The sequence below is a fragment of the Schistocerca piceifrons genome, chromosome 2 (assembly GCF_021461385.2).
Source record: "Schistocerca piceifrons isolate TAMUIC-IGC-003096 chromosome 2, iqSchPice1.1, whole genome shotgun sequence".
In the NCBI taxonomy this organism is placed as follows: domain Eukaryota; kingdom Metazoa; phylum Arthropoda; class Insecta; order Orthoptera; family Acrididae; genus Schistocerca; species Schistocerca piceifrons.
Window position 1 is genome coordinate 1,125,691,828 of NC_060139.1, and position 72,089 is coordinate 1,125,763,916.

The window sequence follows — 72,089 nt, forward strand, 5'->3', positions numbered from 1 at the left end:
TGTAGTAGTGCATCGGAATCTATGACTGATCACCCAGGAAACGCTCAAAGCAAACCACAACAATGAGAATATTTACTCTACTTGTACTTCAGTTGGCATTGTGCTTTTGTAATTAATCCCGACGCAATATCTGTGTTTCATCGTCAATGTGAAAGTCCAAATGATAGAGTAAAGCTGCAGTAGTGTATCGGAAGCCAATACTGATCTCCCAGGAAACGCTCAAAGCAAACCACAAACAAAGAGAAGATTACTCTTTTTTACTTAAGTCGGCATTCTGCCTTTTGTATTGAATCCCAGGTCAATTTCTGTGTATCATCGTCAATGTGAAGTTCAAGGGATAGAGTAAAGTTGCAGTAGTTCACCGGAATCTATTACTAATCACACATGCAACGCTCAAAGCAAAACACAAACAATGAGAAGATATACTCTTCTTGTACTTAAGTCGGTATTGTGCCTTTTGTATTAAATCCCGACGCAATTTCTGTGTTTCATCGTCAATGTGAAGGTCCAAGGGATAGAGTAAAGTTGCAGTATTGCATCGGAGTCTAATACTGATCTACCAGGAAACGCTGAAAGCTAACCTCAAACAATGGGAAGATTTACTCTTCTTTTACTTGGATCGGCATTGTGCCTTTTGTTTTGAATCCCGACGCAATTTCTGTGTTTCATCGTCAAACTGAAGATCCAAGGTATACAGTAATGCTGCAGTAGTGCATCGGAATCTAATACTGATCTCCCAGGGAATGCACTAAGCAAACCACATACAATGAGAAGATTTACTCTTCTTGTACTTAAGTCGGCGTTGTTCCTTCTGTATTAATTCCCGACGCAATTTCTGTGTTTCAATGGAAGACGTGAATGTATAAGGGATACGGTACACCTGATGTGGTGCATCGGAATCTAATACTGATCTCCCTGGAAACGCTCAAAGCACACCATGAACTATGAGTGGATTTACTATTCTTGTACATAAGTCGGCATTGTGCGTTTTGTATTAAATCCCGACGCAATCTCTATTTTTTTCATCGTCAATGTGAAGGTCCAAGGGATAGAGTAATGCTACAGTAGTGCATCGGAAGCTAATACTCATCTCCCAGGAAACGCTCAAAACAAACCACAATCAATGAGAAGATCTACTCTTTTTGTACTTAAGCGGGCATTGTGCATTTTGCATTAAATCCCGACGCAATTTCGTCGTTTCATCGTCAATGTGAAGGTCCAAGGGATAGAGTAAAGCTGCAGTATTGCTTCAGAATCTAATACTGATCTCCCAGGGAACGCTCAAAGCAAACTTCAAACAATGAGAATATTTACTCTACTTGTACTTAAGTCGGCATTGTGTCTTTTGTATAAAATTCCGACGCAATTTCTGTGTTTCGTCGTCAATGTGAAGTTCCAAGGGATAGAGTAAAGCTGCAGTAGTGCATCGGAATCTAATACCGATCTCCCAAATAACGCTCAAAGCAAACCACAAACAATGAGAAGATATACTTATCTTATACATAAGTCGGCATTTTGCCATTTGTTTTAAATCCCGACGCAATTTCTGTGTCTCATCGGCAATGTGAAGGTCCAAGGGATGGCGTAAAGCTGCAGTATTGCATCGGAGTCTAATACTGATCTACCAGGAAACGCTCAAAACAAACCTCAATCAATGAGAACATTTACTCTTCTTTTACTTGAGTCGGCATTGTGCCCTTTTTGTATTGAATCCCGACGCAAATTCTGTGTTTCATCGTCAATCTGAAGATCCAAGGGATAGAGTAAATCTGCAGTAGTGCATCGGAATCTAATACTGATCTCCCAGGAAACGCTCAAAGCAAGCCACAAACAATGAGAAGATTTACTTTTCTTGTACTTAAGTAGGCATTGTGCCTTTTGCATTAAATCCCGACGCAATTTCGTCGTTTCATCGTCAATGTGAAGGTCCTAGGGATAGAGTAAAGCTGTAGTAGTGCATCGGAATCTATGACTGATCACCAAGGAAACGCTCAAACCAATCCACAAACAATGAGAATATTTACTCTACTTGTACTTAAGTTGGCATTGTGTCTTTTATACTAAATCCCGACACAATTTCTGTGTTTCATCGGCAATGTGAAGGCCCAAGGGAAGGAGTAAAGCATCGGAATCTAACACTGATCACCCAGGAAACGCTCAAAGCTAACCACAAAAGAAACAACATTTACTCTTCTTGTACTTAAGTCGACACTGTGTACTTTGTATTAAATCCCGACGCAATGTCTGTGTTTCATCGTCAATGTGTAGGTCCAAGGGAAAGGGTTTAGCTGCATTAGTGCATCGGAATCTAATACTGATCCCACAGGAAACGCTCAAAGCAAACCACAAACATTGAGAAGATGTACTCTTCTTGTACTTAAGTCGGCATTGTGCCTTTTGTAATTAATCACGACGCAATATCCGTGTTTCAACGTCAATGTGAAGGTCCAAGGGATAGAGTAACACTGCAGTAGTGTATCGGAATCGAATGCTGATCTCCGAGGAAACGCACAAAGCAAACCATAAACAATGAGAAGATTTACTCTACTTGTAAATAAGTCGGCATTGTGCCTCTTGTATAAAATCCCGTCGCAATTTCTGTGGTTCATCTTCAATGAGAAGGTCCAAGGGTTAGAGTAAAGCTGCGGTAGTGAATTGGAATCTAATCCTGATCTCCGAGGAAACGCTCAAAGCAAACCACAAACTATGAGAAGATTTACTCTTCTTGTACTTAAGTTGGCATTGTGCCTTATGTATTAAATCCCGACGCAATTTCAGTGCTTCATCGTCAACCTGAAGGTCCAAGGGATAGATTAAGGCTGCAGTAGTGCATCGGAATCTAATACTGATCTAACAGGAGACGCTCAAAGCAAACCACAAACAATGCGAAGATTTAGTCTTCTTCTACTTAAGTCGGCATTCTGCCTTATGTATTAAATCCCGACGCAATTTCTGTGTCTCATCGTCAATGTGAAGGTACAAGGGATGCAGTAAAGCTACAGTAGTGCATCGTAATCTAATACTGTTCTCGCAGGAAACGCTCAAAGCAAGACACAAACAATGAGAAGATTTACTTTTCTTGTACTTATATAGGCATTGTGCCTCTTGCATTAAATCCCGACGCAATTTCGTCGTTTCATCGTCAGTGTGAAGGTCCAAGGGATAGAGTAAAGCTGTAGTAGTGCATCGGAATCTATGACTGATCACCCAGGAAACGCTCAAAGCAAACCACAACAATGAGAATATTTATTCTACTTGTACTTCAGTTGGCATTGTGCTTTTGTAATTAATCCCGACGCAATATCTGTGTTTCATCGTCAATGTGAAAGTCCAAATGATAGAGTAAAGCTGCAGTAGTGTATCGGAAGCCAATACTGATCTCCCAGGAAACGCTCAAAGCAAACCACAAACAAAGAGAAGATTACTCTTTTTTACTTAAGTCGGCATTCTGCCTTTTGTATTGAATCCCAGGTCAATTTCTGTGTATCATCGTCAATGTGAAGTTCAAGGGATAGAGTAAAGTTGCAGTAGTTCACCGGAATCTATTACTAATCACACATGCAACGCTCAAAGCAAAACACAAACAATGAGAAGGTATACTCTTCTTGTACTTAAGTCGGTATTGTGCCTTTTGTATTAAATCCCGACGCAATTTCTGTGTTTCATCGTCAATGTGAAGGTCCAAGGGATAGAGTAAAGTTGCAGTATTGCATCGGAGTCTAATACTGATCTACCAGGAAACGCTGAAAGCTAACCTCAAACAATGGGAAGATTTACTCTTCTTTTACTTGGATCGGCATTGTGCCTTTTGTTTTGAATCCCGACGCAATTTCTGTGTTTCATCGTCAAACTGAAGATCCAAGGTATACAGTAATGCTGCAGTAGTGCATCGGAATCTAATACTGATCTCCCAGGGAATGCACTAAGCAAACCACATACAATGAGAAGATTTACTCTTCTTGTACTTAAGTCGGCGTTGTTCCTTCTGTATTAATTCCCGACGCAATTTCTGTGTTTCAATGGAAGACGTGAATGTATAAGGGATACGGTACACCTGATGTGGTGCATCGGAATCTAATACTGATCTCCCTGGAAACGCTCAAAGCAAACCACAAACAATGATAAGATTTACTCTTTTTGTTCTTATGTCAGCATTGTGCCTTTTGTATTAAATCGACGAAATATCTGTGCTTCATCGACCATGTGAAGGTCCAAGGGATAGAGTAAACCTGAAGTAGTGCATCGGAACATAGTACTGATCTCCCATGAAACGCTCAAAGCAAACCACAAACAAAAAGAATATTTATTTTTCTTGTACTTAAGTCGACATTGTGCCTTTTGTATTAAACCCCGATGCTATTTCTGTGTTTCATCGTCACTGTGAAGCTCCAAGGGATAGAGTAAAGCCGCATAGTGCATCGGAATCTATTACTGATCCCAGAGGAGACGCTCAAAGCAAACCACAAACAATGAGAAGATTTACTCTTCTTGTACTTAAGTCGGTATTGTGCCCTTTGTATTAAATCCCAACGCAATTTCTGAGTTTCATCGTCAGTGTGAAGGTTCAAGGGATAGAGTAAAGCTGCAGTAGTGCATCGGAATCTAATACTGATCTCCCAGAAAACGCTCAAAGCATACCACAAACAATGATAATATTTACTCTTTTTGTACTTAGGTCGGCATTGTGCCTTTTGCACTAAATCCCGAAGCAATTTCTGTGTTTCATCGTCAATGTGAATAGATAGAGTAAAGCTGCAGTAGTGCGTCGGAAGCTAATACTTATCTCCCAGGAAACGCAAAAAGCCAACCACATACAATGAGAAGATTTACTCCTCTTGTCCTTAGGTCGGCGTTGTGCCATTTGTATTAAATCCCGTCGCAATTTCTGTGCTTCATCGTCAATATGAAGGTCCAAAGGATAGAGAAAAAGTTGCAGTAGTGCATCGGAATCTAATTCTGATCTCCCAAGAAACGCTCAAAGCAAACCACAGACAATGAGAAGATTTACTCTTCTTGTACTTTTGTCAGCATTGTGCCTTTTCACTAAATCCCGAAGCAATTTCTGTGTTTCATCGTCAATGTGAAGGTCCAAGAGATAGAGTAAAGCTGCTGTAGTGCGTCGGAATCTAATACTGATCTCCCAGGAAACGCTCAAAGCAAAACAAAAACAATAAAAAGATTTACACCTCTTGTACTTAACACGGCATTGTGCCTTTTGTATTAAATCCAGACACAATTTCTGTGGTTAATTGTCAATGTGTAGGTCCAAGGGATACATTTAATCTGCAGTAGTGCATCGGAATCTACTACTGATCTCCCAGGAAACGCTCAGAGCAAACCACAAACAATGAGAAGATTTAGTCTTCTTGTACTTAAGTAAGCATTGAGCCATTTGTATTAAATCCCGACGCAGGTTTTGTGTTTCATCGTAAATGCGAAGGACCAAGGGATAGAGTAAAGCAGCAGTAGTGCATCGGAATCTAATACTGATCTCCCAGGAAACGCTCAAAGCAAAACTCAAACAATGAAGAGATTTACTCTTCTTGTACTTAAGTCGCCATTGTGCCTTTTGTATTTAATCCCGACGCAATTTCTGTGTTTCATCGTCAATGTGAAGGTCCAAGGGATACATTAAATCTGCAGTAATGCATCGGAATCTAATACTGATCTCCCAGGAAACGCCCAAAGCAAACCACAAACAATGAGTAGATTTACTCTTCTTGTACTTAAGTCGGCATTGTGCCTTTTCTATTTAATCCTGACGTAATTTCTGTGTTTCATCGTCAATGTGAAGGTCCAAGGGATAGAATAAAGCTGCAGTAGTGCATCGAAATCTAATACTTATCTCCCAGGAAATGCTCAAAGCAAACCACAAACAATGAGAAGATTGACTCTTCTTGTACTTCAGTCGGCATTGTGCCTTTTGTATTAAATCCCGACGCTATTTCTGTGTTTCATCGTCAATGTGAAGGTCCAAGGGATAAGGTAAAGCTGCAGTAGTGCATTGGAATCTAATTCTGATTTCCCAGGAAACGCTCAAAGCGAACCACAAACGATGAGAAGATTTACTCATCTTGTACTTTAGTCGGCACTGTGCCTTTTGTATTAAATCCCGACGCATTTTCTGTGTTTTATCGACAATGTGAAGGTCAAAGGGATGGAGTAAAGCTGCAGTAGTGCATCGGAATCTAATTCTGATCTCCCAGGAAACGCTCAAAGCAAACCACAAGCATTGTGAACAATTACTCTTCTTGTACTTAAGTCGGCATAGTGCCTCTTGTGTTAAATCACAACGCAATTTCTGCTTTTCATCGTCAATGTGAATGTCCAAGGGATAGAATAAAGCTGCAGTAGTGCATCGGAAACTAATACTGATCTCCCAGGAAACGCTCAAAGCAAACCACAAACAATCAGAAGATTTACTCTTCTTGTACTTCAGTCGGCATTGTGCCTTTTGTATTAAATCCCGATGCAATTTCTGTGTTTCATCGTCAATGTGAAGGTCCAAGGGATAGAGTAAAGCTGCAGTAGAGCGTCGGAATCTAATACTTATCTTCCAGGAAACGCTCAAAGCAAACCACAAACAATGAGAAGATTTACTCTCTTGTACTTAAGTGAGCATTGTGCCTTTTGTATTAAATCCCGACGCAATTTCTGTGTTTCATCGTCAATGTGAAGGTCCAAGGGATAGAGTAAAGCTGCAGTATACAATCTCCCCACGGAAAATTACCCTCTATTATGCAATAATTAATAATTATCAATCAAATCATCCACATTCATTCACTTTTGGAAAGTATCTGATCGGATTTTCTAGTAATATATGCGCCGACAGCTCGTCGACGCCAAGGTATTTTTCTAGTACGTTAATTCTTTGGAGGAACAGAGATACATATATGTATTCTCCATGGTTGTTAGGGACGGATAACTAGGACAGCTTCGGAAATATCTGTTGGAAGATTGTCGGGTTGCTCAAAGAGACATATTTGCTCTTGTTCTCGCTAAAGCGAGCTATTAACGTTTGTGGCACTAGCGGGTTATTTGAAGAGAGAGAAAAACTGTAAACGCAAATTAAGTAAGACTTGGAATCTACAGAAAACGGAACATGTAATGGAGATGGATTGATTGTACAATTTTCCTCAGAAATAAGGTTTGTGACCCTTTTATTCTAGAGTGAATGACGAATGAGTTCTCTGTCTGAATCATTGATGATTATCTTGGCCCTGTAATTGGTGGGGAAGTTTCAGCTGTGACGAAGGGAGCCTGCTAATGATGTAGTAAGAAGTGCTGTAGAACCGATTGCTACATATAGCGCAAGAGAACGCCCTGTAGACACGGCTGCAGATGAAACGGCAAGTACACAAAATGGGTTAGATACGTTGGTCATTATCATGAGACAGATGCAGATGATAACCGAGAGCATGAATAATATGAATACAAAATTAGCCACAGTTACTGAGTACAGGAAAATCTGAAAACCGACATTAACGCTAAATTAGCCTCAGTTACTGAAGGGCAAAATGATTTGAACGCGAAATTAGCCTCAGTTACGGAGGGGCAGGAAAATTTGATTACTGAGATTAAGCAGCAGTTACTAGACAGTTTTACCGAATTAGAGCAGCGGATAGAGGCGAAGACAAAGGAACTTACAGATCAGGCCGAAGAGACAGAACGAAAATTAACTGCACAAGTAGATGCAATTTCTGTGTTTCATCGTCAATGTGAAAGTCCAAGGGATTGAGTAAAGCTTCAGTAGTGCATCGGAATCTAATAATGATCCAACATGAAACGCTAAAAGCAAACCACAAACTATGAGAACATATATTTCTCTTGTACTTAATTCGGCATTGTGCCTTTTGTATTAAATCCCGACGAAATATCTGTGTCTCATCGTCAATGTGAAGGTCCAAGGGATAGAGTAAAGCTGCAGTAGTGCATCGGAATCTAATACTGATCTCCCAGGAAACGCTCCAAGCAAACCACAAACAATGAGAAGATTTTCTCTTTTTGTACTTAAGATGGCATTGTGCATTTTGCATTAAATCCCGACGCAATTTCTGTGTTTCATCGTCAATGTGAAGGATCATGGGATAGAGTAAAGCTGCAGTAGTGCATCGGAAACTAATACCAATCTCTCAGGAAACGCTCAAAGCAAACCACAAACAATGAGAACATTTACTCTTCTTGTAGATAAATCGGCATTGTGCCTATTGTATTATATCCCGACGCAATTTCTGTGTTTCATCGTCAATGTGAAGGTCCAAGGAATAGAGTAAATCTGCAGTAGTGCATCGGAATCTAATACTGTTCTCACAGGAAACACTCAAAGCAAACCAAAAAAAAAGAGAAGATTTACTCTACTTGTACTTGAGTCGGCATTTTGCCTTATGTATTAAATCCCGACGAAATTTATGTGTTTCATCGTCAATGTGAAGTTCTAAGGGATAGAGTATTGCTGCAGTAGTGCATCAGAATCTAATATTGATCTCCCATTAAACGCTCAAAGCAAACCACGAACACTGAGAAGATTTACTCTTCTTGTACTTAAGTCAGCATTGTGCTTTTTGTATTAAATCCCGACGCTATTTCTGTGTTTCATCGTCAATGTGAAGGTCCCAGAGATAGAGTAAAGCTGCAGTAGTGCATCGGAATATAATACTGATCTCCCAGGAAACGCTCAAAACAAATCACAAACAATGAGAAGATTTACTCTTCTTGTTCTTAAGCCGGCATTGTGCCCTTTGTATTAAATCCCGATAGAGTTTCGTTGTGTTTCATCGTCAATGTGTAGGACCAAGGGATTGAGTAAAGATTCAGTAGTGCATCGGAATCTAATTCTGTTCCTCTAGATAGCGCTCGAACCAAACCACAAACATTCAGAAGATATACCCCTCTTGTACTTAAGTCGGCATTGTGCCTTTTGTATTAAATCCCGACGCAATATCTGTGTTTCATCGTCAATGTGAAGGTCCAACGGATAGAGTAATGCTGCAGAAGTGGATCGGAATCTAATACTGATCACCTAGGAAATGCTCAAAGCAAACCACAAACAATGAGAAGATTTACTCTTCTTGTACTTAAGCCGGCATTGTGCCTTTTGTATAAACTCCCGATGCAATTTCTGTGTTTCATCGTCAGTGTGAAAGTCCAAGGGATTGAGTAAAACTTCAGTAGTGCATCGGGATCTAATACTGATCCCCCAGGAAACGCTACAACCAAACCACAAACAATGAGTAGATATATTTCTCTTGTACTTAATTCGGCAGTGCGCATTTTATATTAAATCCCGACGCAATATCTGTGTTTCATCGACAATGTGAAGGTCCAAGTGATAGAGTAAAGCTGCACTAGTGCATCGCAGTCTAATACTGATCTCCCAGGAAACGCACAAAGCAAACCACAAACAATTAGAACATTTTCTCTTCTTGTACTTAAGACGCCATTGTGCCCTTTGCATTAAATCCCGACGCGATTTCTGTGTTTCATTGTCAATGTGAAGGTCCAAGGGATAGAGTAAAACTGCAGTAGTGAATCGGAATGTAATACTGATCTCTCAGGAAACGCTCAAAGAAAAGCACACACAATGAGAAGATTTACTCTTCTTGTACATAAGTCGGCATTTTGCCTTTTGTATTATATCCCGACGCAATTTCTGTGTTTCATCGTCAATGTGAAGGTCCAAGGGATAGAGCAAATCTGCAGTTGTGCATAGGAATCTAATAGTGATCTCACAGGAAATACTCAAAGCAATCCATTAACAACGAGAAGATTTACTCTTCCTGTAATTAAGTCGGCATTTTGCCCTTTGTATTAAATCCCGACGAGATTTCTGTGTTCCATAGTCAATGTGAAGTTGTAAGGGATAGAGTAAAGCTGCATTAGTGCTTCGGTAAGTAATACAGAACTACCAGGATACGCTCAAAGCAAACCACGAACAATGAGAAGATTTACTCCTCTTGTACTTATGTCGGCATTGTGCAGTTTGTATTAAATCCCGACGCAATTTCTGTGTTTCATCGTCAATGTCAATGTCCAAGAGATAGAGTAAAGCTGCAGATGTACATCGGAATGTAATTGTGATCTCCCTCAAATGGCTCAAAGCAAACCACAAACAATGAGAAGATTTACTCTTCTTGTCCCTAAGACGGCATTGCGCCTTTAGTATTAAATCCCGACGCAATTTCTATTTTTCATCGTCAATGTGAAGGTGCAATAGATAGAGTAAAGCAGCAGTTGTGCATCGGAATTTAACACTTATCTCCCAGGAAACGATGAAACCAAACCTCAAACAATGAGAAGATTTACTCTTCTTGTCCCTAAGACGGCATTACGCCTTTTGTATTAAATCCCGACGGAATTAATTTGTTTCATCGTCAATGTGAAGGTCCAAGGGATAGAGTAAAGCTGCAGTAGTGCATCGGAATCCAATATTGATCTCCCAGGAAACGCTCAAAGCAAACCAGAATAATTGAGAGGATTTAATCTTCTTGTACTTATGTCTCCATTTTGCCTTTTGTATTAAATACCGACGCAATTGGTGTGATTCGTCGTCAATGTGAGGGTCCAAGCGATAGAGTAAAGCTCCAGTAGTGCATCGGAATCTAATACTGATCTCCCAGGAAACGCTCAAAGCAAACCACAAACAATGACAAGATTTACTGTTCTTGTACGTAAGTCGACATTGTGCCTTTAGTATTAAATCCCGACGCAATTAATTTGTTTCATCGTCAATGTGAAGGTCCAAGGGATAGAGTAAATCTGCAGTGGTGCATCGGAACCTATAACTGATCTCCCAGGCAACGCTCAAAGCAAACCACAAACAATGAGAATGTTTACTCTTCTTGTACTTAAGTCGGCATTGTGCCGCTTGTATTAAATCCCCACGTAATTTCTGTGTTTCATCGTCAAAGTGAAGGTCCAAGGGATAGAGTAAATCAGCTGTAGTGCATCGGATCTAATGCTGATCTCCAGGAAACGCTCAAAGCAAACCACAAACAATGATAAGATTTACTCTTCTTGTACTTAAGTCGACATTGTGCCTTTTGTATTAAATCCCGACGTAATTTCTGTGTTTCATCGTCAATGTGAAGGTCCAAGCGATATAAATAAAGCTGCAGTAGTGCATTGGAACACTGATTTCACAGGTGACGCTCAAAGCAAACCACAAACAATGAGAAGGTTTACTGTTCTTGTACTTTGCAATTAATACAAAAGGCACAAAGCCGACGTAAGCACAAGAAGGGTGAATCTTCTCACTGTATTAGTTTGATTGCAGCATTTCCTGTGAGATCAGTATTAGATTCCGATGCGGTACTGCAGCTTTACTTTATTCCTTGGACAGAAATTGCGTCGGTATTTAATACAAAATGCTCAATGCCGACTTAACTACAAGAAGAATAATTCTTCTCATTGTTTGTGGTTTGCTTTGAGCGTTTCCTGGGAGATCAGTAATAGGTTCCGATGCACCACTGCAGGCATTGTGCGTTTTGTATTAAATCCCGACGCAATTTCTGTGTTTCAGCGTCAATGTGAAGGTCGAAGGCATAGAGTAAAGCTGCAGTAGTGCATCGGAATCTAATACTGATCTCCTGGGAACCGCGCAAAGCAAACCACAAACAATGAGCCGATTTACTCCTATTGTACTGCAGTCGGCAATGTGCATGTTTTATTAAATCCCGACGCAATTAATTTGTTTCATCGTCAATGTGACGGGCCAAGGGAAAGAGTAAAGCTGCATTAGTGCATCGGAATCTAATACTGATCTCCCAGGAAACGCTCAAAGCAAACCACAAACAATGAGAAGGTTTACTCTTCTTGTACTTAAGTCGGCATTGTGCCATTTGTATTAAATCCCGACACAATATCTGTGTTTCATCGTCAATGCGAAGGTCAAAAGGATAGGTTAAAGATGCAGTAGTGCATCGGAATCTGATATTTAACTCCCGGGAAACGATCAAACCAAACCACAAACAAAGAGAAGATTTACTGTTCTTGTACTTATGTCGGCATTGTGCCTTTTGTATTAATTCCCGACACAATGTCTGTGTTACATCGTCAATGTGAGGGTCCAAGGGATAGAGTAAAGCAGCAGTAGTGCATCGGAATCTAATACCAACCTCACAGGAAATGCTGCAATCAAACCACAAACAGAGAGAAGATTCACTTTTTTGGTACTTAAGTCAGCATTGTGCCTTTTGTATTATTCCCGACGCAATTAATTTGTTTCATCGTCAATGTGAAGGTCCTTGGGATGGCGTGAAGCTGCAGGAGTGCATCGGAATCTAATACTGATCTCCCAGGAAACGCTCAAAGCAAACCACAAACAATGAAAAGATTTACTCTTCTAGTACTTAAGATGGCATTGTGCCTTTTGTATTAAATCCCGACGCAAATTCTGCGTTTCAATGTCAATCTGAAGGTCCCAGAGATAGAGTAAAGCTGCAGTAGTGCATCGGAATATAATACTGATCTCCCAGGAAACGCTCAAAACAAATCACAAACAATGAGAAGATTTACTCTTCTTGTTCTTAAGCCGGCATTGTGCCCTTTGTATTAAATCCCGATAGAGTTTCGTTGTGTTTCATCGTCAATGTGTAGGACCAAGGGATTGAGTAAAGATTCAGTAGTGCATCGGAATCTAATTCTGTTCCTCTAGATAGCGCTCGAACCAAACCACAAACATTCAGAAGATATACCCCTCTTGTACTTAAGTCGGCATTGTGCCTTTTGTATTAAATCCCGACGCAATATCTGTGTTTCATCGTCAATGTGAAGGTCCAACGGATAGAGTAATGCTGCAGAAGTGGATCGGAATCTAATACTGATCACCTAGGAAATGCTCAAAGCAAACCACAAACAATGAGAAGATTTACTCTTCTTGTACTTAAGCCGGCATTGTGCCTTTTGTATAAACTCCCGATGCAATTTCTGTGTTTCATCGTCAGTGTGAAAGTCCAAGGGATTGAGTAAAACTTCAGTAGTGCATCGGGATCTAATACTGATCCCCCAGGAAACGCTACAACCAAACCACAAACAATGAGTAGATATATTTCTCTTGTACTTAATTCGGCAGTGCGCATTTTATATTAAATCCCGACGCAATATCTGTGTTTCATCGACAATGTGAAGGTCCAAGTGATAGAGTAAAGCTGCACTAGTGCATCGCAGTCTAATACTGATCTCCCAGGAAACGCACAAAGCAAACCACAAACAATTAGAACATTTTCTCTTCTTGTACTTAAGACGCCATTGTGCCCTTTGCATTAAATCCCGACGCGATTTCTGTGTTTCATTGTCAATGTGAAGGTCCAAGGGATAGAGTAAAACTGCAGTAGTGAATCGGAATGTAATACTGATCTCTCAGGAAACGCTCAAAGAAAAGCACACACAATGAGAAGATTTACTCTTCTTGTACATAAGTCGGCATTTTGCCTTTTGTATTATATCCCGACGCAATTTCTGTGTTTCATCGTCAATGTGAAGGTCCAAGGGATAGAGCAAATCTGCAGTTGTGCATAGGAATCTAATAGTGATCTCACAGGAAATACTCAAAGCAATCCATTAACAACGAGAAGATTTACTCTTCCTGTAATTAAGTCGGCATTTTGCCCTTTGTATTAAATCCCGACGAGATTTCTGTGTTCCATAGTCAATGTGAAGTTGTAAGGGATAGAGTAAAGCTGCATTAGTGCTTCGGTAAGTAATACAGAACTACCAGGATACGCTCAAAGCAAACCACGAACAATGAGAAGATTTACTCCTCTTGTACTTATGTCGGCATTGTGCAGTTTGTATTAAATCCCGACGCAATTTCTGTGTTTCATCGTCAATGTCAATGTCCAAGAGATAGAGTAAAGCTGCAGATGTACATCGGAATGTAATTGTGATCTCCCTCAAATGGCTCAAAGCAAACCACAAACAATGAGAAGATTTACTCTTCTTGTCCCTAAGACGGCATTGCGCCTTTAGTATTAAATCCCGACGCAATTTCTATTTTTCATCGTCAATGTGAAGGTGCAATAGATAGAGTAAAGCAGCAGTTGTGCATCGGAATTTAACACTTATCTCCCAGGAAACGATGAAACCAAACCTCAAACAATGAGAAGATTTACTCTTCTTGTCCCTAAGACGGCATTACGCCTTTTGTATTAAATCCCGACGGAATTAATTTGTTTCATCGTCAATGTGAAGGTCCAAGGGATAGAGTAAAGCTGCAGTAGTGCATCGGAATCCAATATTGATCTCCCAGGAAACGCTCAAAGCAAACCAGAATAATTGAGAGGATTTAATCTTCTTGTACTTATGTCTCCATTTTGCCTTTTGTATTAAATACCGACGCAATTGGTGTGATTCGTCGTCAATGTGAGGGTCCAAGCGATAGAGTAAAGCTCCAGTAGTGCATCGGAATCTAATACTGATCTCCCAGGAAACGCTCAAAGCAAACCACAAACAATGACAAGATTTACTGTTCTTGTACGTAAGTCGACATTGTGCCTTTAGTATTAAATCCCGACGCAATTAATTTGTTTCATCGTCAATGTGAAGGTCCAAGGGATAGAGTAAATCTGCAGTGGTGCATCGGAACCTATAACTGATCTCCCAGGCAACGCTCAAAGCAAACCACAAACAATGAGAATGTTTACTCTTCTTGTACTTAAGTCGGCATTGTGCCGCTTGTATTAAATCCCCACGTAATTTCTGTGTTTCATCGTCAAAGTGAAGGTCCAAGGGATAGAGTAAATCAGCTGTAGTGCATCGGATCTAATGCTGATCTCCAGGAAACGCTCAAAGCAAACCACAAACAATGATAAGATTTACTCTTCTTGTACTTAAGTCGACATTGTGCCTTTTGTATTAAATCCCGACGTAATTTCTGTGTTTCATCGTCAATGTGAAGGTCCAAGCGATATAAATAAAGCTGCAGTAGTGCATTGGAACACTGATTTCACAGGTGACGCTCAAAGCAAACCACAAACAATGAGAAGGTTTACTGTTCTTGTACTTTACAATTAATACAAAAGGCACAAAGCCGACGTAAGCACAAGAAGGGTGAATCTTCTCACTGTATTAGTTTGATTGCAGCATTTCCTGTGAGATCAGTATTAGATTCCGATGCGGTACTGCAGCTTTACTTTATTCCTTGGACAGAAATTGCGTCGGTATTTAATACAAAATGCTCAATGCCGACTTAACTACAAGAAGAATAATTCTTCTCATTGTTTGTGGTTTGCTTTGAGCGTTTCCTGGGAGATCAGTAATAGGTTCCGATGCACCACTGCAGGCATTGTGCGTTTTGTATTAAATCCCGACGCAATTTCTGTGTTTCAGCGTCAATGTGAAGGTCGAAGGCATAGAGTAAAGCTGCAGTAGTGCATCGGAATCTAATACTGATCTCCCGGGAACCGCGCAAAGCAAACCACAAACAATGAGCCGATTTACTCCTATTGTACTGCAGTCGGCAATGTGCATGTTTTATTAAATCCCGACGCAATTAATTTGTTTCATCGTCAATGTGACGGGCCAAGGGAAAGAGTAAAGCTGCATTAGTGCATCGGAATCTAATACTGATCTCCCAGGAAACGCTCAAAGCAAACCACAAACAATGAGAAGGTTTACTCTTCTTGTACTTAAGTCGGCATTGTGCCATTTGTATTAAATCCCGACACAATATCTGTGTTTCATCGTCAATGCGAAGGTCAAAAGGATAGGTTAAAGATGCAGTAGTGCATCGGAATCTGATATTTAACTCCCGGGAAACGATCAAACCAAACCACAAACAAAGAGAAGATTTACTGTTCTTGTACTTATGTCGGCATTGTGCCTTTTGTATTAATTCCCGACACAATGTCTGTGTTACATCGTCAATGTGAGGGTCCAAGGGATAGAGTAAAGCAGCAGTAGTGCATCGGAATCTAATACCAACCTCACAGGAAATGCTGCAATCAAACCACAAACAGAGAGAAGATTCACTTTTTTGGTACTTAAGTCAGCATTGTGCCTTTTGTATTATTCCCGACGCAATTAATTTGTTTCATCGTCAATGTGAAGGTCCTTGGGATGGCGTGAAGCTGCAGGAGTGCATCGGAATCTAATACTGATCTCCCAGGAAACGCTCAAAGCAAACCACAAACAATGAAAAGATTTACTCTTCTAGTACTTAAGATGGCATTGTGCCTTTTGTATTAAATCCCGACGCAAATTCTGCGTTTCAATGTCAATCTGAAGGTCCCAGAGATAGAGTAAAGCTGCAGTAGTGCATCGGAATATAATACTGATCTCCCAGGAAACGCTCAAAACAAATCACAAACAATGAGAAGATTTACTCTTCTTGTTCTTAAGCCGGCATTGTGCCCTTTGTATTAAATCCCGATAGAGTTTCGTTGTGTTTCATCGTCAATGTGTAGGACCAAGGGATTGAGTAAAGATTCAGTAGTGCATCGGAATCTAATTCTGTTCCTCTAGATAGCGCTCGAACCAAACCACAAACATTCAGAAGATATACCCCTCTTGTACTTAAGTCGGCATTGTGCCTTTTGTATTAAATCCCGACGCAATATCTGTGTTTCATCGTCAATGTGAAGGTCCAACGGATAGAGTAATGCTGCAGAAGTGGATCGGAATCTAATACTGATCACCTAGGAAATGCTCAAAGCAAACCACAAACAATGAGAAGATTTACTCTTCTTGTACTTAAGCCGGCATTGTGCCTTTTGTATAAACTCCCGATGCAATTTCTATGTTTCATCGTCAGTGTGAAAGTCCAAGGGATTGAGTAAAACTTCAGTAGTGCATCGGGATCTAATACTGATCCCCCAGGAAACGCTACAACCAAACCACAAACAATGAGTAGATATATTTCTCTTGTACTTAATTTGGCAGTGCGCATTTTATATTAAATCCCGACGCAATATCTGTGTTTCATCGACAATGTGAAGGTCCAAGTGATAGAGTAAAGCTGCACTAGTGCATCGCAGTCTAATACTGATCTCCCAGGAAACGCACAAAGCAAACCACAAACAATTAGAACATTTTCTCTTCTTGTACTTAAGACGCCATTGTGCCCTTTGCATTAAATCCCGACGCGATTTCTGTGTTTCATTGTCAATGTGAAGGTCCAAGGGATAGAGTAAAACTGCAGTAGTGAATCGGAATGTAATACTGATCTCTCAGGAAACGCTCAAAGAAAAGCACACACAATGAGAAGATTTACTCTTCTTGTACATAAGTCGGCATTTTGCTTTTTGTATTATATCCCGACGCAATTTCTGTGTTTCATCGTCAATGTGAAGGTCCAAGGGATAGAGCAAATCTGCAGTTGTGCATAGGAATCTAATAGTGATCTCACAGGAAATACTCAAAGCAATCCATTAACAACGAGAAGATTTACTCTTCCTGTAATTAAGTCGGCATTTTGCCCTTTGTATTAAATCCCGACGAGATTTCTGTGTTCCATCGTCAATGTGAAGTTGTAAGGGATAGAGTAAAGCTGCATTAGTGCTTCGGTAAGTAATACAGAACTACCAGGATACGCTCAAAGCAAACCACGAACAATGAGAAGATTTACTCCTCTTGTACTTATGTCGGCATTGTGCAGTTTGTATTAAATCCCGACGCAATTTCTGTGTTTCATCGTCAATGTCAATGTAAAAGAGATAGAGTAAAGCTGCAGATGTACATCGGAATGTAATTGTGATCTCCCTCAAATGGCTCAAAGCAAACCACAAACAATGAGAAGATTTACTCTTCTTGTCCCTAAGACGGCATTGCGCCTTTAGTATTAAATCCCGACGCAATTTCTATTTTTCATCGTCAATGTGAAGGTGCAATAGATAGAGTAAAGCAGCAGTTGTGCATCGGAATTTAACACTTATCTCCCAGGAAACGATGAAACCAAACCTCAAACAATGAGAAGATTTACTCTTCTTGTCCCTAAGACGGCATTACGCCTTTTGTATTAAATCCCGACGGAATTAATTTGTTTCATCGTCAATGTGAAGGTCCAAGGGATAGAGTAAAGCTGCAGTAGTGCATCGGAATCCAATATTGATCTCCCAGGAAACGCTCAAAGCAAACCAGAATAATTGAGAGGATTTAATCTTCTTGTACTTATGTCTCCATTTTGCCTTTTGTATTACATACCGACGCAATTGGTGTGATTCGTCGTCAATGTGAGGGTCCAAGCGATAGAGTAAAGCTCCAGTAGTGCATCGGAATCTAATACTGATCTCCCAGGAAACGCTCAAAGCAAACCACAAACAATGACAAGATTTACTGTTCTTGTACGTAAGTCGATATTGTGCCTTTAGTATTAAATCCCGACGCAATTAATTTGTTTCATCGTCAATGTGAAGGTCCAAGGGATAGAGTAAATCTGCAGTGGTGCATCGGAACCTATAACTGATCTCCCAGGCAACGCTCAAAGCAAACCACAAACAATGAGAATGTTTACTCTTCTTGTACTTAAGTCGGCATTGTGCCGCTTGTATTAAATCCCCACGTAATTTCTGTGTTTCATCGTCAAAGTGAAGGTCCAAGGGATAGAGTAAATCAGCTGTAGTGCATCGGATCTAATGCTGATCCCCAGGAAACGCTCAAAGCAAACCACAAACAATGATAAGATTTACTCTTCGTGTACTTAAGTCGACAATGTGCCTTTTGTATTAAATCCCGACGTAATTTCTGTGTTTCATCGTCAATGTGAAGGTCCAAGCGATATAAATAAAGCTGCAGTAGTGCATTGGAACACTGATTTCACAGGTGACGCTCAAAGCAAACCACAAACAATGAGAAGGTTTACTGTTCTTGTACTTTGCAATTAATACAAAGGCACAAAGCCGACGTAAGCACAAGAAGGGTGAATCTTCTCACTGTTTTAGTTTGATTGCAGCATTTCCTGTGAGATCAGTATTAGATTCCGATGCGGTACTGCAGCTTTACTTTATTCCTTGGACAGAAATTGCGTCGGTATTTAATACAAAATGCTCAATGCCGACTTAACTACAAGAAGAATAATTCTTCTCATTGTTTGTGGTTTGCTTTGAGCGTTTCCTGGGAGATCAGTAATAGGTTCCGATGCACCACTGCAGGCATTGTGCGTTTTGTATTAAATCCCGACGCAATTTCTGTGTTTCAGCGTCAATGTGAAGGTCGAAGGCATAGAGTAAAGCTGCAGTAGTGCATCGGAATCTAATACTGATCTCCCGGGAACCGCGCAAAGCAAACCACAAACAATGAGCCGATTTACTCCTATTGTACTGCAGTCGGCAATGTGCATGTTTTATTAAATCCCGACGCAATTAATTTGTTTCATCGTCAATGTGACGGGCCAAGGGAAAGAGTAAAGCTGCAGTAGTGCATCGGAATCTAATACTGATCTCCCAGGAAACGCTCAAAGCAAACCACAAACAATGAGAAGGTTTACTCTTCTTGTACTTAAGTCGGCATTGTGCCATTTGTATTAAATCCCGACACAATATCTGTGTTTCATCGTCAATGCGAAGGTCAAAAGGATAGGTTAAAGCTGCAGTAGTGCATCGGAATCTGATATTTAACTCCCGGGAAACGATCAAACCAAACCACAAACAAAGAGGAGATTTACTGTTCTTGTACTTATGTCGGCATTGTGCCTTTTGTATTAATTCCCGACACAATGTCTGTGTTACATCGTCAATGTGAGGGTCCAAGGGATAGAGTAAAGCAGCAGTAGTGCATCGGAATCTAATACCAACCTCACAGGAAATGCTGCAATCAAACCACAAACAGAGAGAAGATTCACTTTTTTGGTACTTAAGTCAGCATTGTGCCTTTTGTATTATTCCCGACGCAATTAATTTGTTTCATCGTCAATGTGAAGGTCCTTGGGATGGCGTGAAGCTGCAGGAGTGCATCGGAATCTAATACTGATCTCCCAGGAAACGCTCAAAGCAAACCACAAACAATGAAAAGATTTACTCTTCTAGTACTTAAGATGGCATTGTGCCTTTTGTATTAAATCCCGACGCAAATTCTGCGTTTCAATGTCAATCTGAAGGTCCCAGAGATAGAGTAAAGCTGCAGTAGTGCATCGGAATCTAATAGAGATCTCCCAGGAAACGCTCAAAGCTAACCACAAACAGTGGGAAGATCTACTCCTCTTGTACTTAAGTCGGCATTGTGCCTTTTGTATTAAATACCGACGCAATATCTGTGTTTCATAGTCAATGTGAAGGTCCAAGGTATAGAGTAAAGCTGCAGTAGTACATCGGAATCTAACACTGATCTCCCAGGAAACGCTCAAAGCAAACCACAAACAATGAGAAGATTTAACCTTCCTGTACATATGTCGGCATTGTGCCTTTTGTATTAAATCCCGACGCAATGTCTGTGTTTCATCGTCAATGTGAAGGTCCAAGGGTTTTAGTGAAACTGGAGTAGTGGATCGGAAACTAAAACTGATCTCCCAGGAAGCGCTCAAATCAAACCACTAACAATGAGAAGATTTAATCTTCTTGTACTTAAGTCGGCGTTGTGCCTTTTGAATTAAATCCCGACGTAATTTCTGTGTTTCATCGTCAATGTGAAGGTCCAAGGGCTAGAGTAAAGCTGCAGTAGTACATCGGAATCTAACACTGATCTCCCAGGAAACGCTCAAAGCAATCCACATACAATGAGAAGATTTATTCCTCTTGTACTTAAGTCGGCATTGTGCCTTTTGGATTAAATCCCGACTCAATATCTGTGTTTCTTCGTCAATGTGAAGGTCCAAGGAATAGAGTAAAGCTGCAGTAGTGCATCGGAATCAAATACTGATCTCACAGGAAACGCTCAAAGCAAACCACAAGCAATGAGAGGATTTACTCTTCTTGTACTTAAGACGGCATTGTTCTTTTTGAATTAAATCCCGACGCTATTTCTGGGTATCATCGTCAATGTGAAAATCCAAGGGATACAGTATAGCTGCAGTAGTGCATCGGAATCTAATATTGATCTCCCAGGAAACGCTCAAAGCAAACCACAAACAATGAGAAGTTTTACACTTCTCGTACTTAAGTCGGCATTGTGCCTTTTGTATTAAATAGCGACGCAATTTCTGTGTTTCTTCGTCAATGTGAAGGTCCAAGGGATAGAGTAAAGCTGCAGTAGTGCATCGGAATCTCATACTGATCTCCAAGGAAACGCTCAAAACAAACCACAAACACTGAGAAGAATTACTCTTCTTGTGCTTAAGTCGGCATTGTTCTTTTGATTTAAAACCCGACGCAATTTCTGTGTTCCATCGTGAATGTGAAGACACAAGGGATTAAGTAAAGCTGCAGTAGTGCATCGGAATCTAATACTGATCTCGCTGGAAACGCTCAAAGCAAACCCAAACAATGAAAACATTTACTCTACTTGTACTCAAGTTGGCATTGTGCCTTTTGTATTAAATCCCGACGCAATTTCTGTGTTCCTTCGTCAATGTGAACGTCCAAGAGATAGGGTAAAGCTGCATGAGTGCATCGGAATCTAATACTGATCTCCAAGGAGACGCTCAAAGTAACCCACAGACAGTAAGAAGTTTTATTCTTCTTGTACTTAAGTCGACATTGTGCCTTTTCTATTAAATACTGGCGCAATTTTTGTGTTTCGTCGTCAATGTGAACGTCTAAGGGATAGGGTAAAGCTGCAGTAGTGCATCGGAATGTAATACTGATATCCCAGGAAACGCTCAAAGCAAACCACAAATAATGAGACTTACTCTCCTTGTACTCAAGTTGGCATTCTCCGTTTTGGATTAAATCCCGACCCAGTATCATTGTTTCTTCGTCAATGTGAAGGTCCAAGGGATAGAGTAAAGCTGCAGTAGTGCGTCGGTATGTATAACTGATCTCCCAGGAAACGCTCAAAGCAAATTACAAACAGTGAGAAGATATACTCTTCTTGTACATAAGTCGGCCTTGTGCCTTTTGTATTAAATCTCGACGCAATTTCTGTGTTTCATCGTCAATGTGAAGGTCCAAGGAATAGAGTAAAGCTGCAGAAGTGTATCGGAATCAATACTGATCTCACAGGAAACGCTCAAAGCAAACCACAAACAGTGAGACGAATTTCTCTTCTTGTGCTTAAGTCGGCATTGTTCTTTTGATTTAAAACCCGACGCAATTTCTGTGTTCCATCGTGAATGTGAAGATCCAAGGGATTAAGTAAAGCTGCAGTAGTGCATCGGAATCTAATACTGATCTCACTGGAAGCGCCCAAAGCAAACCCAAACAATGAAAACATTTACTCTACTTGTATTCAAGTTGGCATTGTGCCTTTTGTATTAAATCCTGAGGCAATTTCTGTGTTCCTTCGTCAATGTGAACGTCCAAGAGATAGGGTAAAGCAGCATGAGTGCATCGGAAACTAATACTGATCTCCAAGGAGACGCTCAAAGCAATCCACAGACAATGAGAAGTTTTATTCTTCTTGTACTTAAGTCGACATTGTGCCTTTTCTATTAAATACTGGCGCAGATTTTGTGTTTCATCGTCAGTGTGAAGGTCCAAGGGATAAGGTAAAGCTGCAGTAGTGCATCGGAATGTAATACTGATATCCCAGGAAACGCTCAAAGCAAACCACAAATAATGAGAATTACTCTCCTTGTACTCAAGTTGGCATTGCCCATTTTGGATTAAATCCCGACGCAGTATCATTGTTTCTTCGTCAATGTGAAGGTCCAAGGGATAGAGTAAAGCTGCGGTAGTGCGTCGGTATGTAAAACTGACCCCCAGGAAACGCTCAAAGCAAACCATAAACAATGAGAAGATTTACGCTTCTTGTACTTAAGTCGGCCTTGTGCCTTTTGTATTAAATCTCGACGCAATTTCTGTGTTTCATCGTCAATGTGAAGGTCCAAGGAATAGAGTAAAGCTGCAGTAGTGCATCGGAATCTAATACTGATCTCCCAGGGATCGCTCAATGCAAACAACAAACAATGAGAAGACTTAATCTTCTTGTACTCATGTCGGCATTGTGCTTTTTTATTAAATCCCGACGCAAATTCTGCGTTTCAATGTCAATGTGAAGGTCCAAGAGATAGAGTAAAGCTGCAGTAGTGCAGCGGAATCTAATAGAAATCTCCCAGGAAACGCTCAAATCAAACCACTAACAATGTGAAGATTTACTATTCTTGTACTTAAGTCGGCATTTTACCTTTTTTATTACATCCCGACGCAATTTCTGTGTTTCATCGTCAATGTGAAGGTCCAAGTGATAGAGTAAAGCTGCAGTAGTGCATCGGAATCTAATACTGATCTCACAGGAAACGCTCAAATCAAACCACAAACAGTGAGAAGATTTACTCTTCTTGTACTCAAGTCGGCATTGTGCCTTTTGTATTAAATCCCGACGCAATTTCTGTGTTTCATCGTCAATGTGAAGGTCCAAGTGATAGAGTAAAGCTGCAGTAGAGCATCGGAATCTAATACTGATCTCACAGGAAACGCTCAAAGCAAATCACAAACGGTCAGAAGATTTACTATTCTTGAATTTAAGTAGGTATTGTGCCTTTTGTATTAAATCCCGACGCAAATTCTGCATTTCAATGTCGACGTGAAGGTCCAAGAGATAGAGAAAAGCTGCAGTAGTGCATCGGAATCTAATTGAGATCTCCCAGGAAACCCTCAAAACAAACTACAAACAGTGAGAAGATTTACTCTTCTGGTACTTAAGTCGGCATTGTGCCTTTAGTATTATATCCTGAGGCAGTTTCTGAGTTTCATCGACAATGCGAATGTCCAAGAGATAGAGTAATGCTGCCGTAGTGCATCGGAATCTGATACTGAATTCCCAGGAAACGCTCAAAGCAAACCACAAGCAATGAGAAGATTTACTCTTCTTGTACTTAAGACGGCATTGTTCTTTTTGTATTAAATCCCGACGCAATTTCTGGGTATCATCGTCAATGTGAAAATCCAAGGGATAGAGTATAGCTGCTGTAGTGCATCGGAATCTAATATTGATCTCCAAGGAAACGCTCAAAGCAAACCACAAACAATGGGAAGATTTACACTTCTCGTACTTAAATCGGCATTGTGCCTTTTGTATTAAATAGCGACGCAATTTCTGTGTTTCTTCGTCAATGTGAAGGTCCAAGGGATAGAGTTAGGCTGCAGTAGTGCATCAGAATCTAATACTGATCTCCCAGGAAACGCTCAAAGCATACGGCAAACAATGTGAAGATTTATCCCTCTTGTACTTATGCCGGCATTATGCGTTTCGTATAAGATCCCGACGCAATGTCTGTGTTTCATTGTCAATGTGAAGGTCAAAGGGATATAGTGAAGCTGGAGATGTGCATCGCAATTTAATACTGATCTCCCTGGAAACGCTCAAAGCAAACCGCAAACAATGAGAAGATTTACTCTTCTTGTACTTATGTCGGGATTGTGCGTTTCGTATTAAATCACGACGCAATTTCTGTGTTTCATTGTCCATGTGAAGGTCAAAGGGATATAGTGAAGCTGGAGTTGTGCAATTTAATACTGATCTCCCAGGAAACGCTCAAAGCAAACCACAAAAAATGAGAAGATTTACTCTTCTTGTACTTATGTCGGCATTGTGCTTTTGTATTAAATCCCGACGCAATTTCTGTGTTCCATCGTGAATGTGAAGGTTCAAGGGATAGAGTAAAGCTGCAGTAGTGTATCGGAATGTAACACTGATCTCACAGGAAACTCTCAAAGCAAACCACAAACAATGAGAAGATTTACTCAACTTGTAATTAACTCGGCATTGTGCCTTTTGTATTAAATCCCGACGCAATTTCTGTGTTTCATCGTCAATGTGAAGGTCCAACGGATATAGTAAAGCTACAGTAGTGCATCGGAATCTAACACTGATCTCCCAGGAAACGCCCAAAGCAAACCACAGACAATGAGAAGATTTATTCCTCTTGTTCTTAAGTCGCCATTGTGAATTTTTTAACACATCTCGACACAATTTCTGTAATTCACCGTCAACGTGATGGTCCAAGGGATAGAGTAAGGCTGCAGTAGTGCATCGGAATCTAACACTGATCTCCCAGGAAACGCTCAAAGCAAACCACAAACAATGAGAAGATTTACTCTTCTAATACTTAAGTCGGCATTCTGAATTTGTATTACATCCCGACGCCTTTTGTGTGTTTCATCGTCAATGTAAAAGTCCAAGGGGTAGAGTAAAGCTGCAGTATTGCATCGGAATGTATTACTGATATCCCAAGAAACCCTCAAAGCAAACCACAAACAATGAGAGGATTTACTCTTCTTGTACTCAAGATGGCATTGTGCTTTTTGTGTTAAATCCCGACAAAATTTCTGTGTTTCATCGACAATGTGAAAGTCCCAGGGATTGAGTAAAGCTGCAGTAGTGCATCGGAATCTAATACTGATCTTCCAGGAAACGCTCAAAACAAACCACAAACAATGAGAAGATTTACTCATAATGTACTTACGTCGGATTGTGCTTTTTCTATAAAATCCCGACGCCATTACTGTGTTAGACCGCCAATGCGAAGGTCCAAGGAATAGAGTATAACTGAAGTAGTGCATCGGAATATAATACTGATATCCCAGGAAACGCTCAAAGCAAACCACAAACAATGAGAAGATTTACTCTTCTTGTACTCAAGATGGCATTGTGCTTTTTGTGTTAAATCCCGACAAAATTTCTGTGTTTCATCGACAATGTGAAGGTCCAAGGGGTAGAGTAAAGCTGCAGTAGTGCTTTGGAATCTAATACTGATCTCCCAGGAAACGCTCAAAGCATACCTCAAACAATGAGAAGATTTAACCTTCTTTTACTTATGTCGGCATTGTGCTTTTTTATTAAATCCCGACGCAAATTCTGCGTTTCAATGTCAATGTGAAGGTCCAAGAGATAGAGTAAAGCTGCAGTAGTGCAACGGAATCTAATAGAAATCTCCCAGGAAACGCTCAAAGCAAACCACAAACAATGAGAAGATTTACTCTTCTTGTACTTAAGTCGGCATTGAGCTTTTTGTATTAAATCCTGAGGCAATTTCTGCGTTTCATCGACAATGTGAAGGTCCAAGAGATAGAGTAGAGCTGCAGTAGTGCATCGGAATCTAATACTGATCGCCCAGGAAACGCTCAAAGCAAACCTCAAAAAATGAGATGATATACACTTCTCGTACTTAAGTCGTCATTGTGCGTTTTGTATTAAATACCGACGCGATGTCTGTGTTTCATCGTCAATTTGACGGTCCAAGGGATAGAGTAAAGCTGCAGTAGTGCATCGGAATCTAATACTGATCTCCCAGGAAACCCTCAAAGCAAACCACAAAAAATGAGAAGATTTACTCTTCTTGTACTTATGTCGGCATTGTGCTTTTGTATTAAATCCCGACGCAATTTCTGTGTTCCATCGTGAATGTGAAGATCCAAGGGATAAAGTAAAGCTGCTGTAGTGCATCGGAATCAAATAATGTTCTCCCAGGAAACGCCCAAAGCAAACCACAGACAATGAGAAGATTTATTCCTCTTGTACTTAAGTCGGCATTGTGCCTTTTTTATCACATATCGACACAATTTCTGTAATTCATCGTCAACGTGAAGGTCCAAGGGATAGAGTAAGGCTGCAGTAGTGCATCGGAATCTAACACTGATCTCTCAGGTAACGCTCAAAGCAAACCACAAACAATGAGAAGATTTACTCTTCTAGTACTTAAGTCGGCATTCTGCATTTTGTATTAAATCCCGACGCCATTTGTGTGTTTCATCGTCAATGTGAAGGTCCAAGGGGTAGAGCAAAGCTGCAGTAGTGCATCGGAATGTATTACTGATATAACAAGAAACCCTCAAAGCAAACCACAAACAATGAGATGATTTACTCTTCTTGTACTCTAGTTTGCATTGTGCCTTTTGTATTAAATCCCGACGCAATTTCTGTGTATCATCGACAATGTGAAAGTCCAAGGCATAGAGTAAAGCTGCAGTAGTGCATCGGAATCTAATACTGATCTTCCAGGAAACGCTCAAAGCAAACCACACACAATGAGAATATTTACTCTTAAAATACTTACGTCGGATTTGTGCCTTTTGTATAAAATCCCGACGGCATTTCTATGTTAGACCGTCAATGCGAAGGTCCAAGGAATAGAGTATAGCTGAAGTAGTGCATCGGAATATAATACTGATATCCCAGGAAACGCTCAAAGCAAACCACAAACAATGAGAAGATTTACTCTTCTTGTACTCATGTTGGCATTGTGCTTTTTGTGTTAACTCCAGACAAAATTTCTGTGTTTCAACGACAATGTGAAAGTGCAAGGGATAGAGTAAAGCTGCAGTAGTGCATCGGAATCAACTCCTGATCTCCCAGGAAACGCTCAAAGCAAACCACAAACAATGAGAAGATTTACTCTTCTTGTACTTAAGTCGGAATTGTGCCTTTTGATTTAAATCCCGAACAATTTCTGTGTTCCATCGTCAATTTGAAGATCCAAGGGATAAAGTAAAGCTGCAATAGTGCATCGGAATCTAATACTGACTCCGCTGGAAACGCTCATAGCGAACCACAACAATGCAAACATTTATCTACTTGGACTCAAGTTGGCATTGTGCCTTTTGTATTAAATCCCGACGCAATATCTGTGTTTCATCGTCAATGTGAAGGTCCAAGAGATAGAGTAAAGCTGCAGTAGTGCATTGGAATCCAATACTGCTCTCACAGGAAACGGTCAAAGCAAACCACAAAAAAGAGAAGATTGACACTTCTTGTGCTTAACTCGGCATTGTGCCTTTTGTTTTAAATCCCGACGCAATATCTGTGTTTAACCGTCAATGTGTAGGTCCAAGGGATAGAATAAAGCTACAGTAGTGAATTGGAATCTAATACTGATATCCCAGAAAACGCTCTAAGCGAACCACTAACAATGAGATCATTTACTCTTCTTGTACTCAAGTTGGCATTGTGCCTTTTGTAGTAAATCCCGACGCAAATTCTGCGTTACAATGTCAATGTAAAGGTCCAAGAGATAGAGTAAAGCTGCAGTAGTGCATCGGAATCTAATAGAGATCTCCCAGGAAACGCTAAAAGCAAACCACAAACAATGAAACGATTTACTCTTCTTGTACTTAAGTCGGCATTGTGCCTGTTGTATTAAATCCCGAGGCAATTTCTGAATTTCATCGCCAATGTGAAGGACCACGAGATAGGGTAATGCTGCTGTAGTGGATCGGAATCTAATACTGATCTGCCAGGAAACGCTCAAAACAAAACCACAAACAATGAGAAGATTTACTCTTCATCTACTTATGTCGGCATTGAGCCTTTTGAATTAAATCCCGACGCAATTTCTGTGTTCCATCGTGAATGTGAAGATCCAAAGGACAAAGTAAAGCTGCTGTAGTGCATCGGAATCAAATAATGTTCTCCCAGGAAACGCCCAAAGCAAACCACAGACAATGAGAAGATTTATTCCTCTTGTACTTAAGTCGGCATTCTGCCTTTTTTATCACATCTCGACACAATCTCTGTAATTCATCGTCAACGTGAAGGTCCATGGGATAGAGTAAACCTGCAGTAGTGCATCGGAATCTAACACTGATCTCCCAGGAAACGCTCAAAGCAAACCACAAACAATGAGGGGATTTACTCTTCTAGTACTTAAGTCGGCATTTTGCATTTTGATTTAAATCCTGACGCCATTTGTGTGTTTCATCATCAATGTAAAGGTCCAAGGGGTAGAGTAAAGCTGCAGTAGTGCATCGGGATGTATTACTGATATCCCAAGAAACCCTCAAAGCGAACCACAAACAATGAGAAGATTTACTCTTCTTGTACTCAAGTTTGCATTGTGCCTTTTGTATTAAATCCCGACGCAATTTCTGTGTATCATCGACAATGTGAAAGTCCAAGGGATAGAGTAAAGCTGCAGTAGTGCATCGGAATCGAATCCTGATCTTCCAGGAAACACTCCAAACAAACCACAAACAATGAGAAGATTTACTCTTAATGTACTTACGTCGGATCTGTGCCTTTTGTATAAAATCCCGACGCCATTACTGTGTTAGACCGCCAATGCGAAGGTCCAAGGAATAGAGTACAGCTGAAGTAGTGCATCGGAATATAATACTGATATCCCAGGAAACGCTCAAGGCAAACCACAAACAATGAGAAGATTTACTCTTCTTGTACTCAAGTTGGCATTGTGCTTTTTGTGTTAAATCCCGACAACATTTCTGTGTTTCATCGACAATGTGAAAGTCCAAGGGATAGAGTAAATCTGCAGTAGTGCTTTGGAATCTAATACTGAGATCCCAGGAAACGCTCAAAGCAAATCTCTAACAATGAGAAGATTTAACCTTCTTTTACTTATGTCGGCATTGTGCCATTTTTATTAAATCCCGACGCAAATTCTGCGTTTCAATGTCAATGTGAAGGTCCAAGAGATAGAGTAAAGCTGCAGTAGTGCAGCGGAATCTAATACAAATCTCCCAGGAAACGCTAAAAGCAAACCACAAACAATGAGAAGATTTACTCTTCTTGTACTTAAGTCGGCATTAAGAATTTTGTATTAAATCCCGAGGCAATTTCTGCGTTTCATCAACAATGTGAAGGTCCAAGAGATAGAGTAGAGCTGCAGCAGTGCATCGGAATCTAATACTGATCTCCCAGGAAACCCTCAAAGCAAACCACAAGCAATGAGAAGATTTACTCTTCTTGTACTTAAGTCGGCATTGTGCTTTTTGTATTAAATCCCGACCCAATTTCTGGATATCATCGTCAATGTGAAGTTCCAAGGGATAGAGTAGAGCTGCAGTAGTGCATCGGAATCTAATACTGATCTCCCAGGAAACGCTCAAAGCAAACCACAAACAATGATATGATTTACACTTCTCGTACTTAAGTCGGCATTGTGCCTTTTGCATTAAATACCGACGCGATTTCTGTATTTCATCGTCAATGTGACGGTCTAAGGGATAGAGTAAAGCTGCAGTAGTGCATCGGAATCTAGTACTGATCTCCCGTTAAACGCTCAAAGCATACCACAACCAATGAGAAGATTTATCCTTCTTGTACTTATGTCGGGATTGTGCGTTTCGTATTAAATCCCGACGCAATTTCTGTGTTTCATCGTCAATGTGAAGGTCAAAGGGATATAGTGAAGCTGGAGTTGTGCATCGCAATTTAATACTGATCTTCCAGGAAACGCTCAAAGCAAACCACAAAAAATGAGAAGATTTACTCTTCTTGTACTTAAGTCGGCATTGTTCCTTTTGTATTAAATCCCGACTTTATTTCTGTGTTTCACCGTCAATGTGAAAGTCCAAGGGATAGAGTGAAGCAGCAGTATTTCATCGGAATGTAATAATGATATCCCAGGAAACGCTCAAAGCTAAACACAAACAACGAAAACATTTACTCTTCTTGTTCTCAATTTGGCATTGTGAAATTTGTATTAAATCCCGACGCTATTTCTGTGTTTCATCGACAATGTGAAAGTCCAAGGAATAGAGTAAAGCTGCAGTAGTGCATCGGAATCTAACACTGATCTGCCAGGAAACGCTCGAAGCAAACCAGAAACAATGAGAAGATTTACTCTTCTTGTACTTAAGTCGGCATTGTGCCTTTTGTATTAAATCCCGACGCTATTTCTGTGTTTCATCGTCAATGTAAAGGTCCAAGGGATAAAGTAAAGCTGCAGTAGTGCATTGGAATGTAATACTGATATCCTAGAAAACGCTCTAAGCGAACCACTAACAAAGAAAACATTTACTCTTCTTGTACTCAAGTTGGCATTGTGCCTTTTGTATTAAATCCCGACGCAATTTCTGTGTTTCATCGTCAATCTGAAGGTCCAAGGGATAGTGTAAAACTGCAGTAGTGCATCGGAATCTAATAGAGATCTCCCAGGAAACGCTCAAAGCAAACCACAGACAGTGAGATGATTTACTCTTCTTGTACTTAAGTCGGCATTGTGCCGTTTGTATTAAATCCCGAGGCAAATTCTGCGTTTCATCGTCAATGTGAAGGACCAAGAGGTTAGGTAATGCTGCTGTAGTGCATCGGAATTTAATACTGATCTCCCAGGAAACGCTCAAAGCAAACCACAGACAATGTGATGATTTACTCTTCTTGTAATTATGTTGGCATTGTGCTTTTGTATTAAATCCCGACGAAATTTTTGTTTCCATCGTGAATGTCAATGTCCAAGGGATACAGTAAAGCTGCAGTAGTGCATCGGAATATAACACTGATCTCACAAGAAACGCTCAAAGCATACCACAAACAATGAGAAGATTTACTCATCTTGTCCTTAACTCGGCATTGTGCCTTTAGTATTAAATCCCGACGCAATTTCTGTGCTTCATCATCAATGTGAGGGTCTAAGGGATAGAGTAAAGCTGCAGTAGTGCATCGGAATCTAATACTCATCTCCCAGGAAACGCTCAAAGCAAATCACAAACAATGAGAAGATTCACTCTTCTTGTACTTAAGTAGAAATTGTGCCTTTTATATTAAATCCCGACGCTATTTCTGTGTTTCACTGTCAATGTGAAGGTCCAAGGGGTAGAGTGAAGCTGCAGTATTGCATCGGAATGTAATACAGATATCCCAGGAAACGCTCAAAGCAAAACACAAACAATGAAAACATTTACTCTTCTTGTAGTCAATATGACATTGTGCCATTTGTATTAAATTCCGACGCTATTTCTGTGTTTCGTCGTCAATGTGAAAGTCCAAGGGATAAGGTAAAGCTGCAGTACTGCATCGTAATCTAACACTGATCTGCCAGGAAACGCTCGAAGCAAACCACAAACAATGAGAAGATTCCTCTTTTTGTACTTAAGTCTGCATTGTGCCTTTTGTATTAAATCCCGACGCTATATCTGTGTTTCATCGTCAATGTGAAGGTCCAAGGGATAGAGCAAAGCTGCAGTAGGGCGTCGGAATCTAATACTGATCTCCCAGGAAACGCTCAAAGCAAAATAAAAACGATGAGAAGATTTACTCTTCTTGTACTAAAGATAGCATTGTGCCTTTTGTATTAAATTCCGACGCAATTTCTGTGTTTCATCGTCAGCGTGAGCATCCAAGGCATAAAGTAAAGCTGCAGTAGTGCATCGGAATCCTATACTGATCTCCCAGGAAACGCTCAAAGCAAACCACAAACAATGAGAAGATTTATTCCTCTTACACTTAAGTCGGCATTGTGCTTTTTTTGTATTAAATCCTGACACAATTTCTGTGTTTCATCATTAATGTGAAGGTCCAAGGGATAGAGTAAAGCTGCAGTAGGGCGTCGGAATGAATTACTGATATTCCAGGAAACGCTCAAAGCAAACCTAAAACAATGAGAAGATTTACTCTTTTTGTACTCAAGTTGGCATTGTGCCTTTTGTATTAAATCCCGACGCAATATCTGTGTTTCATCGACAATGCGAAAATCAAAGGGATAGTGTAAAACTGCAGTAGTGCATCGGAAACAAACACTGATCTCAAAGGAAACGCTCAAAGCAAACCACAAACATCGAGAACATTAACTCTTCTTGTACTTAAGTCGGCATTGTGCCTTTTATATTAAATCCCGACACAATTTCTGTGTTTTATCGTCAACGTGAAGGTCCAAGGGATTGAGAAAAGCTACAGTAGTACATCGGAATCTAATACTGATCTACCAGGAAACGCTTAAAGCAAACCACAAACAATTAGAAGATTTACTCTTCTTTTACATAAGTCGACATTGTACTTTTGTATTAAATCCCAACAACATTTCTGCGTTTCATCGTAAATGCGAAGGTATAAGCGATAGAGTAAAGCGGCATTAGTGCGTCGGAATGTAATACTGTTCTCCCAGGAAACGCTCAAAGCAAACCACAAAACATGAAAAGATTTACTCTTCTTGTACTTAAGTCGGCATTGTGCCTTCTGTATTATATCCCGGCCCAATTTTTGTGTTTGATCGTCAATGTGAAGGTCCAATGGATAGGATAAAACTGCAGTAGTTCATCGGAATCTAATACAGAGCTCCCAGGTAACGCTCAAAGCAAAATACAAACAATGACCAGATTTACTCTTCTTGTACTCAAGTAGGCTTTGTGCCTTTTGTATTAAATCCCGACGCAATTTCTGTGTTTCATCGTCAGCGTGAGCATCCAAGGCATAAAGTAAAGTTGCAGTAGTGCATCGGAATCCTATACTGATCTCCCAGGAAACGCTCAAAGCAAACCACAAACAATGAGAAGATTTATTCCTCTTACACTTAAGTCGGCATTGTGCCTTTTGTATTAAATCCTGACACAATTTCTGTGTTTCATCATTAATGTGATGGTCCAAGGGATAGAGTAAAGCTGCAGTAGGGCGTCGGAATGAATTACTGATATTCCAGGAAACGCTCAAAGCAAACCTAAAACAATGAGATGATTTACTCTTTTTGTACTCAAGTTGGCATTGTGCCTTTTGTATTAAATCCCGACGCAATATCTGTGTTTCATCGACAATGCGAAAATCAAAGGGATAGTGTAAAACTGCAGTAGTGCATCTGAATCTAACACTGATCTCCAAGGAAACGCTCAAAGCAAACCACAAACATCGAGAACATTAACTCTTCTTGTACTTCAGTCGGCATTGTGCCTTTTATATTAAACCCCGACACAATTTCTGTGTTTTATCGTCAACGTGAAGGTATAAGGGATAGAGAAAAGCTACAGTAGTACATCGGAATCTAATACTGATCTACCAGGAAACGCTTAAAGCAAACCACAAACAATTAGAAGATTTACTCTTCTTTTACATAAGTCGACATTGTACTTTTGTATTAAATCCCAACAACATTTCTGTGTTTCATCGTAAATGCGAAGGTCCAAGCGATAGAGTAAAGCGGCATTAGTGCGTCGGAATGTAATACTGTTCTCCCAGGAAACGCTCAAAGCAATTCACAAAACATGAGAAGATTTACTCTTCTTGTACTTAAGTCGGCATTGTGCTTTTTGTATTATATCCCGGCGAAATTTTTGTGTTTCATCGTCAATGTGAAGGTCCAAGTGATAGAGTAAAGCTGAAGTAGTGCATCGGAATGTAATACTGATATCCCAGGAAACGCTCCAAGCAAACCACAAACAATGAGAAGATTTACTCTTCTCGGACTCAAGTTGGCATTGTGCCTTTTGTATTATATAACGACGCAATTTCTGTGTTTCATCGACAATGTGAAAGTCAAAAGGATAAAGTAAAGCTGCCGTAGTGCATTGGACTCTAACACTGATCTCCCAGGAAACGCTCAAAGCAAACCACAAACAATGAGAAGATTTACTCTTCTTGTACTTAAGTCAGCATTGTGCCTTTTGTATTAAATCCCGACGCAATATCTGTCTTTCATCGTCAATGAGAAGGTCCAAGGCATAGATTAAAACTGCAGTAGTGCATCCATATCTAGTACTGATCTGCCAGGAAACGCTTACAGCAAAATACAAACAATGAGAAGATTTACTCTTCTTGTACTTATGTCGGCTATGTGCAGTTTGTGTTAAATCCCGAGGCAATTTCTGCGTTTCATCGACAATGTGAAGATCAAAGAGATAGAGTAATGCTGCTGTAGTGCATCGAAATCTAATACTGAACTCCCAGGAAACCCTCAAAGCAAATCACAAGCAATGAGAAGATTTACCCTTCTTGTACATAAGTCGGCATTGTGCTTTTTGTATTAAATCCCGACCCAATTTCTGGGTATCATCGTCAATGTGAAGTTCCAAGGGATAGAGTAGAGCTGCAGTAGTGCATCGGAATCTAATACTGATCTCCCAGGAAACGCTCAAAGCAAACCACAAATAATGAGATGATTTACACTTCTCGTACTTAAGTCGGCATTGTGCCTTTTGTATTAAATACCGACGCAATTTCTGTGTTTCATCGTCAATGTGATGGTCCAAGGGATAGAGTAAAGCTGTAGTAGTGCATCGGAATCTAATACTGATCTTCCAGGAAACGCTCAAAGCAAACCACAAACAATGAGAAGATTTACTCTTAATCTACTTACGTCGGATTTGTGCCTTTTGTATAAAATCCCGACGACATTTCTGTGTTAGACCGCCAATGCCATGGTCCAAGGAATAGAGTATTGCTGAAGTAGTGCATCGGAATCTAATACTGATCTCCCAGGAAACGCTCAAAGCAAACCACAAATAATGAGATGATTTTCACTTCTCGTACTTAAGACGGCATTGTGCCTTTTGTATGAAATATCGACGCAATTTCTGTGTTTCATCGTCAATGTGATGGTCCAAGGGATAGAGTAAAGCTGCAGTAGTGCATCGGAATCTAGTACTGATCTCCCGGAAAACGCTCAAAGCAACCAACAACAATGAGAAGATTTAACCTTCTTGTACTTATGTCGCGATTGTGCGTTTCATATTAAATCCCGACGCAATTTCTGTGTTTCATCGTCAATGTGAAGGTCAAAAGGATATAGTGAAGCTGGTGTTGTGCATCGCAATCTAATACTGATCTCCCAGGAAACGCTCAAAGCAAACCACAAAAAATGAGAAGATTTACTCTTCTTGTACTTATGTTGGCATTGTGCTTTTGTATTAAATCCCGACGCAATTTCTGTGTTCCATCGTGAATGTGAAGGTCCAAGGGATAGAGTAAAGCTGCAGTAGTGCATCGGAATGTAAGACTGATCTCACAGGAATCGCTCAAAGCAAACCACAAACAATGAGAAGATTTACTCAACTTGTAATTAACTCGGCATTGTGCCTTTTGTATTAAATCCCGACGCAATTTCTGTGTTTCATCGTCAATGTGAATGTCAAATGGATATAGTAAAGCTACAGTAGTGCATCGGAATCTAACACTGATCTCCCAGGAAACGCTCAAAGCAAACCACAAACAATGAGAAGATTTACTCTTCTTGTACTCAAGTTTGCATTGTGCCTTTTGTATTAAATCGCGACGCAATTTCTGTGTATCATCGACAATGTGAAAATCCAAGGGATAGAGTAAAGCTGTAGTAGTGCATCGGAATCTAATACTGATCTTCCAGGAAATGCTCAAAGCAAACCACAAACAATGAGAAGATTTACTCTTAATCTACTTACGTCGGATTTGTGCCTTTTGTATAAAATCCCAACGACATTTCTGTGTTAGACCGCCAATGCGATGGTCCAAGGAATAGAGTATTGCTGAAGTAGTGCATCGGAATATAATACTGATATCCCAGGAAACGCTCAAATCAAACCACAAACAATGAGCAGATTTACTCTTCTTGTACTCAAGTTGGCATTGTGCTTTTTGTGTTAAATCCCGACAAAATTTCTGTGTTTCGTCGACAATGTAAAAGTCCAAGGGATAGAGTAAAGCTGCAGTAGTGCATTGGAATCTAAACCTGATCTCACAGGAATCGGTCAAAGCAAACCACAAACAAAGAGAAGATTCACTCTTCTTGTACTTAAGTCGGCATTGTGCCTTTTGTATTAAATCCCGACGCAATTTCTGTGTTTCACCGTCAATGTGTAGGTCCAAGGGATAGAGTAGAGCTGCAGTAGTGCATTGTAATCTAATACTGATATCCCAGAAAACGCTCTAAGCGAACCACTAACAATGAGATCATTTACTCTTCTTGTACTCAAGTTGGCATTGTGCCTTTTGTAGTAAATCCCGACGCAAATTCTACGTTTCAATGTCAATGTGAAGGTCCATGAGATAGAGTAAAGCTGCAGTAGTGCATCGGAATCTAATAGAGATCTCCCAGGAAACGCTCAAAGCAAACCACAAATAATGAGAAGATTTACTCTTCTTGTACTTAAGTCGGCATTGTGCCTTTTGTATTAAATCCGGAGGCAATTTCTGCTTTTCATCGTCAATGTGAAAGACCACGAGATAGGGTAATGCTGCTGTAGTGCATCGGAATCTAGTACTGACCTCCCAGGAAACGCTCAATGCAAACCACAAACAATGAGAAGATTTACTCTTCTTGTACTTAAGTCGGCATTGTGCCTTTTGATTTAAATCCCGACGCAATTTCTGTGTCCCATCGTGAATGTGAAGAACCAAGGGATAAAGTATAGCTTCTGTAGTGCATCGGAATCAAATACTGATCTCGATGGAAACTCTCAAAACAAACCACAAACAATGAAAACATTTACATTATGTACTCAAGTTGGCATTGTGCCTTTTGTATTAAATCCCGACCCAATTTCTGTGTTTCATCGTCAGTGTGAACGTCCAAGGGATCGAGTAAAGCTGCAGTAGTACATCGGAATGTAACACTGATCCCCCAGGAAAGGCCCAAAACAATCCACGTACAATGAGAAGGTTTACCCTTCTTGTGCTTAAGTCGGCATTGTGCTTTATGTATTGTATGCAAACGTAATTTCTGTGTTTCATCGTCAATGTGAAGGTCCAAGGGATAGAGTAAAGCTGCAGCAGAGCATCGGAATCTAATACTGATCTCCCAGGAAACGCTCAAAGTAAATCACAAACAATGAGAAGATTTACTGTTCTTGTACTTAAGTCGAAAAACTGCCTTTTGTATTAAATCCCGACTTTATTTCTGTGTTTCACCGTCAATGTGAAGGTCCAAGGGATAGAGTGAAGCAGCAGTATTTCATCGGAATGTAATAATGCTATCCCAGGAAACGCTCAAAGCAATACACAAACAATGAAAACATATACTCTTCTTGTACTCAATTTGGCATTGTGCCATTTGTATTAAATCCCGACGCTATTTCTGTGTTTCATCGACAATGTGAAAGTCCAAGGGATAGAGTAAACTGCAGTAGTGCATCGGAATCTAACACCGATCTGCCAGGAAACGCTCGAAGCAAACCAGAAACAATGAGAAGATTTACTCTTCTTGTACTTAAGTCGGCATTGTGCCTTTTGTATTAAATCCCGGCGCTATATCTGTGTTTCATCGTCAATGTGAAGGTCCAAGGGATAGAGTAAAGCTGCAGTAGGGCGTCGGTAACTAATACCGATCTCCCAGGAAACGCTCAAAGCAAACCACAAACAATGAGAAGAATTACTCTTCTTGTACTTAAGTCGGCGTTCTGCCTTTTGTATTAATTCCCGACGCCATTTATTTGTTTCATCGTCAATGTGAAGGTCCAAGGGGTAGAGTGAAGCTGCAGTATTGCATCAGTTTGTAATACTGATATCCCAGGAAACGCTCAAAGCAAAACACAAACAATGAAAACGTTTACTCTTCTTGTAGTCAATTTGGCATTGTGCCATTTGTATTAAATTCCGACGCTATTTCTGTGTTTCATCGTGAACGTGAAGGTCCAAGGGATAGAGAAAAGGTACAGTAGTACATCGGAATCTAATACTGATCTACCGGGAAACGCTTAAAGCAAACCACAAACAATGAGAAGATTTACTTCTCTTCTACTTAAGCCGGCATTGTGCCTATTGTATTATATCCCGGCGCAATTTTTGTGTCTCATCGTCAATGTGAAGGTCCAATAGATAGAGTAAAGCTGCAGTAGTGCATCGGAATCTAACACTGATCTGCCAGGAAACGCTCGAAGCAAACGAGAAACAATGTGAAGATTTACTCTTCTTGTACTTAAGTCGGCATTGTGCCTTTTGTATTAAATCCCGGCGCTATATCTGTGTTTCATCGTCAATGTGAAGGTCCAAGGGATAGAGTAAAGCTGCAGTAGTGCATCGGAATGTTATACTGATTTCCCAGGAAACGTTCAAAGCAAAACACAAACAATGTAAAGATTTATTCTACTTGTACTTAAGTCTTCATTGTGCCTTTTGTATTAAATGAAGAGGCAATTTCTGCGTTTCATCGTCAATGGGAAGGTCCAAGGGATAGAGTAAAGCTGCAGTAGTGCACCGGAACCTAATAGTGATCTCCCACGAAACACTCAAAACAAACCACAAACAATGAGAAGATCTACTCTTCTTAAACTTAAGTCGGCAATGTGCCATTTGTAGTAAATCGTGACACAATTTCTGTGTTCCATCGTGAATGTGAAGGTCAAAGGGTTAGAGTAAAGCTGCAGTAGTGCACCGGAATCTAATACTGACCTCCCAGGAATCGCTCAAGCAAACTTCTAACAATGAGAAGATCTACTCTTCTAGTACTTAAGTCTGCATTGTGCCATTTTTATTAAATCCCGACGCCATTTCAGTGTTTCATCGTCAACGTGAAGGTCCAAGTGATAGAGTAAAGCTGAAGTAGTGATCGGAATGTAATACTGATATCCCAGGAAACGCTCAAAGCAAACCACAAACAGTGAGAAGATTTACTCTTCTCGTACTCAAGTTGGCATTGTGCCTTTTGTGTTAAATCCCGACGCAATTTCTTTGTTTCATCGACAATGTGAAATTCAAAGGGATAGAGTAAAGCTGCAGTAGGGCATCGGAATCTATAACTGATCTCTCAGGAAGCTTTAAAAGCAAACCACAAACAATGAGAAGATTTACTCTTCTTGTACTTAAGTCGGCATTGTGCCTTTTGTATTAAATCCCGACGCAATTTCTGTGTTTCATCGTCAATTAAGACGGTCCAACGGATAGATTAAAGCTGCAGTAGTGCATCCGAATCTACTACTGATCTCCCAGGAAACGCTCAAAGCAAACCACAAACATCGAGAAGATTTACTCTTCTTGTAATTAAGTCGGCATTGTGCCTTTTGTATTAAATCCCGACGCAATTTCTGTGTTTCATCGACAATGTACAGGTCCAAGGGATACCGTAAAGCTGCAGAAGTGCATGGATATCTAATACTGATCTCCCAGGAAACGCTCAAAGCAAACCACAATCAATGAGAAAATTTAGCCTTCTTGTTCTTAGTCGGCATTGTGCATATCGTATTAAATCCCGACGCAATTTCTGTTTTTCATCGTCAATGTGAGGGTCAAAGTGATAGAGTAAAGCTGCAGTAGTGCATCGGAACCTAATAGTGATCTCCCAGGAAACGCTCAAAGCAAACCACAAACAATGAGCAGAGTTATTCTTCTTGTACTTAAGTCGGCATTGTTCCTATTGTATTAAATCCCGACGCAATATCTGTGTTCCATCGTGGATGTGAAGGTCCTAGGGATAGAGTAAGGCTGCCGTAGTGCATCGGAATCTAACACTAATCTCCCAGGAAACGCTTAAAGCAAACCACAAACATTGAGTATATTTAACCTTCTTGTACTTAAGTCAGCATTGTGCCTTTTGTATTAAATCCCGACGAAATTTCTGTGTCTCATCGTGAATGTGAAGGCCAAAGGGATAGAGTAAAGCTGCAGTAGTGCATCGGATTCTAATACTTATCTCCCAGGAAACGCTCAAAGCAAACCACAAACATCGAGAAGATTTACTCTTCTTGTAGTTAAGACGGCAATGTGCTTTAGTATTCAATCCCGACACTTTTTCTTTGTTTGATCGTCAATGTGAAGGGCCAAGGAGTAGAGTAAAGCTGCAGTAGTGCATCGGAACCTAATACTGATCTCCCAGGAAACGCTCTAAGCAAACCACAAACAATGAAAAAATTTACTCTTCTTGTACTTAAGTCGGCATTGTGCCTTTTGTATTACATCACGAGGAAATTTCTGAGTTTCGTCATCAATTTGAAGGTCCAAGGTATAGAGTAAAGCTGCAGTAGTGCATCGGAATCTAATACTCATCTCCCAGGAAACGCTCAAAGCAAACCACAAGCAATGAGAAGATTTACTCTTCTTGTACTTAGGTCGGCATTGTGCCTTTTGTATTAAATCCCGAGGCTATTTCTGCGTTTCTTCGTTAATGTGCAGGTCCAAGGGATAGCGTAAAGTTGCAGAAGTGCATGGATATCTAATACTGATCTCCCAGGAAACGCTCAAAACAAAAAACAATCAATGAGAAAATTTAGCCTTCTTGTTCTTAGTCGGCATTGTGTATATCGTATTAAATCCCGACGCAATTTCTGTTTTTCATCGTCAATGTGAGGGTCCAAGTGATAGAGTAAAGCTGCAGTAGTGCATCGGAACCTAATAGTGATCTCCCAGGAAACGCTCAAACCAAATCACAAACAATGAGCAGAGTTACTCTTCTTGTACTTAAGTCGGCATTGTTCCTATTGTATTAAATCCCGACGCAATATCTGTGTTCCATCGTGGATGTGAAGGTCGTAGGGATAGAGTAAGGCTGCCGTAGTGCATCGGAATCTAACACTGATCTCCCAGGAAACGCTTAAAGCAAACCACAAACATTGAGTATATTTAACCTTCTTGTACTTAAGTCAGCATTGTGCCTTTTGTATTATATCCAAACGCAATTTCTGTGTCTAATCGTCAATGAGAAGGTCCAAGGGAGAGATTAAGGCCGCAGTAGTGCATCGGAATCTAATACTGATCTCTCTGGAAACGCTCAAAGGAAACCACAAACAATGGGAAGATTTATTCAACTTGTACTCAAGATAGCATTTTGGCGTTTGCATTAAGACCCGACGCAATTTCCGTATTTCATCGAATATGTGAAAGTCCGAGGGATGGAGTAAAGCTGCAGTAGTGCATCGGAATCTAACACTAATCTCCCAGGAAACGCTCAAAGCAAACCACAAACGATGAGAAGATATACTCTCCTTGTACTTAAGTCGGCATTCTGCCTTTTGTATTAAATCCCGACGCAATTTCTGTGTTTCATCGTCAATGTCAAGGTCCAAGGGATAGAGTGAAGCTGATGTAGAGCATCGGAATCTAATACTGATCTCCTAGAAAACGCTCAAAGCAAACCACAAACAATGAGAAGAATTTCTCTTTTTTTACTTAGGTCTGCATTGTGCCTTTTGTATTAAATCCCGAGGCTATTTCTGCGTTTCATCGTAAATGTGAAGGTCCAAGGCATAGAGTAAAGCTGCAGTAGTGCAACGGAATCTAATACTGGTCTCCCAGGAATCGCTCAAAGCAAACCACAAGCAATGAGAAGATTTACTCCTCGTGTACTTAAGTCGGCAATGTAACTTTTGAATTAAATCCCGACGCTATTTCTGTGTTTCATCGTCAATGTGAAGGTCCAAGGGATAGAGTAAAGCCGCACTAGTGAATCAGATTCTAATACTGATCTCCCAGGAAACGCTCAAAGCAAACCACAAACATCGAGAAGATTTACTCTTCTTGTAGTTAAGACGGCTATGTGCTTTAGTATTCAATCCCGACACTTTTTCTTTGTTTGATCGTCATTGTGAAGGGCCAAGGAGTAGAGTAAAGCTGCAGTAGTGCATCGGAATCTAATACTGATCTACCAGGAAACGCTCAAAGCAAACCACAAACAATGAAAAAATTTACTCTTCTTGTACTTAAGTCGGCATTGTGCCTTTTGTATTACATCACGAGGCAATTTCTGAGTTTCATCATCAATTTGATGGTCCAAGGAATAGAGTAAAGCTGCAGTAGTGCATCGGAATCTAATACTCATCTCCCAGGAAACGCTCAAAGCAAACCACAAGCAATGAGAAGATTTACTGTTCTTGTACTTAGGTCGGCATTGTGCCTTTTGTATTAAATCCCGAGGCTATTTCTGCGTTTCTTCGTTAATGTGAAGCTCCAAGGGATACAGTAAAGCTGCAATAGTGCATTGGAATCTAATACAGATCTCCCAGGATACGCCCAAAGCAAACCACAAACAAAGAGATTATTTACGCTTCTTGTACTTAAGACAACATTTTCCTTTTGTATTATACCCCGACGCAATTTCTGTGTTTCATCGTCAATGTCAAGGTCCAAGGGATTGAGTGAAGCTGCAGTAGTGCATCGGAATCTAATACCGATCTCCCAGGAAACGCTCAAAGCAAACCACAAACATCGAGAAGATTTACTCTTCTTGTAATTAAGTCGGCATTGTGCCTTTTGTATTAAATCCCGACGCAATTTCTGTGTTTCATCGTCAATTAAGATGGTCCAACGGATAGATTAAAGCTGCAGTAGTGCAACCGAATCTAGTACTGATCTCCCAGGAAACTCTCAAAGCAAACCACAAACATCGAGAATATATACTCTTCTCGTAATTAAGTCGGCATTGTGTCTTTTGTATTAAATCCCGACGCAATTTCTGTGTTTCATCGTCAATGTGCAGGTCCAAGGGATAGCGTAAAGCTGCAGAAGTGCATGGATATCTAATACTGATCTCCCAGGAAACGCTCAAAGCAAACCACAATCAATGAGAAAATTTAGCCTTCTTGTTCTTAGTCGGCATTGTGCATTTCGTATTAAATCCCGACGCAATTTCTGTTTTTCATCGTCAATGTGAGGGTCCAAGTGATAGAGTAAAGCTGCAGTAGTGCATCGGAACCTAATAGTGATCTCCCAGGAAACGCTCAAACCAAACCACAAACAATGAGCAGAGTTACTCTTCTTGTACTTAAGTCGGCATTGTTCCTATTGTATTAAATCCCGACGCAATATCTGTGTTCCATCGTGGATATGAAGGTCCTAGGGATAGAGTGAGGCTGCCGTAGTGCATCGGAATCTAACACTGATCTCCCAGGAAACGCCTAAAGCAAACCACAAACATTGAGTATATTTAACCTTCTTGTACTTAAGTCAGCATTGTGCCTTTTGTATTATATCCAAACGCAATTTCTGTGTCTAATCGTCAATGAGAAGGTCCAAGGGAGAGATTAAAGCCGCAGTAGTGCATCGGAATCTAATACTGATCTCTCAGGAAAAGCTCAAAGGAAACCACAAACAATGGGAAGATTTATTCAACTTGTACTCAAGATAGCATTGTGGCGTTTGTATTAAGACCCGACGCAATTTCCGTATTTCATCGAATATGTGAAAGTCCGAGGGATGGAGTAAAGCTGCAGTAGTGCATCGGAATCTAACACTGATCTCCCATGAAACGCTCAAAGCAAACCACAAACGATGAGAAGATATACTCTCCTTGTACTTTAGTCGGCATTCTGCCTTTTGTATTAAATCCCGGTGCAATGTCTGTGTTTGAGCGTCTATGTGAAAGTCCAAGGGTTAGAGTAAAGCTGCAGTAGTGCACACGAATCTAATACTGATCTCCCAGGAAACACTCAAAGCAAACCAAAAACAATGTGAAGATTTACTCTTCTTGTTCTTAAGTCGGCATTGTTCCTTTTGTATTAAATCACGACGCAACGTCTGTGTTTCATCGTCAATATGAAGGTCCAAGGGGTAGGGTAAAGCTGCAGTAGTGCAACGGATTGTAATACTGATATTCCAGGAAACGCTCAAAGCAAACCACAAACAATGAGAAGATTTACTCTTCTTGTACTCAAGTTAGCATTGTGCCTTTTGTATTAAATCCCGACGCAATTTCCGTAACGCATCGACAATGTGAAAGTCCAAGGGATAGAGCAGAGCTGCAGTAGTGCATCAGATTCTAATACTGATCTCCCAGCAACCGCTCAAAGCAAACCACAAGCAATGAGAAGATTTATTCTTCTTTTACTTACGTCGGCATTGTGCCTTTTGTATTAAATCCCGACGCAATTTCTGTGTTTCATCGTCAATGTAATGGTGCATGGGATAGTGTCAAATTTCTGTGTTTCATCGTCAATGTGAAAGTCCAAGGGATAGAAAAAAGCTGCAGTGGTGCATCGGAATCTAATACTGATCTCCCAGGAAACGCTCAAAGCAAGCCACAAACAATGAAAAGATTTATTCTTCTTGTACTTAAGTCGGCATTGTGCCTATTGTATTAAATCCCCTACGCAATTTCTGTGTTTCATCAACAATGTGATGGTGCAAGTGATAGAGTAAAACTGCAGTAGTGCATCGGAATCTAATGCTGATCTCCCAGGAACGCTCAAAGCAAACCTCAGACAATGAGAAGATTCTCTCTTCTTGCACTCAAGTCTGCATTGTGCCATTTGTATTAAATCCCGACGCAATTGCTTGTTTCATCGCCAATGTGAAAGTCCAAGGGATAGAGTAAGGCTGCAGTAGTGCATCGGATTCTAATACTGATCTCCCAGGAAACGCTCAAAGCAAACCACAAACAATGAAAAGATTTAATCTTCTTGTACTTAAGTCGGCATTGTGCCATTTGTATTAAAACCCGACGCAATTTCTGTGTTCCATCGTCATAGTGAAGGTGCAAGGGATAGTGTAAAACTGCAGTATTGCATCGGAATCTAATACTGATCTCCCAGGAAACGCACAAAGCAAACCACAATGAGATGATTTACTCTTCTTGTACTTAAGTCGGCATTCTGCCTTTTGTATTAAATCCCGACGCAATTTCTGTGTTTCATCGTCAATGTAATGGTGCAAGGGATAGAGTAAAATTTCTGTGTTTCATCGTCAATGTGAAAGTCCAAGGGATAGCGTAAAGCTGCAGTAGTGCATCGGAATCTAATACTGATCCATCAGAAAACGCTCAAAGCACACCACAAACAATGAGAAGATTTACTCTTCTTGTACTTAAGTCGCCATTGTGCCTTTTGTATTAAATCCCGACGCAATTTCTGTGTTTCATCGTCAATGTGAGGGTCCAAGTTATAGAGTAAAGCTGCAGTAGTGCATCGGAACCTAATAGTTATCTCCCACGAAACGCTCAAAGCAAACCACAAAGAATGAGCGGAGTCACTCATCTTGTACATAAGTCGGCATTGTGCCTTTTATATTAAATCCCGACGCAATATCTGTGTTCCATCGTGGATGTGCAGGTCCAAGGGATAGAGTAAAGCCGCAGTAGTGCATCGGAATTTAATACTGAACTCCCAGGAAACGCTCAAGCAAACCACAAACAATGAGAAGATTTACTCTTCTTGTACTTAAGTCGCCATTGTGCCTTTTGTATTACATCCCGACTCTATGTCTGTGTTTCATCGTCAAAGTGAAGGTCCAAGTGATGGAGTAAAGTTGCAGTGGTGCTTTGGAATGTAATACTGATATCCCAGGAAACGCTCAAAGCAAACGGCAAACAATGAGAAGATTTTCTCTTCTTGTACTCAAGATGGCATTGTGCCTTTTGTATTAAATCCCGACGCAATTTCTGTGTTTGATCGACAATGTGAAAGTCCGAGGGACAGAGTAAAGCTGCAGTAGTGCATCGGAATCTAACACTGATCTCCCAGGAAGCGCTCAAACCAAACCACAACAATGAGAAGATACACTCTTCTTGTACTTAAGTCGAAATTGCGACTTTTGTTTTAAATCCCGACGCAATTTCTGTGTCATCGTCAATGAGAAGGTCCAAGGAATAGATTAAAGAGACAGTGGTGCATCCGAAATAGTACTGATCTCCCAGGAAACGCTCAAGGCAAACCACAAACAATGAGAAGATTTACTCTTGTTGTAGTTAAGTAGGCAATGTGCCATTTGTAATAAATACCGGCGCAATTTCTGTGTTTGATCGTCTATGTGTAGGTCAAAGGGTTAGAGTAAAGCTGCAGTAGTGCATAGGAATCTAACACTGATCTCCCAGGAAACGCTCAAGGCAAACCACAAACAATGTGAAGTTTCCTTTTGTATTAAATCCCGGCGCAATTTCTGTGTTTCATCGTCAATGTCAAGGTCCAAGGGATAGAGTGAAGCTGATGTAGAGCATCGGAATCTAATACTGATCTCCCAGACAACGCTCAAAGCAAACCACAAACAATGAGAAGAATTTCTCTTTTTTTACTTAGGTCGGCATTGTGCCTTTTGTATTAAATCCCGAGGATATTTCTGCGTTTCATCGTCAATGTGAAGGTCCAAGGGATAGAGTAAAGCTGCAGTAGTGCATCGGAATCTAATACTGGTCTCCCAGGAATCGCTCAAAGCAAACCACAGGCAATGAGAAGATTTACTCCTCGTGTACTTAAGTCGGCAATGTAACTTTTGAATTAAATCCCGACGCTATTTCTGTGTTTCATCGTCAATGTGAAGGTCCAAGGGATAGAGTAAAGCCGCACTAGTGAATCGGAATCTAATACTGATCTCCCAGGAAACGTTCAAAGCAAACCACGACAAAGAGAATATTAACTCATCTTGTACTTAAGTCCGCATTGTGCCTTTTGTATTAAATCCCGAGGCTTTTTCGACGTTTCTTCCTTAATGTGAAAGTCCAAAGGATAGAGTAAAGCTGCAGTAGTGCCGCGGAATCTAATACTGATCTCCCCGGAAACGCTCAAAGCAAACCACAAACAATGAGAGTATTTACTCTTCTTGTACTTAAGACGGCATTTTCCTTTTGTAATAAACCCAGACGCAATTTCTGTGTTACTTCGTCAATGAGAAGGTTCATGCGATAGATTAAAGCTGCAGTTGTGCATCCGAATCTAGTACTGATCTCCCAGGGAAAGCCCAAAGCAAACAACAAACATCGAGAAGATTTACCCTTCTTGTACTTAAGTCGGCAATGTGCCTTTTGTATTAAATCCTAACGCAATTTATGTGTTTGATCGTCAATGTGAAGGTCCAAAGGATAGAGTAAAGCTGCAGTAGTGCATCGGAAAATAATACTGAACTTCAAGGAAACTCTCAAAGCAAACCTCAAACAATGGGATTATCTACACTTCTTGTACTTAAGTCAGCATAGTCCCTTTTGTATTAAATCCCGACGAAATTTCTGTGTCTCATCGTGAAAGTGAAGGCCAAAGGGATAGAGTAAAGCTGCAGTAGTGCATCAGATTCTAATACTGATCTCCCAGGAAACGCTCAAAGCAAACCACAAACATCGAGAAGATTTACTCTTCTTGTAGTTAAGACGGCAATGTGCTTTAGTATTCAATCCCGACACTTTTTCTTTGTTTGATTGTCAATGTGAAGGGCCAAGGAGTAGAGTAAAGCTGCAGTAGTGCATCGGAATCTAATACTGATCTCCCAGGAAACGCTCAAAGCAAACCACAAACAATGAAAAAATTTACTCTTGTTGTACTTAAGTCGGCATTGTGCCTTTTGTATTACATCACGAGGCAATTTCTGAGTTTCATCATCAATTTGAAGGTCCAAGGGATAGAGTAAAGCTGCAGTAGTGCATCGGAATCTAATACTCATCTCCCAGGAAACGCTCAAAGCAAACCACAAGCAATGACAAGATTTACTCTTCTTGTACTTAGGTCGGCATTGTGCATTTTCTATTAAATCCCGACGCAATTTCTGTGTTTCTTCGTCAATGAGAAGGTTCATGTGATAGATTAAAGCTGCAGTAGTGCATCCGAATCTAGTACTGATCTCCCAGGGAAAGTCCACAGCAAACCACAAACACCGTGAAGATTTACCCTTCTTGTACTTCATTCGGAATTGTGCCTTTTGTATTAAATCCTAACGCAATTTCTGTGTTTGATCGTCAATGTGAAGGTCCAAGGGATAGAGTAAAGCTGCAGTAGTGATTCGGAAAATAATAGTGATATTCAAGGAAATGCTCAAAGCAAACCTCAAACAATGGGAATATTTACTCTTCTTGTACTTAAGTCGGCATTGTGCCTTTTATATTAGCCCGACGCCATTTCTGTGTTTCATCGTCAATGAGTAGGTCCCAGTGTGACATTACAGCCTTTATCACTGCGATTTTTAATATGTAAAAGTTTTTTTCTGTATTTGCGTCAGTATGTGCGAACTTTTAACATATACCAATGAATGTTGTAACCAGATATCTTTGCCGCACTCTTGAAAAGCGCAGAATATCACGACAGCTATAAACTGTCATACGCTGCTATCGATCAGTAAAAAAAACGATGCACCTATGTTTTTCAAAATAACAATTGCCAGTTTTTACTTCTGCAGGGAGCCGCACCGCTGTCTAGCTGTTCTTCTGTGAATGTGTTGCGAGTCGGATGCAAAAGTATTGTGCTCCATACTGATATAATCATTTTATTGTAAATTTAAGAGTTTAAGCGATTGAAAAATATATGTAGCCACAAACAAGCGAGAATGTGTATCATGAAAATTCGCTCCACCGCCACAATGGGTGGCCATGTTAATGTAAGTTTCCGTTCCATAATATAATACTTGAAGCCTTGAAGTTTATTTAATTTCAAAGAAAATCTCTCAACTTTATTTTCATTAATTATACTTGTGATAATCTTTTCTCTTTAAAAGATTTATGCAGCTTATGATCCAGCGTGTGTTCTGTCGGAACAGGAGGCTGTCGTGACGACATCGTTATAGTATTTATTCCCAGTTCTTTCAGTTCCGTTTATATGTTCGTACAAATCCAATTAGTTGGTCCCTTAGGTTTCTTACATGTAACTTCCGTCTGTTTTCTCCGCGCGATCTTCCTCCGAAAAAAAATTTCTGTTCATTTTTTTTAGTAATTTTTGATATCGCGAAGGAGAAAAGGCAGCCGCCTCCTGCTCCAAACGGAACACCACGACTTTTCTAACGTCGGAGAGTACCGCACGAATTTTCCGCTAAAAGGTAATTGAATTTCTTAAATCTGGGTCAATTAAACATGTTGCTGCTGTTCTCCGACAAATCTGGTGTGATTAATAGTAATTTATTCTGTCACGACAAAAAGAACCAATTTTATTTTTACCAAAGTAACAAAGCTTTCAATTAAATTACTAGAAAAAAAAATCATACCAGATCTGGCGCCCGAACATGGACTTGACTAAAATATTGAAAGTGTCACGGTACTAATATATGATTGTCTTATTTCATGTATCGCTCTTTGGAATCCAATGCTGCATAAAATTACGGATGAGCAATAAATGTACGCAATCTTGAAGGACGCGGTATGTACACAAATATCTTGGGATTTAATAAGACACAGATTTGCAGTTTTGAAGACAACGCCGAGTGAGTACCAAATTTTCGTTCGCCATAGTTCTGTCTAAAGAGTAGCTCATTGACCTTCAAATTCGACCTCACTCTATCCTTTCTGTAGCTTAACGTAAAAAACCATTTTTTTTCTATGTAAATATTTGAACATTTTCTGTAACCTTTTGCTTGGCCTATTTGTTTTATACTGTAGTTAGTATTCTCGTGTAAGTTCAAGATGGATGCCATTTCAGTCTTTTCTGTGTAACAGCGTTGGTAATCAATTGTTTCAACGGCGTTGACTCCATCTTGTCTTTTTGCTACAGACGTGTGTCAGTTATTACCCACGTAACATTAGACATTTGACGAACGCGCCGCGACTTTAACTTGCGCGGCAAGAATAATTGACAATCAGAATTTCAGTTGGCAGTACCCATTTTAAGTTGGCAATAGTTGAATTTCATTATGGCGGACGGACAATCGAGCGCGAACTCTGCAGACGAAAGCGACGGCACTGTTAACAAACATTACCGACTCCGCTCACGCGGAACGACGGCCAGGACAGACGACAGACAAGAGGTAGCTAACGTGGACGACACTCAGCAGGAAACACCCACCTCCCCGATAACCGTATCACTTGACATTGTCAAAATGTTACAGGAATTGATACTAGACAGACAGGAGAGGGAACAGCGCGAACGTGATCGCGAACAACGTGAGAAAGACAGAGACAAGTTTTTATCAGAGCTGAAAACGGATATGACAACACAGATTGACTCAGTTAGGAATGACGTAAATACTATCATTGATGGTAAAGTAGGTACCCTCACTACGCAAGTAGGCTCTCTCACAGCACAGATAGATTCGGTTAAGGGTGACGTCACGGCACAGATAGATTCGGTTAAGGGTGACGTCATGGCACAGATAAATTCGGTTAAGGGTGACGTCACGGCACAGATAGATTCGGTTAAGGGTGACGTCACGGCACAGATAGATTCGGTTAAGGGTGACGGGCACGGAGCAAGTAACCACTTTGACAACCCAGATAAGCACTCTGAATAACAAAATTGATAACATTGGTCAGAATCTCACAACTCAAATCGAAGCGTGTCGCAAAGAAACCGATTCGGTAAAACTTGCGTATAAAACAGTTGCACGACAGGTAGACGAGTTAGCGACAGCGGTAGCCACTGTAGAATCAAAAGTAAGTGCAATGGCGAATGACATTTCGGACCGAACTATTGACGAAAGAGTTAACAGTAGTGTTGCTTCGCACACTAAAGCACTTACCGAACATTACAAAGAATGGAATGATGTACAAGAGAAGCTTGTTGAGGAGAAGGTTACACGTGACTTGAAAGATGTTGTTAAATCCGCAACCTTAGACATATTATCTGCACCCGGCAGTTCAGGAGACACTGTTTGTACTGAACTAGGCCAAATTAGACGAGTGTTTACCCGGGATTTGCCGGAATGGCGGAAGCAAGTAACAGATGAGATATCCGACCTGAAACAGCAAATTCAAACACTACAGTATGATAACTAGAGTGACGGGAAACACTCACTACCTTCTGAGCGAGATGAACATCAATACCAGACAACACAACAACACAACACACCACAGTACATTCCGCAACTGAAAAATGAATTTAACGATTCACACAACAACACTGAACAATTGACACTCACAACCCTCATGAAAGAGGAGAGTGTATTGAAACACAGAGTTTTTCAACCATTCCAACCGGAAAAGCGAAATATTCATCCAGTCGTTTTCCTAAAGAACTTTTCAGGAGTCTTTCCAGCTGCCTGGAATGACAAACAGAGAATACAATTCATTACCGGATACATACAAGGAGAAAGTGCTATATGGGGAACCGAGATGGTTGATAAGTGCAAAACATTTAGCGAGTTTGAGAAGAACTTTTTAAGCAAATTTTGGAGCGCAGGTGTTCAGCAACGCCTACGCAAAGAGGTCTATAACGCCGAACCTTTCTATTCGAACAGTGGCGGACTTCGCCGGTACTTTGAAAAGTACTTGAGAAAGATACAATATTGGGACACTCCCATAACAACAAAAGATGTTATTATGATCCTTAAGTCAAAACTACCCATTTCCATACGCGAAAAATTAGTGAACGTGTCAGAGGAAGATCAGGACGCATTTTTATCCGTCCTTGATTCGCTCGATCGTATACACGAAGACGCGCGTGCGAATGCTAACCATAAGAACAACAACGCAGGCACGTATTCTAATGGAAACGGTAGTAATGAAAATGGTTCACACGAAACACAATACGGAAACAAACAGTACAATAACCGCAATAGAGGCCGAAACAATGGTTACCGTAATGGTAAACACAAAAACAAGCATTACGGCAACCAACGGTACAATCCAATATACAACACGCAACAACAGTATTACGGGAATGCCCCATACCAATCAAACAATAACGGTAGTAACTTCTACCGGAATGGAAACAAATACAAGGGTAAACGTTGCAACAATCAAAATTGCGGAGGTCAGCTACCTCCACCACAACCCTATGGGCAGCCACAACACCAGCAACAACAGCAATACACGCCTCAGCAACAACCATTCATGCAACAACAACAGTACACGCCACCACAACAGGACTTTAGATACAATAACAATAAACCAAGAAAACAATACAATCCACCGGTATATTTTACGCAGGCAAGTAATGTACCGATTTTTCAGCCTGGTAATCAAGTGCGTTACCAACAAGGGTTTGATACAAATCAACACACACAATGGGTAAAAAAACCAGCGAGAATGGTCAAGTGATGTGACAGAAGAATCAAATCAGTCGCATCACAAGAAAGTGGAAAACTAAAGGTGCTTTTACGGACACATTTTAAGCCATCGAAGTTGTTGAAAAGAAATCGGAAATGGAGGCTATTGTACGACGGACCATTTGTAGTAATTAGAAAACCACATACAGGATGTTATCTAATAGCGGATCCAGCATCTGGCAGAATTAAAGGATTGTATCACCACCAGGATCTCAAGAAGTATAACGAGGCAAAGTAACGAGCAAAGGAACATTAGCCTAAGGTTTAACCTGTGAAACACCTCGGTATTCAAACACACCAATACCAGTACTCACACTTTGGCGAAAAAAAAACTATGGAGGTAATTGAAGATTTGATTTATTATGGCGTACGAAAAAGAAAGCACATTCCATTTGAGAGGACAGATTCTCAGTTTTAAGTTAGTCATAGGTGTAAGCAGTCCAAGTTGGCTGTTGGCATTGAGGAATGCCGTTATTGGTGAAAGGAGATACGGAAGGAAGTAGCAGATTGCCACCTTCCAACTCCAATGAATATATATGTATGTGAAATATTAGGTTAAGCAATTTCTTTTTCAGCCCTCAAGATGGAATGTTAGTCTTTAAGTGTACAGAGTACAGTCTATTGCGTGTAAACTGTGCGTTATTGTAACACCGCCATGAACTATACCTTTTGTTAGCGCGATCTTTAGAATTAAACAGATTTGTGTAGCCAAGTGTTTGAACTGTCAAAAGCAGTATTTGATAGTTTTCAGGAGATTCAATCTCAGATTCAAAGTATCATCTACGAACAGTAAGCCTCATAAAGATTTAATAGCTAAGCAACAAAGCATTTCCTTTATTGTGTTTTACAACAGCTGTTGGGTCATGTAGTCGAGAGTGCCACTACATGGAAACATATACGTCGTACTGACAAGTCTGAAGTATTCCTGATGGTAAACGTTTCTTCTTTAAACATGTAAGATGCACTAAAGTAATTAGCTATTTTACAGCCAAGCCCGACAATCGCCCAGAAGGAAGCGTGAGAAACTAGAAAGCTGTCACCAGATATGACTCACATTATAATAATAAAACTAAGATCTGATATTAGATTAAAGAATAACCACTTGAAGGCACACGTGACGCATGTCATGCATCTAAGGTCACAAAAATATCCTAGTGTAGTTGTGCTAGAATTTGTATATGTATATAGTGTATTTATGTTCATATTTGATCCTCTCCTCTTCCACTTCCCCATCCTATCCCATTAAAAAAAAAGTGAGGATTAGAATTTGACAGGCTCATCTGAGTGCTCTTTAGACGGTTGAAGTGGAAACGAAATTTGTGGGAGAGATCCGTTAGCGAAAGTTTTGTTCTAATCGCGTATCGCGAGTAGCAATGTTGAGAGATTATAATACATTCCTGCGAGTAGTACTTGCAGCCAGTAGCTTTATGAAGCATGAATCTTCCGGAGAGAAATGCATGAGTATGGTCGACCAGTAGAGACAGAATTTGTTCAATCTGTGCTCTACATAAACAGTGACACTAAATTTTGAAGAGAAACGAAATAACAAGCTGCTTAAAAGATTTGTTTAAAAAAAAAAATTTTTACCTTTGTAAAAGGGAGAGAGAATAACCGAAATAATCGTGCCTTGATGCACAAGTAGTGGTATTCAATACGCTAATCCGGCGTGGCGTGACTGAAAAGGTTAACAGAATTTTGTGACTGTAAGCAAACTTAAGAAATGTATGTATGTATGTATGTATGTAATTTATGGACATTGTTTAATCTTGTAATGTATTTACCTGTGAGTAACTTGAACCGTGAACTTTGAAATCACAATGTGAGATGGGAGATGTGAATTTGCAGACACTCTAAGACGTTCTAAACAAAATGCGAGTGATAAAGTGTACAAAATACGTGTGCAGTGACATGCGTACACGCAAGTGCAGGTAGTGACAGCGATCACAGCAAAACATTTTGCAAACTATATGTAAAACGTTGGCTTCACTGACCTGTGTGTAAGCAGCATGGCAGGTCGCAGGGACTGTCGTGTGAAATCCTCGAAACAGACGGTGGTATTTTCTACCCAAGTTTTCGATACGCCGATCGACGATGGAGAAAGGACACTAGACGTGTGTTTTCCGCGTGTTCTCATTTTAGCAGAGCGCGAGTGACACACAACTTCATACGAGCATACACGAGCGCGTGTTGCACTGGACTAGTAACCGGCAACAGCTCGGAGCTGCTTGCAGTTGAACTCAACAATTAACAATTGAAACACAACCGACGCGCGCGCTGTGGAGGCGTGTCATTGACCTTAGAATGTTTTCCGTCTCACAACTACGCAAGAGACATTGCTAAAGCTATCACAGTGAAACTTAATTATGAACTTTATTTATTCTGTAAAAAGAGAAGTTTTAGCTTCAAATTAATTTCCATTTAATCAGTCACGTCGTATATTTTGCGATAGATAGTTAAATAAAGACAAGGCATTACTGAGCACTGAAACGTTAACTGGAGGGGAAGGTTATCAATCCTGTCCAGAATCCTATAAAACCTTTACCTGTAAGTCTACATTATACCACGAACCTAACACAGGTTTCTTTCTGTTTATTTGCATGTAAACGACATGACGCTTGATGCGAGACACTAGAGTGGCAACACGAGCGAACACAAAAAATGACGCTACCCAGGGTCGTCACCTCTCGGACGACGCCGCTCACCGAACGAGAATAGACGTTGCAGACTCCGGTTAAGTGAGCGTGTGACAAATAAAAGTGTACAGTGTAGTGTCAAGTGAAACGTCCTGATTAACAACGACATTCTAAAAAAATCTAATGAAACGGATAAAAAACATTACGGGACCAAACAGGTCACAGACAATTTTAGAGGACTGTTTAAATAATTATTTCAATGTATCTGTGTATGTTTGTCTACTGACATGTTTTGTTTCCTATATAGAGTATTATTCATTTATCTTTGTGTGTGTTAGACTTAAGATTGTTTTTTGTCATATTTTGTTTCACAGTAACAGCAATTAAGATGACAGTGCAAGGACACCTTACAATGAACTGAGAGAAGTGCCAAAGTGCACAAAAGACACTGAAAGACATTTGTTTTCATAACTCTACTGGAAGCATAAAATAACTAGATGACAAACTCATTCCAATTTTATGTTAGAACTAAGTAAACAGATGATAAAACACAGTAATGTCTTGAAACTACATGTGAGTCCTGATGATCCTTCCGGAATCATCATGCCTCACATGGGAGGCATTGTGACATTACAGCCTTTATCACTGCGATTTTTAATATGTAAAAGTTTTTTTCTGTATTTGCGTCAGTATGTGCGAACTTTTAACATATACCAATGAATGTTGTAACCAGATATCTTTGCCGCACTCCTGAAAAGCGCAGAATATCACGATAGCTATAAACTGTTATACGCTGCTATCGATCAGTAAAAAAAACGATGCACCTATGTTTTTCAAAATAACAATTGCCAGTTTTTACTTCTGCAGGGAGCCGCACCGCTGTCTAGCTGTTCTTCTGTGAATGTGTTGCGAGTCGGATGCAAAAGTATCGTGCTCCATACTGATATAATCATTTTATTGTAAATTTAAGAGTTTAAGTGATTGAAAAATATATGTAGCCACAAACAAGCGAGAATGTGTATCATGAAAATTCGCTCCACCGCCACAATGGGTGGCCATGTTAATGTAAGTTTCCGTTTCATAATATAATACTTGAAGCCTTGAAGTTTATTTAATTTCAAAGAAAATCTCTCAACTTTATTTTCATTAATTATACTTGTGATAATCTTTTCTCTTTAAAAGATTTATGCAGCTTATGATCCAGCGTGTGTTCTGTCGGAACAGGAGGCTGTCGTGACGACATCGTTATAGTATTTATTCCCAGTTCTTTCAGTTCCGTTTATATGTTCGTACAAATCCAATTAGTTGGTCCCTTAGGTTTCTTACATGTAATTTCCGTCTGTTTTCTCCGCGCGATCTTCCTCCGAAAAAAAATTTATGTTCATTTTTTTAGTAATTTTCGATATCGCGAAGGAGAAAAGGCAGCCGACTCCTGCTCCAAACGGAACACCACGACTTTTCTAACGTCGGAGAGTACCGCACGAATTTTCCGCTAAAAGGTAATTGAATTTCTTAAAGCTGGGTCAATTAAACATGTTGCTGCTGTTCTCCAACAAATCTGGTGTGATTAATAGTAATTTATTCTGTCACGACAAAAAGAACCAATTTTATTTTTACCAAAGTAACAAAGCTTTCAATTACATTACTAGCAAATCACAAGCAATGAGAAGATTTACTCTTCTTGTACTTAGGTCGGCATTGTGCCTTTTGTATTAAATCCTGAGGCTATTTCTGCGTTCCTTCGTTAATGTGAAGCTCCAAGGGATACAGTAAAGCTGCAGTAGTGCATTGGAATCTAATACAGATCTCCCAGGATACGCCCAAAGCAAACCACAAACAAAGAGAATATTTACGCTTCTTTTACTTAAGACAACATTTTCCTTTTGTATTATACCCCGACGCAATTTCTGTGTTTCATCGTCAATGTCAAGGTCCAAGGGATTGAATGAAGCTGCAGTAGTGCATCGGAATCTAATACTGATCTCCCAGGAAACGCTCAAAGCAAACCACAAACAATGAGAAGATTTACTCTTCTTGTACATAGGACGGCATTGTGCATTTTGTATTAAATCCCGACGCAATTTCTGTGTTTCATCATCAATGAGAAGGTCCAAGGAATAGATTAACGCTGCAGTAGTGCTTCGGAATCTAATACTGATCTCCCAGGAAATGTTCAAAACAAACCACAAACATCGAGAAGATTTACTCTTCTTGTGCTTAAGTCAGCAATGTGCCTTTTGTATTAAATCCTAACGAAATATTTGTGTTTGATCGTCAATGTGAAGGTCCGAGGGTTAGAGTAAAACCTGCAGTAGTGCATCGGAATCTAGTACTGATCTCCCAGGAAACGCTCAAAGCAAAACACAAACAATAAGAAGATTTAATCTTCATGTACTTAAGTCGGCATTGTGCATTTTCTATTAAATCCCGACGCAATTTCTGTGTTTCTTCGTCAATGAGAAGGTTCATGCGATAGATTAAAGCTGCAGTAGTGCATCCGAATCTAGTACTGATCTCCCAGGGAAAGCCCACAGCAAACCACGAACACCGAGAAGATTTACCCTTCTTGTACTTCATTCGGAATTGTGCCTTTTGTATTAAATCCTAACGCAATTTCTGTGTTTGATCGTCAATGTGAAGGTCCAAGGGATAGAGTAAAGCTGCAGTAGTGATTCCGAAAATAATAGTGATATTCAAGGAAACGCTCAAAGCAAACCTCAAACAATGGGAATATTTACTCTTCTTGTACTTAAGTCGGCATTGTGCCTTTTATATTAGCCTGACGCCATTTCTGTGTTTCATCGTCAATGAGTAGGTCCCAGGGATGGATTAAAGCTGCAGTCGTGCATCGGAATCTAATACTGTTCTCCCAGGAGACGCTAAAAGCAAAAGCACTAACAATGAGACGATTTATTCTTCCTGTACTTAAGGCGCCATTGTGCCTTTTGTACAATATTCCGAAGCATTTTCTGGTTTCATCGTCAATGTGAAGGTCCAAGGGATGGAGTAATGCTGCAGTAGAGCATCGAATCTAATACTGATCTCCCAGGAGACGATCAAAGCAAACCACAATCAATGACCAGATTTACTCTTCTTGTACTTAAGTCGGCATTCTGCCTTTTGTATTAAATCCCGACGCAATTTCTGTGATTCATCGTCACTGTGAACGTCCAAGGAATAGAGTAAAACTGCAGAAGTGCATCGGAATAAAATACTGATCTCCCAGGATACGCTCAAAGCTAACCACAAACAATGAGAAGATTTACTCTTCTTGTACTTAAGTCGGCATTGTGCTTTTTGTATTATGTCCCGACGAAATTTCTGTGTCTCATCGTGAATGTGAAGGTCCAAGGGATAGAGTAAAGCTGCAGTAGTGCATCGGATTCTAATACTGATCTCCCACGAAACGCTCAAAGCAAACCACAAAATTCAGAAGATTTACTCTTCTTGTACCAAAGACGGCAATGCGCTTTTGTATTCATTCCCGACACAATTTCTTTGTTTGATCGTCAATGTGAAGGCCCAAGGGATAGAGTAAAGCTGCAGTAGTGCATTGGAATCTAATACTGATCTCCCAGGAAACGATCAAAGCAAACCACAAACAAAGAGAAGATTTACTCTTCTTGTACTTAAGACAGCATTTTCCTTTTGCATTAAATCCCGACTCAATTTCTGTGTTTCATCGTCAAAGTGAAGGTCCTAGGGACAGAGTGAAGCTGCAGTAGTGCATCCCAGTCTAATACTGATCTCCCAGGAAACGCTGAAAGCAAACCACAAACAATGAGAAGATTTAACCTTCATGTACTTAAGTCGGCATTGTAACTTTTGTATAAAATCCCGACGCTATTTCTGTGCTTCATCGTCAATGTGAAGGTCCAAGGGATTGAGTAAGGGCTGCAGTAGTGCATCGGAATCTATTACTGATCTCCCAGGAAACGCTCAAAGCAAACCACAAACAAAGAGATTATTTTCTCTACTTGTACTTAAGTCGTCATTGTGCCTTCAGTATTAAATCCCGACGCAATTTCTGTGTTTCATCCTCAATGTGAAGGTCCAAGGGATACAGTAAAGCTGCAGTAGTGCATCGGAAACTAGTACTGATCCCCCAAGAAACGCTCAAAGCAAACCACAGACAATGAGGAGATTTACACTTCCTGTACTTAAGTCGGCATTGTGCTTTTTGTATTAAATCCCGACGCAATTTCTGTGTTTCATCGCAAATGTGGAGATCCAAGGGATAGAGTAAAGCTGCAGTAGTGCATCTGAATCTAATACTGATCTCCCAGGAAACGATCAAAGCAAACCACAAACAAAGAGAAGATTTACTCTTCTTGTACTTAAGACAGCATTTTCCTTTTGCATTAAATCCCGACTCAATTTCTGTGTTTCATCGTCAATGTCAAGGTCCAAGGTATAAAGTGGAGCTTTTGTAGTGCATCGGAATCTAATACTGGTCTCCCAGGAAACGCTCAAAGCAAACCACTAACAATGAGAAGTTTTACTCTTCTTGTACTTAAGTTGGCATTGCGCCCTTTGTATTAAATCCCGACGCCATTTCTGTGTTTCATCGTCAATGTGAAGATCCAAGGGATGGAGTAAAGCATGCAGTAGTGAATCGGAATGTAATACTCATATCTCAGGAAACGCTCAAAGCAAACCACAAACAATGAGAAGATTTACTCTTCTTGTACTCAAGTTGGCATTGTGCGTTTTGTAATAAATCCCGAAGCTATTTTTGTGTTTCATCGACAATGTGAAATTCCAAGGGATAGAGTAAAGCTGCAGTAGTGCATCGGAATCTAACACTGATCTTCCAGAAAACCCTCGAAGCAAACCACAAACAATGAGAAGATTTACTCTTCTAGTACTTAGGTCGGCATTGAGCCTTTTGTATTAAATCCCGTCGCAATGTCTGTGTTTCATCGACAATGTGAATGTCCAAGGGAAAGAGTAAAGCTGCAGTAGTGCATCAGAATCTAACACTGATATCCCAGGAAACGCTCAAAGCAAAACACAAGCAATAAAAAAATTTACTCATCTTGTACTTAAGACGGCATTGTGCCTTTTGAATTACATTCCGAGGCAATTTCTGATTTTCATCTTCTATTTGAATGTCCAAGGTATAGAGTAAATCTGCAGTAGTGCTTCGGAATCTAATACTCATCTCCCAGGAAACGCTCAAAGCAAACCACAAGCAATGGGAAGATTTACTCTTCTTGTACTTAGGTCGGCATTGTGCCTTTTGGGTTAAATCCCGGGGCTATTTCTGCGCTTCTTCGTTAATGTGAAGCTCCAAGGGATAGAGTAAAGCTGCAGTAGTGCATCGGAATCTAATACAGATCTCTCAGGATACGCCCAAAGCAAACCACAAACAAAGCGAGTATTTACGCTTCTTGTACTTATGACAACATTTTCCTTTTGTATTATATCCCGACGCGATTTCTGTGTTTCATCGTCAATGTGATGGTCCAGGGGATAGAGTAGAACTGGAGTAGTGCATCGGAATCTAGTACTGATCTCCCAGGAAACGCTCAAAGCAAACCACCAACAATGAGAGGATTTTCATTTCTTGTACCCATGTCGGCAGTGTGCCTTTTGTATTAAATCCCGTCGCAATTTCTGTGTTTCATGGTCAATGTGAAGGTCCAAGGAATAGAGTAAATTTGCAGTAGTGCATCGGAAACTAATACTGATCTTTAAGAAAACGCTCAAAGAAACCACATGAAATGAGAGGATTTAACCTTATTTTACTTATGTCGGCATTGTGCCTTTCGTGTTAAATACCGACGCAATTTCTGTGTTTCATCGTCAATGTGTAGGTCCTAGAGACAGAGTGAAGCTGCAGTAGTGCATCCTAGTCTAATACTGATCACCCAGGAAACGCTGAAAGCAAACCACAAACAATGAGGAGATTTAACCTTCATGTACTTAAGTCGGCACTGTAACTTTTTGTATAAAATCCCGACGCTATTTCTGTGCTTCATCGTCAATGTGAAGGTCCAAGGGATACAGTAAAGCTGCAGTAGTGCATCGGAAACTAGTTCTGATCCCCCAAGAACCGCTCAAAGCAAACCACAGACAATGAGAAGATTTACACTTCTTGTACTGAAGTCGGCATTGTGCCTCTTGTATTAAATCCCGACGCAATTTCTGTGTTTCATCGCCAATGTGAAGGTCCAGGGGATAGAGTAAAGCTGCAGTAGTGCATCTGAATCTAATACTGATCTCCCAGGAAACGCTCAAAGCAAACCACAAACAAATAGAAGATTTACTCTTCTTGTACTTAAGTCGGCATTGTGCCTTTTGTATGAAATCCCGATGCCATTTCTGAGTTTCTTCGTCAATGTGTAGGTCCAAGGGATAGATTAAAGCTGCAGCAGTGCATCCGAATCGAGTACTGATCTCCCAGGAAGCGCTCAAAGCAAACCACAAACATCGAGAAGATTTGCTCTTCTTGTGCTTAAGACGTCAATGTGCCTTTGAATTCAATACCGACACAATTTCTGTGTTTGATCGTCAATGTGAGGGTAAAGGGATAGAGTAAAACTCCAGGAGTGCATCGGAATCTAATACTGATCTCCCAGGAAACGCTTAAAGCAAACCACAAACAATGAGATGATTTACTCTTCTTGTACTTAAGTCGGCATTGTGACTTTTCTATTAAATCCCGACGCAATGTATGCGTTTCATCGACCCTGTGAAGGTCCAAGGGATAGAGTAAAGCAGCAGCAGAGCATGAAAATGTAACACATATATCCCAGGTAACGCTCAAAGCAAACCACAAATAATGAAAAAATTTACTCATCTTGTACTTAAGTCGGCTTTGTGCCTTTTGTATTAAATCCCGACGCAATTTCTGTGTTTCATCGCCAATGTGAAGGTCCAAGGGATAGAGTAAAGCTGCAGTAGTGCATCGGAATCTAATATCAATCTCCCAGGAAACGCTCAAAGCAAATCACAAACAAAGAGAAGATTTACTCTTCTTCTACTTAAGTCGGCATTGTGCCATTTGCATTAAATTTCGACGCAATTTCTGTGTTTCATCCTTAATGTGAAGGTCCAAGGGATAGAGTAAAGCTGCAGTAGTGCATCGGAATCGAATACTGATCTCCCAGGAAACGCTCAAAGCAAACCACAAACAAAGAGATTATTTACTCTTTCTGTACTTAAGTCGACATTGTGCCTTCTGTATTAAATCCCGACGCAATATCTGTGTTTCATCCTCAATGTGAAGGTCCAAGGGATAGAGTAAAGCTGAAGTAGTGCATCGGAAACTAGTACTGATCCCCCAGGAAACGCTCAAAGCAAACCACAAACAATGAAAAGATTTACACTTCATGTACTTAAGTCGGCATTGTGCCTTATGTAATAAATCCCGACGCAATTTCTGTGTCTCATCGTGAATGTGAAGGTCGAAGGGATAGAGTGAAGCTGCAGTAGTGCATCGGAATCTATTACTGATCTCCCAGGAAACGCTGAAAGCAAACCACAAATAATGAGAAGATTTACTCTTCTAGTACTTAGGTCGGCATAGTGCCTTCTGTATTATATCCCGACGCAATTTCTGTGGTTCATCGTCAATATGAAGATCCAAGGCAAGGAGTAAAGCTTGCAGTAGTGAATCGGAATGTAATACTCATATCCCAGGAAACGCTCAAAGCAAACCACAAACAATGAGAAGATATACTCTTCTTGTACTCAAGTTGGCATTGTGCGTTTTGTATTAAATCCCGAAGCAATTTCTGTGTTTCATCGACATGTGAAATTCCAAGGGATAGACTAAAGCTGCAGTAGTGCACCGGAATCTAACACTGATCTTCCAGAAAACCCTCGAAGCAAACCACAAACAATGAGAAGATTTACTCTTCTAGTACTTAGGTCGGCATAGTGCCTTCTGTATTATATCCCGACGCAATTTCTGTGGTTCATCGTCAATGTGAAGGTCCATGGGTTGGATTAACGCTGCAGTAGTGCATCCGAATCAAGTACTGAGTTCCTAGGAAACGCTCAAAGCAAACCACAAACATCGAGAAGATTTACTCTTCTTGTACTTAAGTAGGCAATGTGCCTTTTGTTTTAAATCCCGACGCAATTTCTGTGTTTCATCGTGAATGTGAAGGTCGAAGGGATAGAGTGAAGCTGCAGTAGTGCATTGGAATATAATACTGATATCGCAGAAAACGATCTAAGGGAACCACTAACAATGAGATCATTTACTCTTCTTGTACTCAAGGTGGCATTGTGCTTTTTGTAGTAAATCCCGACGCAAATTCTGCGTTTCAATGTCAATGTGAAGGTCCATGAGATAGAGTAAACCTGCAGTAGTGCATCGGAATCTAATAGAGATCTCCCAGGAAACGCTCAAAGCAAACCACAAACAATGAGAAGATTTACTCTTCTTGTACTTAAATCGGCATTGTGCCTTTTGTATTAAAACCCCAGGCCATTTCTGCTTTTCATCGTCAGTGTGAACGTCCAAGGGATCGAGTAAAGCTGCAGTAGTACATCGGAATGTAACACTGATCCCCCAGGAAAGGCTAAAAACAATCCACGTACAATGAGAAGGTTACCCTTCTTGTGCTTAAGCCGGCATTGTGCTTTATGTATTATATCCCGACGCCATTTCTGTGTTTCGTCGTCAATGTGATGGGCCAAGGGATAGAGTAAAGATGCAGCATTGCTTAGGAATCTAATACTGATCCCCCAGGAACCCGCTCAAAGCAAACCACAAACGATGAGAAGATTTCTCTTCTTGTACTTAAGTCAGCAATGTGCCTTTTGTATTAAATCCCGACGCAATTTCTATGTTTCATCGTCAATGTGAAGTTCCAAGTGATAGAGTAAAGCTGCAGTAGAGCATCGGAATCTAATACTGATCTCCCAGGAAACGCTCAAAGCAAATAAAAAACAATAAGAAAATTTTACTCTTCTTGTACTTAAGTCGAAATTGTGCCTTTTGTATTAAATCCCGACTTTATTTCTGTGTTTCACCGTCAATGTGAAGGTCCAAGGGATAGAGTTAAGCAGCAGTATTTCATCGGAATGTAATAATGATATCCCAGGAAACGCTCAAAGCAAAACACAAACATTGAAAACATTTACTCTTCTTGTACTCAATTTGGCATTGTGCCATTTGTATTAAATCCCGACGCTATTTCCGTGTTTCAACGACAATGTGAAAGCCCAAGGGATAGAGTAAAGCTGCAGTAGAGCATCGGAATCTGACACTGATCTGCCAGGAAACGCTCGAAGCAAACCAGAAACAATGAGAAGATTTACTCTTCTTGTACTTAACTCGGCATTGTGCCTCGTGTATTAAGTCCAGGCGCTTATCTGTGTTTCATCGTCAATGTGAAGGTCCAAGGGATAGAGTAAAGACGCAGTAGGGCGTCGGTATCTAATACTGATCTCCCAGGAAACGCTCAAAGCAATCCACAAACAATGAGAAGAATTACTCTTCTTGTATTTAAGTCGGCGTTCTGCCTGTTGTATTAATTCCCGACGCCATTTATGTGTTTCATCGTCAATGTGAAGGTCCAAGGGGTAGAGTAAAGCTGCGGTAGTGCATCGGAATGTAATACTGATATCCCAGGAAACGCTCAAAGCAAACTACAAACAATGAGAAGATTTATTCCTCTTGTAGTCAAGTTGGCATTGTGCCTTTTGTATTAAATCCCGACGCAATTTCGGTGTTTCATCGACAATGTGAAAGACAAAGGGATAGAGTAAAGCTGCCGTAGTGCATCGGAATCTATCACTGATCCTCCAGGAAACGCTCAAAGCAAACCACAAACAATGAGAAGATTTACTCTTCCTGTACTTAAGTCCGCATTGTGCCTTTTGTACTAAATCCCGACGCAGTATCTGTCTTTCATCGTCAATGAGAAGGTCCAAGGCATAGATTAAAGCTGCAGTAGTGCATCCGTATCTAGTACTGATCTGCCAGGAAACGCTTACAGCAAAATACAAACACTGAGACGATTTACTCTTCTTGTACTTAAGTCGGCTATGTGCCGTATGTGTTAAATCCCGACGCAATTTCGGTGTTTGATCGTCAATGTGAAGGTCCAAGGGATGGAGTAAAGCTGCAGTAGTGCATCGGAATCTATTACTGATCTCCTAGGAAACGCTCAAAGCAAACCACAAACAATGAGAACATTTACTCTTCTTGTACTTAAATCGTCATTGTGCCTTTTGTATTAAATCCCGACGCAATGTCTGTGTTTCGTCGTCAATATGAAGGTCCAAGGGATGGAGTAAAGCTGTAGTAGTGCAACGGAATGTAATACTGATATTCCAGGAAAATGCTCAAAGCAAACCACGAACAATGAGTAAATTTACTCATCTTGTACTCAAGTTAGCATTGTGCCGGTTGAATTAAATCCCGACGCAATTTCCGTGTTTCATCGACAATGTGAAAGTCCAAGGGATAGAGTAAAGCTGCAGTAGTGCATCGGAATCTATCACTGATCTCTCAGGAAGCTTTAAAAGCAAACCACAAACAATGAGAAGATTTACTCTTCTTGTACTTAAGTCGGCATTGTGCATTTTGTATTAAATCCCGACGCAATTTCTGTGTTTCATCGTCAATTAAGACGGTCCAAGGGATAGATTAAAGCTGAAGTAGTGCATCCGAATCTAGTACTGATCTCCCAGGAAAAGCTCAAAGCAAACCACAAACATCGAGAAGATTTTCTCTTCTTGTAATTAAGTCGGCATTGTGCCTTTTGTATTTGTGCCGCCGCAATTTCTGTGTTTCATCGTCAATGTGCAGGTCCAAGAAATAGCGTAAAGCTGCAGAAGTGCATGGATATCTAATACTGATCTCCAAGGAAACGCTCAAAGCAAACAACAATCAATGAGAAAATTTAGCCTTCTTGTTCTTAGTCGGCATTGTGCCTATCGTATTCAATCCCGACGCAATTTCTGTTTTTCATCGTCAAAGTGAGGGTCCAAGTGATAGAGTAAAGCTGCAGTAGTGCATCGGAACCTAATAGTGATCTCCCAGGAAACGCTCAAACCAAACCACAAACAATGAGCGGAGTTACTCTTCTTGTACTTAAGTCGGCATTGTTCCTATTGTATTAAATCCCGACGCAATATCTGTGTTCCATCGTGGATGTGAAGGTCCTAGGGATAGAGTAAAGCTGCAGTAGTGCATCGAAATGTAATACTGACCTCCCAGGAAACGCTCAAGCAAACCACAAACAATGAGAAGATTTACTCTTCTTGTACTCAAGTTGGCATTGTGCCTTTTGTATTAAATCCCGAGGCAATTTCTGTGTTTCATAGACAATGTAAAAGTCCAAGGGATATAGTAAGGCTGTCGTAGTGCATCAGAATCAAACACTGATCTCCCAGGAAACGCTCAAAGCAAACCACAAATATTGAGAAGATTTAAGCCTCTTCTACTGAAGTCAGCATTGTGCCTTTTATTTTAAATCCCGACGCAATATCTGTCTTTCATCGTCAATGAGAAGGTCCAAGGCATAGATTAAAGCTGCAGTAGTGCACCCGTATGTAGTACTGATCTCCCAGGGAATGTTTAAAGCAAAATGCAAATAATGAGCAGATTTACTCTTCTTGTACTTAATTCGGCTACGTGCCGTTTGTGTTAAATCCCAACGCAATTTCTGTGTTTGATCGTCAATATGAATGTCCAAGGGATTTAGTAAAGCTGCAGTTGTGCATCGGAATCTATTACTGATCTCCCCGAAACGCTCAAATTAACCACAAAGAATGAAAAGAATAACTCATCTTGTACTTAAATCGCCATTGTGCCTTTTGTATTAAATCCCGACGCAATTTCTGTGTTTCATCGTCAATGTGCAGGTCCAAGGGAAAGAGTAAATCTGCAGTAGTGCATGGATATCTAATACTGATCTCCCAGGAAACGCTCAAAGCAAACCACAAGCATTGAGTATATTTAACATTCTTGTACTTAAGACAGTATTGTGCCTTTTGTATTAAATCCGGACGTAATTTCTGTGTCTAATCGTCAATGAGAAGGTCCAAGGAATAGATTAAAGCTGCAGTAGCGCATCAGAATCTAGTACTGATCTTGCAGGAAACGCTCAAAGCAAAACACAACCAATGAGCAGATATAGTCTTCTTGTACTTAAGTCGGCATTCTGCCTTTTGTCTTAAATCCCGACGCAATGTCTGTGTCTCATCGTCAATATGGAGGTCCAAGGGATAGATTAAAGCTGCAGTAGTGCAACGGAATGTGATACTGATATTCAAGGAAACGCTCAAAGCAAACCACAAACAATGAGAAGATTTACTCTTATTGTACTTAAGTTGGCAATGTGCCATTTGTATTAAATACCGGCGCAATTTCAGTGTTTGATCGTCAATGTGAAGGTCCAAGGGATAGAGTAAAGCCGCCGTAGTGCGTCGGAATCTAACACTGATCTCCCAGGAAACGCTCAAAGCAAACCACAAACATTGAGAAGATTTAACCTTCTTATACTTATGTCGGCATTGCGCTTTTTGTATTAAATCCCGACGCAATGTCTGTGTTTCATCGTCAATATGAAGGTCCAAGGGAGAGATTAAAGCCGCAGTAGTGCATACGAATCTAATACTGATCTCCCAGGAAACACTCAAAGCAAACCAAAAACAATGTGAAGATTTACTCTTCTTGTTCTTAAGTCGGCATTGTGCCTTTTGTATTAAATCACGACCCAACGTCTGTGTTTCATCGTCAATATGAAGGTCCAAGGGATAGAGTAAAGCTGCAGTAGTGCAACGGATTGTAATACTGATATTCCAGGAAACGCTCAAAGCAAACCACAAACAATGAGAAGACCTACTCTTCTTGTAGTCAAGCTAGCATTGTGCATTTTGTATTAAATCCCGACGCAATTTCCGTAACTCATCGACAATGTGAAAGTCCAAGAAATAGAGTAAAGCTGCAGTAGTGCATCGGAATCTATTACTGATCTAACAGGAAACGCTCAACGCAAACCACAAACATTGAGAAGATTTACTCTTCTTGTGCTTAAGTCGTCATTGTGCCTTTTGTATTAAATCCCGACGCAAATTCTGTGTATCATCGTCAATGAGAAGGTCCTAGGAATAGATTAAAGCTGCAGTAGTGCATCCCAATCTAGCATTGATCTCCCGGGAAACGCTCAAAACAAACCACAACATCGAGAAGATTTACTCTTCTTGTAATAAAGTTAGAATTGTGCCTTTTGTATTAAACCCCAACGCAATTTGTGTGTTTCATCGTCAATGTGAAGTTCCAAGGGATAGAGTAAAGCTGCAGTATTGCATCGGAATCTTATACTGGTCTCCAAGGAAACGCTCAATGCAAGCCACAAACAATGAGAGTATTTGCTCTTCTTCTACTTAAACCGGCCTTGTGCCAATTGTATTAAATCGCGACGCAATTTCTGTGCTTCATCGTCAATGTGAGAGTCCAAGGGATGGAGTAAAGCTGTAGTAGTGCATCGGATTCTAATACTGATCTCCCAGGAAACTCTCAAAGCAAACCACAAACAATGAGAAGATTCTCTCTTCTTGTACTCAAGTCTGCATTGTGCCATTTGTATTAAATCCCGACGCAATTTCTTGTTTCATCGCCAATGTGAAAGTCCAAGGGATAGAGTAAGGCTGCAGTAGTGCATCGGATTCTAATACTGATCTCCCAGGAAACGCTCAAAGCAAACCACAAACAATGAGAAGATTTATTCTTCTTGTACTTAAGTCGGCATTGTGCCATTTGTATTAAATCCCGACGCAATTTCTGTGTTTCATCGTCAATGTAATGGTGCAAGGGATAGAGTAAAATTTCTGTGTTTCATCGTAAATGTGAAAGTCCAAGGGATAGCGTAAAGCTGCAGTAGTGCATCAGAATCAAATACTGATCTATCAGGAAACGCTCAAAGCAAACCGCAAACAATGAGAAGATTTATTCTTCTTGTACTTAAGTCGGCATTGTGCCATTTGTATTAAATCCCGACGCAATTTCTGTGTTTCATCGTCAATGTAATGGTGCAAGGGATAGAGTAAAATTTCTGTGTTTCATCGTAAATGTGAAAGTCCAACGGATAGCGTAAAGCTGCAGGAGTGCATCGGAATCTAATACTGATCTCCCAGGAAACGCTTAAAGCAAACCACAAACAATGAGATGATTTCCTCTTCTTGTGCTGAAGTCGGCATTGTGACTTTTCTATTAAATCCCGACGCAATGTATGCGTTTCATCGACCATGTGAAGGTCCAAGGGATAGAGTAAAGCTGCAGTAGTGCATGAAATTTTAACACATATATCCCAGGTAACGCTCAAAGCAAACCACAAACAATGAAAAAATTTACTCTTCTTGTACTTAAGTCGGCATTGTGCCATTTGTATTAAATCCCGACGCAATTTCTGTGTTTCATCGTCACAGTGAAGGTCCAAGAGACAGATTAATGCTGCAGAAGTGCATCGGAATCAAATACTGATCTCCCAGGAAACGCTCAACGCAAACCACAAACAGTGAGAAGATTTACTCTTCTTGCACTTAAGTCGGCATTGTGCCTTTTGTATTAAATCCCGACGCAATTTCTGTGTTTAATCGCCAATGTGAAGGTCCAAGGGATAGAGTAAAGCTGCAGTAGTGCATCGGAATCTAATACCGATTTCCCAGGAAACGCTCAGAGCAAATCACAAACAAAGAGAAGATTTACTCTTCTTCTACTTAAGCCGGCATTGTGCCATTTGCATTAAATTTCGACGCAATTTCTGTGTTTCATCGACAATGTGAAGGTAAGAGGGATAGAGTAAAGGTGCATTAGTGCATCGGAATCTAATACTGATCTCCCAGGAAACGCTCAAAGCAAAAAACACACAATGAGAAGATTTACTCTTCTTGGACTTAAGTCGGCATTGTGCCTTTTGTATTAAATCCCGACGCAATTTTAGTGTTTCATCGTCAATGAGAAGGTCCAAGGGATAGACTAAAGCTGCAGTAATGCATCGGAATCTAATACTGATCTCCCAGGAAACGCTAAAAACAAACCACAAACAAAGAGAAAATTTACTCTTCTTTTACTTAAGTCGGCATTGTGCCTTTTGTATTAAATCGCACCGCATTTTCCGTGTTTCATCGTCAATGTGAAGGTCCAAGTGATAGAGTAAATCTGCAGTAGTGCATCGGAATCTAGTACTGATCCCCCAGGAAACGGTCAAAGCAAACCACAAACAGTGAACAGATTTATACTTCCTATACTTAAGTCGGCATTGTGTCTTTCGTATTAAATCCCGACGCTATTTCTGTGTTTCATCGTCAATGTGAAGGTCCAAGGGATATAGTAAAGCTGCAGTAGTGCAGCGGAATCTAATACTGATCTCCCAGGAAAGGCTCATAGCAAACCACAAACAATGAGATGATTTAGCCTTCTTGTACGTAAGTCAGCCTTGCGTCTTTCGTATTAAATCCCGACGAAATTTCTGTGTTTCATCGTCAATGTGAAGGTCAAGGGATAGACTAAAGCTGCAGTAATGCATCGGAATCTAATACAGATCACCCATGAAACGCTCATAGCAAACCTTCAACAAAGAGAATATTTTCTCTTCTTGTACTTAAGTCTGCATTGTGCCTTTTGTATTAAATCCCGACGCATTTTCTGTGTATCATCATCAATGTGAAGGTCCATGGGATAGAGTAAAGCTGCAGTAGTGCATGGGAATCTAGTACTGATCCCCCAGGTAACGTTCAAAGGAAACCACAAACAATGAGAAGATTTACTATTCTTGTACTATAGTCTGCATTATGCCTTTTGAATTAAACCCGACGCAATTTCTGTGGTTCTTCGTCAATGTGAAGGTCCAAGGGATAGAGTAAAGCTGCAGTAGTGCATCGGTATCTAATACTGATCTCCCAGGAAACGCTAAAAGCAAAACACAAACAAAGAGGATATTTACTAATCTTGTACATATGTCGGCATTGTGCCATTTGTATTAAATCGCGATCGATTTTCTGTGTTTCGCCGTCTATGTGAAGGTCCAAGGGATAGAGTAAAGCTGCAGTAGTGCATCGGAATATAATACTGATCTCGCAGGAAAAGCTCAAACAAACCACAGACAATGTGAAGAATTAACCTTCCTGTACTTAAGTGGGCATTGTGGCTTTTGTATTAAATCCCGACGCAATTTTGTGTTTCATCGTCAATGTGAAGGTCCAAGGGATAGAGTAAAGCTGCAGTACTGCATCGGAATCTAATACTGTTCTCCCAGGAAACGCTCAAAGCTAACCACAAACAATGAGAAGATTTACTCTTCCTGTAATTAGGTCGGCATTGTGCCTTTTGTATTAAATCCCGACGCAATTTCTGTGTTTCATCGTCAATGTGAATGTCCAAGGGATAGAATAAAGCTGCAGCAATGCAACGGAGTCTAACTCTGATCTCCCAGGAAACACTCATAGCAAACCACAAGCAATGAGACGATTTAACCGTCTTGCTCGTAAGTCGGCATTGTGTCTTTCGTATTAAATCCCGACGCCATATCTGTGTGTCTTCGTCAATGTGAAGGTCCAAGCGATAGAGTAACCAGCACTGGTGCTTCGGAATCAAATACTGATCTCCCAGGAAACGCTTATATCTAACCACAAACAAAGAGAATTATTACTCTTCTTGTACTTAAGTCGGCATAGTGCCTTTTGTATTAAATCCCGACGAAATTTCTGTGTTTCATCGTCATTCTGAATGTCCAAGGGATAAAGTAAAGCTGCAGTAGTGCATAGGAATCTAATACTGATCTCCCATTAAGCGCTCTAAGCAAACCACAAACAATGAGAAGAATTACTCTTCTTGTACTTAAGTCGGCATTGTGCTTTTTGTATTAAATCCCGACGCAATTTCGGTGTTTCATCGTCAATGTGAAGATCCAAGGGATAGAGTAAAGCTGCAGTAGTGCATCGGAATCTAATACTGATCTCCCATTAAGCGTTCAAAGCAAACCACAAACAATGAGAAGAATTACTCTTCTTGTACTTAAGTCGGCATTGAGCATTTTGTATTAAATCCCGACTTAATTTCTAAGTTTCATCGTCAATGGGAAGGTCCAA